Source organism: Mesoplodon densirostris, chromosome 15 (assembly GCF_025265405.1).
Source record: "Mesoplodon densirostris isolate mMesDen1 chromosome 15, mMesDen1 primary haplotype, whole genome shotgun sequence".
Lineage (NCBI taxonomy): Eukaryota > Metazoa > Chordata > Mammalia > Artiodactyla > Ziphiidae > Mesoplodon > Mesoplodon densirostris.
This window is the reverse complement of record NC_082675.1, coordinates 24935848-24996795: the sequence shown is the minus strand read 5'-3', so window position 1 is coordinate 24996795 and position 60948 is coordinate 24935848. Positions and strand designations below refer to the sequence as shown.

The 60948-nt window shown below is 48.5% G+C and overlaps 2 protein-coding genes and 3 gene segments (V, D, J or C); 2 read left to right on the top strand and 3 right to left on the bottom strand.

The window, feature by feature from the left end:
• Positions 1-1527: 1527 nt before the first annotated feature.
• On the bottom strand, positions 1528-2265 carry LOC132502431 (immunoglobulin lambda variable 2-18-like). The segment is given in 3 exon segments: positions 1528-1615; positions 1831-2116; positions 2220-2265. Coding segments are annotated over 3 exon segments (420 nt in total).
• Positions 2266-10990: 8725 nt separating this feature from the next.
• Positions 10991-11512, bottom strand: LOC132502430 (immunoglobulin lambda variable 2-18-like). The segment is given in 2 exon segments: positions 10991-11346; positions 11464-11512. Coding segments are annotated over 2 exon segments (402 nt in total).
• A 4786-nt stretch (positions 11513-16298) lies between these two features.
• Positions 16299-22139, bottom strand: LOC132502429 (immunoglobulin lambda variable 2-18-like). The segment is given in 5 exon segments: positions 16299-16465; positions 20182-20286; positions 20372-20431; positions 21692-21985; positions 22094-22139. Coding segments are annotated over 5 exon segments (672 nt in total).
• Positions 22140-34452: 12313 nt separating this feature from the next.
• On the top strand, positions 34453-39118 carry PRAME (PRAME nuclear receptor transcriptional regulator). Its single transcript, XM_060118335.1, has 4 exons — positions 34453-34491; positions 35995-36314; positions 36654-37262; positions 38542-39118. The coding sequence occupies exons 1-4, from the start codon at positions 34456-34458 to the stop codon at positions 39116-39118; spliced, it is 1542 nt and encodes a 513-aa protein (XP_059974318.1). The 5' UTR covers positions 34453-34455.
• Positions 39119-50617: 11499 nt separating this feature from the next.
• Positions 50618-55396, top strand: LOC132502946 (zinc finger protein 280A-like). Its single transcript, XM_060119246.1, is given in 3 exon segments — positions 50618-50686; positions 53643-55365; positions 55367-55396. Coding segments are annotated over 2 exon segments (1692 nt in total). The 5' UTR covers positions 50618-50686; positions 53643-53703.
• Positions 55397-60948: the final 5552 nt, after the last annotated feature.

Genomic DNA, 60948 nt, shown 5'->3' with positions numbered 1-60948 from the left:
TCGAGCCGTGGTCTGGGAAGATCCCACATGCCGCAGAGCAGCTAAACCCGTGTGCCACAACTACTGAGCCTGCGCTCTAGAGCCCACAAGCCACTCATCTAGAGCCTGTGCTCCGCAACAAGAGAAGCCGCTGCAGTGAGAAGCCCACGCACCGCAAAGAAGAGTAGCCCCGGCTTGCTGCAACTAGAGAAAGCGCACACGCAGCAACAAACACCCAACACAGCCAAAAATAAATAAATTTTAAAAATAAATAAGTTTATAAAAAATAAAATAAAATAAACCAGATTTATCAGGAAGATGATTTGGATAAGAAAAGTGTACACAGGACCGGTATGGAGTTAGTCATATAGGAGGGGTCTTCCAAAGTTAGAGGACCTTAATGAAGTCAACCCGACTGACACGTGACGCCAACTTCATGAGAGCCAGGAGCCGGGACCACGAGAAAGAGCTGCTCTCCAGTCCTGGATGCCTAAACACACAGCTATCAAATGTTCCTCTTCACTTGTTACTGTGGGGATGATGTGTCCTGAGCAATCCAACCCATATACTTTGTTTTTCATCTAAACTATTGAAATGGGGACATACCTTGCTGTCCAGTGGTTACGAATTAGACCTTCTATTGCAGGGGGTAGGGGTTCCATCCCTAGTCAGGGAACTAATATCCCACATGCCACGTGGCATGGCCAAAAGAAACCAAACAAAAAAAACAAACAAAAACAAATTACAAACAAACTATTCAATTCACTTAATTTAATTTCACTAATGGTTGCGTTACAAAACTGTTCAAGAAAAAATAACATTGAACCCACAACACTCGCACAGTTTTTCTTTTTTCTTTTCTTTATTAGTTTCTGCTTTATAACAAAGTGAATCAGTTATACATATACATCTGTTCCCATATCCCTTCCCTCTTGCATATCCCTCCCTCCCTCCCACCCTCCCTATCCCACCCCTCCAGTCGGTCACAAAGCACCGAGCTGATCTCCCTGTGCTATGCGGCTGCTTCCCACTAGCTATCTATTTTACGCTTGGTAGTGTATATATGTCCATGCCTCTCTCTCGCTTTGTCAGAGCTTACCCTTCCCCCTCCCCATATCCTCAAGTCCATTCTCAAGTAGGTCTGTGTCTTTATTCCTGTTTTACCCCTGGTTCTTCATGACATTTTATTTTCTTAAATTCCATATATATATGTGTTAGCATACGGTATTTGTCTTTCTCTTTCTGACTTACTTCACTCTGTATGACAGATTCTAGGTCTATCCACCTCATTACAAATAGCTCAATTTCATTTCTTTTTATGGCTGAGTAATATTCCATTGGATACATGTGCCATAATTCTCACAGGTCTTAGATATGCTCGGATTCCACCTGGAAACTGCACTGGCTCCTCATGGAAACAAGGGACCTTGACATCACTGAGGAATACGGGACATGCCCTCCAGCCCACCTTCCATTCTGGAGCCACCTTTCAAAGAGCCCATCGTATCAGGGAGACCACCATTCTGCAGGGCTGTCCCCGGACAGCGTTCACCGATGCCAGGAGAGGGGACAAAGCTGAGACCCAGACTGTGTCCTCAACCCTCCCAGGCTCAGCCCACTCAGATGCAGGTCAAACAGGAAGGACAACAAACATGAAAACCACTCGTTGTTCTTTCTCCTCATCCCTCTGCAGGGTCCTCAGATCTCCTCTCAGCTGATGATGCCTCAACCACAGATGCCGATTAAGAACCAGCAGAGTCACAACAACAGGGAGTCTATGAGCTCAGGGCAGGTTTTGGTTCTACTTCCCCTGACCTTGGACAACAGTGCACAGTGTTACCACTTATAGGTGAACTACAGTAATAATCAGCCTCGTCCTCAGCCTGGAGCCCAGAGATGGTCAGGGAGGCCGTGTTGCCAGACTTGGAGCCAGAGAAGCGATCAGGGATCCCTGAGGGCCGTGTATTGACATTATAAATCAGGGTTTTGGGGGCCATGCCTGGGAGCTGTTGGTACCAGCCAACATCGTTATATTTCCCTATGTCACTGCTGGTTCCAGCACAAGAGATGGTGACCGTCTGTCCCGGATTCCCGGACACTGAGGGAGGCTGAGTCAGGCCAGACTGGGCCCAGGATCCTGTAAAGAGGAGAAACACACTCTAGTCAGTTCTGTCACCCTGAGGACAAAGACACAAAGGATCAGTCAGATGTCCCTGGGGTCGTTTCCTTGGAGGCCTCACCTGTGCCCTGAGTGAGGAGGGTGACAAGGAGCAGAGCCCAGGCCATGGTGGAGACGCCTCGACGCTGCCTTCTGAGCCCCCAGCCCTTGGCTTGCTCCCCTTGACCTCTCTTATCCCCTCCCCCCTCAGAGGAGGGAGGGGCCTCCATGCAAATCAGCTTCCTGCACCTGCCCCTCCTCATTATCTCCTCACCCCTCTGACTTGTCTATGGACCCTAGAGTCTCGTCCTCCCTAGACAGCAGGACTCATCTGAGTGGATGAAAACTCTGTGACACGTTGTCCTTAGTCAGGACACTGACCATTACAGGCCCCAGGAAATGGGGCCATCCTGGGATGTCCCTGTCGTCCACTATGGGAGTTAAGATGTCGTTGGCCAATAATCCTGATAATCACTCTTTGGGTTTTGCAGGTAGAAGGTGAGGACAGGGATTCGAGGGACTGGGGTGACTTAGAGATTCCATCCCGTCTCCTCCGGACACCACAGGGGTGCTGGGGGTGTGCAGCCCCCTCCCTCACCTGTCCCCTCAGCAAGATGGGCCCCGTGCCCCCCTGTCCCCTGCCTCTGCAGGGCTCGGAAGAGGAGCCCTGGGACCTTTATTGGCCTTCCTAGCAAAGGGCTTATGAAGCAGAACAGATTGAGGACACTGACCCCACACTCTCCTTTAGGGGGCTCAGGAGGTAGCATCTGGGGGGCTTCATACAGGTCAGGAAACCACAGCATAACCCCCCCAAACCAGGACTTCGCTGCCCCCAGGTGGCCTTAGATGGGGATGACCAAGCCCCAGGGAGGCAGCTCAGGGGGCTGAGCCCCCAGCTCTGACTCCCCAACTTCCTCCTCGTCCTCCCAGCTCAGCACCAGCGACCCTGTCCCTCCTCATCCCCTCCATGGACTCATCCTTTGTCCTGAAGCCACATCAGGATAGAATTGTCACCTTCCTCCCCAGGTGATGCAGAAGGGCCCCTGAAGGGTCTCTAATCTTGTCTCAGCATGACCTTGTCTCAGGGACAGTGACCTTGAGGAGATCTCAGCTCAGGCCAGGGGAACCTCACACGATAAATGACTCCACCCCCATAGCTATGCGGATGAGAAATATGGGCCCATGAGATGCATCTGAATTCTCAAAATGCTTTGAAAAAGAATAATGTAAGAAGGATTTTAGTTCCGTCAGGATGGAGGGAGACCTAATGGAAAATGAAGGAAGATGCCAGGGTGTGCAGGGCTGGGAGGGGGGACTGGGTCAGAGTCGGCCTCAGGGCCCAGCTGCAGGGATCTCTCCTCAGGCAGGTCTGTCTGCCATGTGGTGCAAGTGAGGATTCTCCTCTGTCCCCTGTGCTCAGCGGGAGGTCCTCATCCCAGAGCTGGCGCCTCCCTGAGGTCAGACACCTGTGTCCAGATGCTGGACCCATTGTGTTTTCTAGACAGAGAATCAAGGCTGACTGGTTTTTCCCAAGATTGTCACTTTCTCAGTATCTGAAATGTCTAGCTCCTGATTACGAGGAATGTTGACAATTGGTGTAACTGTCCTTTGCATCCCAGGGTTTATGCTCCTGCCTCTGGGCACAGGGCCCCGGGGGTGATGCCGAAGGAGCTCCAGAACAGATTCCTGCTTCTTTCCTGGGTACTGTGGAGGGGACCCAGGAGTGATGGTGCTGGGTGTGTGTGTCTGCGTGTGTGTGTGTGTCTGTCTGTCTGTATTTGTGTGGGGCTGTGTGTGTGTTTCTTCACAGAGACAGAGCACATCCTGCGATAGAACATAACCTGGACCTGATGGTGAGATGCTGGGTTTCCCTTGGATCCAGGGCCTGAACTCAGGCACAGGAATACACATAGGATTTGTGCACATCAGAATTACCTCACAGCCTGAGACTAATGTCCTTAGATAGACCTGCCCACAAGACTCGCCCTTGGTTTGTGTCTTGTGATTAGGTTTCAGGAAGGTTTAGGCTATTCCCCAAGAAGAACGACCCCCTGAGTCTCCACTTTCCTGCAACCTTATGGTTTATTCTGAACCCCTGACCTGCTCCCCAGCGGGAATGTGGAATTTCGGTAGATACCAGGCACAGGATACCTAGGAGACCAGCCTCCAGTAAGAATCTTGTGGGTCTGGTGAGGCTGCCTGGGGGACAATTCTTCACACAGGTTGTCACCATTTAACTGTGGTGATGAAGCCCGACCTTGGTAAAGGCTTCCTGGAAGTTTATCCTCGTTTCCTCAGATTTCACCTCAACCACCAAGCCCTTTGCTGATTTTGCTTGGTCTCCCTTCACTGAAGGAAATCACAGCCACCAGGACACCTCTCCACTGAGTCTGGTGGGTCTTCTTAATGACAAAAGTAGTTGCCTGTTGTCTTGGGGACACTCGAAACAGGACGATCTGAGAAAACAAGCAGCAAACCCAGGGTCTACAGTTTCCCTCCATCTCTTGCCATCTGCACCCGGGGGGTAAAAGTCATCATGGGAATAAGGGTCTGCACTAAACTCCACCCCTCCCTGGACAGCCCAGGACCACCCAGAGAAGCAGTAAGTCAGGAGCACTGGAAACACCCCACACCTCCCCACCACCCTTGGAACAAGCTCCAGTGAGAGAATTATTAGGTCCACACTCGGAACTCCTGCTCTCCAGACTTTCAGTGTGAGCTCCTGTCTACACCCCTGTTGGTTTCTCTCTGTGGCTTCTTGATCCGAAGGCAGGGACCCCAGTGGTGGCCACACTCGCCCCCAACCCCCCCCCCCCCCGAAGCTGTCCTGGAGCCTCTGCCTTGTGGATGTTTTTTGTTTTTTGTTTTTTTGCGGTACGCAGGCCTCTCACTGTTGTGGCCTCTCCTGTTGCGGAACACAGGCTCTGGACGCACAGGCCAAGCGGCCGTGATTCATGGGCCCAGCCACTCCCCGGCATGTGGGATCTTCCCGGACCGGGGCACGAACCCGTGTCCCCTGCATCAGCAGGTGGACTCTCAACCACTGCGCCACCAGGGAAGCCCTGCCTTGTGGATCTTAAGAGCTGCCAGAGCTCCCACAAGAGCCTCAGACTGCCACCCAGCCTCCACGAGGAGGGATCCCACATAGCAGGAGGGAGTCCTCTGCCAGTCAGCACATGTTTTGTCCCCATTAAGGACAAAATGCACAAATAGTCCAGATCTTCTTTCTCCATAACACAGGCTAATGTCCACTGCTTCCTTCTTGGTTCATCCTTTAAATATGCCATACGTTTGCAGTGGGAAAATAACCAAAGCAAACCACCTGCAGGAAAGTTATGGTCTACCCACTTTTGATGGTGAATCCTTATTGGATTTCCCATGAGTCGTATTCTGCCTTGAACATATTACAACAGCAAGGAGTAAGGAGATTTTTTTTAATTGAATTGAATTTTCAGAGATTCTTCATCTCTGTTCCAGAAAACGTAACCCATCAGATATCCCTTAACCCTGCATTTACTGTGAACTCTTAGGAAATTTCCTCTCTGTCCACCCCGCCCCCAAACCTGAGCAAGGGCTTCTGTTCCCACTTCCGGGATATGGATACAAAACAAGACACACCTTCAGTCCAGAGCAGGGTCCCACATGCTGTCTGGAATAATGTTTGGGCATCACATTGGACGGAGCACAAAATGGCAAGAGATGCTCTTGACTTGAGTCTGTTGCTTTGTGTCCCGAGATTTTCATTTCATTGAGATTCCGAGAATCAAAATATCATCTATGATAGAAAGTACCTTTTTCTCTTAGTCAAGCATATGTTTCCAAATCCACCTAAAATATTGGGTCAAAACTTCTCCAGAAGTTTTCTCATCAAACAGAAGGGAATCAATGATCCTCTAGATTCAGTGTGTATCCCATCATGCTCTTTTGGTGTGTTCCAGATTCTTCTGCATCCCTGGACAGCAGCGATTACTGGAGACTTAACTCCTTCACATGGTGTGTGCGGACAGACGGAGTCTATGACAGGATGTGGGAAAGGAATCCAGCCCGGGATTTCCTGTCTCTCCTGGTGTGAGAGTCATCATGTTTCCTGGGGGAGGAATCCCAGAAGGTCCTCTCTGTGCTCTTGGGACAAAGGAGAGGCCCTGAGCCCAGGTGGCTGAAAGATCCAACTGCCCCACTTTCCGGGAGTTAAAGGCAGAGCTGCGTACCAGTATCCCCTCAACTACTTCTGTTTTAAAAATATTTATTGAAGGGCTTCCCTGGTGGCGCAGTGGTTGAGAGTCCGCCTACCGATGCAGCGGACACGGGTTCGTGCCCCGGTCCGTGATGATCCCACATGCTGCAGAGCAGCTGGGCCCATGAGCCATGGCCGTTAGGCCTGCGTGTCCAGAGCCTGTGCTCCACAACGGGAGAGGCCACAACAGTGAGAGGCCCGTGTGCTGCAAAAAAAAAAAAAAAAAAAAATTATTGAAGGGACTTCCCTGGCGGTCCAGTGGTTAAGGCTCCACACTTCTACTGCAGGCGGTTTGGGTTTCATCAATGGTCGGAGGACTAAGGTGCTACATGTCGCGAGGCACAACTAAAGAATTATTTAAAATGCGAAAAAAGAAACAAAAAAAATTCTATTGAAGTATAGTTGAATTACAATGTTGTGTGAATCTCTGCTGTACAGCAAAGTGACTCCCTTATTCTTTTATATATACATTCTCTTTCTTATTCTTTTCCATTATGGTTATCATAGGGTATTGAAAACAACTCCCTGTACTATACCGTAGGACCTTGTCGTCTATCCATCCTATATATAGTAGTTTGTATCTGCTGGTCCCAAACTCCCAATCCATCCCTTCCCCACCCCCAACTCCCTCTCATCCCCCTCAGTTGGGAGGGGCCTCAGATTCCCCTCCAGCCTCTGTCTCCGTAGTGTTCTGAGTCTGAGGCCCAAGCCCGAGCCCTGGACCATTTATTGGCACTTTTGAAGATGATTTCTTGGGGCTCAAATGCTTTGGGACTAAGAGGGGTTACGCAGGAAGCAGCTCTTGAAACTTCATGCAGGACAGTATAAGCCACAGGTACCTTCCCCAAATCCTGGCCCTTGCTGCCCCCTGGTGGCTGAAGATGGTGCCAACCAAGGCCCTGGAACCTGAGGGACAGAAAACAACCCAGTCCCCAGACTGGCTGCTGTGCAGCTCATTGTAGGACGGGTCCGAAGAGCAGGTCCAAGTTTGCGTAAATGAACTAACGTGGAAAGCACAGTTCACAAAAAGCTGGATGGAATTAACCACCTGGACTCAACCGGGCAGAGAATCTGATTCAACCAAAATGCCAACATAGGATTTAAAGACCTATAGTTTCACCACATAATATTGGCCACACCAAGATACACTGAAATCACTTGGCATATGGAAAACCAGAACATCTCAACTGTATGGAAGGGAAAGTTAACAGAGCGTGTCTCACAGATCTGCTGGAATTATGTCACAAAGATATTCAACCAGTTGGTTCAAAATGATGCAAGAAATAAGGACAGAACCTACTGAAGTCAATAGAGAGATACAGAGTGTCAGTCAATATATGGGAGAAAAATCTAAAAAAGAGTGATATATGTATATGTATAACTGATTCAATTTGCTGTACAGCAGAAACTAACACAACAGCGGAAATCTACTATATTCCAATAAAAAATTTTTTAAAAAAGAAAGTCTCAGCTAAGCAATAGAAGGTGGAAAAAAACACAGTTAATCTACTATAGAGAAAATTACAGCACATGGGATTAATGACAGAGCATTGGATAATGAAAGATTTCTGACTTGAAGTCATGCAACGGAAACAGTCCCTTGTTCAACATAAGGGGGGAATGTGAATTTAAAAGAATGAAGTAGTATCTACAAATTGTGGGACTTCAATTGACCTAATACACAAATAATTGGAGTTCCCAAAGGAGAGGAGACAGAGAGACACAGAGAAACCCTCACATCCAGAATCTTGACAAGCCTCAGGGTATAGAAACGTGAGGGCAACCACATCAAGTTTCATTATAATGAAATCTTGAGGTGTGAACAATTTTTGAGACCCCTCTTCAGGTTGATTGACTATTGGTATGTTAGGAAAGTGTCAGCTAAAGAAATACTTCCAGGACTTCCCTGGTGGTCCAGTGGTTAAGACGCAATTCTTCCAATGCAGGGGGCACGGTTTCCATCCCTGTTCGGGGAACTAAGATCCCACATGCCAATTGGTGCAATCAAAAAAAAAAAAAAAGAAAAACCAGTACCCTGCAGATTCTACCACAATATTTCTCCCTCTCTCTCCCTCTCCCCAACCTCACAACACAAACGCCTGTCCCAGAGTTCTTCACTCTGGTAATTGTGGGTGATGTGAAAAGAATGCACAACTACGATTGTTTCTTTCAAACTCAACTCAAACTGTACTGACAGTTAGAGGCATATATCAGAGTTTAGGAAGAGTCCAAAGAACATAGGAGTACAGAAAAGCACAAATATGGAAGCCAAGATGCATGTCAACAAGTGTTAGCTGACTTCTTCCTGAGAAAGGACAGTCCCAGGTCTACAGTGGTGCTGAGTAGACCTGTCATTCCTTAGGTCGTGATCGGTGGTGAGTATGGTCGTGATGAGCTGAGATAACTTAACAATTATAATGAGTGTGAGTCCTTACAGATGCAGGTAGATCTCCAGATTCTCTCTCCTTTTAGTCGTGAGGCTGGTAGACCACTGCCCACTAACCCCACTGACAGATTTGTTCTAGGGTGAGGGTAAACCACATGTACTGGATGAGGGGGCACGGCAGAGCTGACTCTGTTGGGGTCAGGAGGAGAAGCCTGTGTGCCTCCAGAGTTTTGTAGCCTCTGCCCGCCTCTCTGGAATGGCCATCTCCCATGGAGGCCTTTCTCCAATGGGCAACCGGCAGAAATATTCACCTACAAGGAAGCTGACATCATCCAGGTGCTTACACACCTGACACCCTCCTGTAAAGTTGGATGCGTGTCGCCCGGATTCTGATTTGTACTTTAGGGCTGGCTAGGATTATCTTGACATGAACAATTTTCTAGGGTCTTGATCAGCCAGGAACAATCTCTCTCACTTCCTCCCAGTGAACTGATCTCAGACAACTCCTGGAGTCCACGTCCCGCTGAATAGCAGGAAATGTGGGACAGCTGATCCCCTGACAATATTCCCCTTAGAAATCCAGAACCCACCCACATGTCACAAGGCCAGATGCCTGACTCTAGGGCTCCTTGTCTTTCCTCTGGGACCCTGTCTGCCATCTTCAGGACGGGCTCCAGGAAATCCAAGGGAGCCCCGCCCAGGACCAAGCTGAGCCTCTGTTAGGGTCCATGTCTCTTGGGGCCTCACCCGTAGACACACTACCCTTTCCTCACTCAGCGGGTTGGATGCTTGTACCCACTGTTTCAGACTATGTTGTTTGGGGGATGCATACCTAGGAAGGCTGGGGCAGGAATGTAAAGAAAGGCCATGGAATGATTAACCCTGAAGTCAGCAAACCAGCTAATCGGGGAGTGGGGTAGACTGATGTGTTTGGGGGGTAGATTTCATCTGGGGTTATGTGGTTTCTGTTTATTATTCCTCCTTAAATTGTGAGTGTGCATTTCTTCTTCAGGCATGCTGCATTTCATACTAAAAGGAATTGGGCAAAATACACTGAAAGAGACATGACTACTTTTCCTCTCCTTAGCTACATAGACCAGGACTCCGACATGGAGGAAATTTTCACGAAAAACTGCAAGTGTAAGATGAACACCTGCCCTTGAAGCCTTGCAGATGGTAGAAACAGGCGCCTGGAACGTTTGAACAAAGAAAGTGGAAAGAAAAAGAGAGTCTTCGTCGGGACAAAGACCGTCTCAGGCTGTTTGAAGCAGCTGAGCCCATGCCCCATCCCTGCCCATCCAGCTCATCCAGGACACATGCAAACAACACATAGAGTGAAGGGGAGATGCCCCCATCCGGGATCCTTAGGAGGCTCTGACACGGAGAGAAGATGAAGCCTTGACTGCCTCCTGAAGACATCCCTGAGGGGAATGTCATGTTTTCATTTCATCTCGGGAAGTGAGATGAACCTAGAATTTTCATTCCCTAGGCCCCGAAAGGATCACTCTGTAATGAGCTGTGACAGGAGAGAGAAAAAATGAATGTGAATCTGTGAATTGATTGCTTGATCCATCAGATGAAGTACATCCTTATAATGCAGTATTATTCGGCTGCAAGAAGGGGGAAGTAGTGAATATGCTTCCACAGGAATGAGCCTTGAAACATTAGCATATGTGGGGGGATCCTGGCACAAAGGTCCGAGGGAGACAGGGAGTGACTGCAGGTGGATGAGGTGTGTCTTGAGGGGCAGAAAGCATCTGGACTCTGCAGTGATCATGGATGGACTGACTTATCAATACATTAAAAACCCTGATTCTACACCTTAAATGATGACTGTGATTTCAGGTGAACTCTGTCTAAAAGAAATGTATTAAGTCTTAGATGCTGATGGATGAAACCTACATCCAGTGGTTCAGAAAATGAATGTTTTGTTTACGTGTGTAGGTGTGTTGAGTATTATATTTATGGATGTTTATATATGTATACACATCCAAGTACATACACACACACACACATACATATATATATAGGCAGAGAGATAAACTGAGAGATAAGGTGATATAATGAAAAGCAAAGATGACAATAGTTAAAAATGATGGATCTGGGAAAAAGGTATGAAGCAGTCCTTTATGAAATCTTCAAATTCATTTAAGTTTGTAATTCTTGGCATAAAATAATAACAAACAAGCAACAAATGAAAGCCTGTATTTAAGAGTGAAGGGGCTGGAGGGAGCTAAAAGGAGGTTTTGGTCTCACTTCCCCATGACCTTGGACCACTGTGCAAAGTGCTACTACTTGTACCTGAGCTACAGTAATAATCAGCCTCGTCCTCAGCCTGGAGCCCAGAGATGGTCAGGGAGGCTGTGTTCCCAGACTTGGAGCCAGAGAAGCGATCAGGGATCCCCGAGGGCCGTTTATTGACATTATAAATCAGGGTTTTGGGGGCCATGCCTGGGAGCTGTTGGTACCAGCCAACTTGGTTATATTTCCCTATGTCACTGCTGGTTCCAGCACAGGAGATGGTGACCGTCTGTCCCGGATTCCCGGACACTGAGGGAGGCTGAGTCAGGCCAGACTGGGCCCAGGACCCTGGAAAGAGGAGAAACAAACTCTGGTCAGTTCTGTGCTGGGGCACCGGTCACCCTGAGGACAAAGACGCAAAGGGTCAGCCAGATGTCCCTGGGGTTCCTTTCCTGGAGGCCTCACCTGTGTCCTGAGTGAGGAGGGTGACAAGGAGCAGAGCCCAGGCCATGGTGGAGACGCCCCAGACGCTGCCTTCTGAGCCCCAGCCCTGGGCCTGGGCCCCCAGACCTCTCTTATCCCCTCCCCCCCAGAGGAGGGAGGGGCCTCCATGCAAATCTGCTTCCTGCACCTGCCTGTCCTCACCACCTCTGCTCTAGCCCTTGATTCTGGTAACGTCTGCATCCCTGGACAGCAGAGCTGCCTGAGAGATTAAAACAGCTTATCATATATTTTCTGATTCAGGACAGACTGAGAAGGTGACGGAGGCCAGGACCCGGAGCCCAGATGGCTGTGTCCTCTCCTCCTGTGGGGGATCGTGGTGGATGCAGAAGGATCCTAGGACTCCCCTCTTTTTGCAAGGAGCAGGGGAGCAGGGCATCTATGCTGGGGAGGAGAGGACATCCCGTGACCCCTCTTCCAGGGACTCAGGCAGAGCCGGGGACCCTCTCCTTGTCCCTCATGCCCTCCCTAGTCCCCTAGGCTAAGGTGCTCAGGCATCACTCTCTCCGCTGCTCTGTGGTGGTTTGAAGTTGGAGATGCTCCCTGCATGTCCAGTAGAGTGATTATGGGACACGGGAGATATTGGACACCCCTCCCTCGTGACCTCCTTAGGCCTGGCTCGGGAGCAGCTGCTGAGATTTTGAACAGGACAGAATGACAACACAGACAACCTCCCCCAAATCTGGGCCCTGCTGCCCCCCGGTGGCCTCAGTGGTGAGAGCTGAGCCCAGGGAGACAGCCGAGTTGGGCTGGACGCCCAGGTCTCCCCCTCCCCAGCTCAGTGCTAGGCCCCCATCCCTGCAGACAAGCCTCACCTTCCCTCGACTTCCTCCAGAATGAGGTACGTCACCTGCAAAATCAGGAGGCCCAGATGCCCCCCTCGAGGTCACCTTGCTCGTCCCAGGAGGGCCTTGTCACAGGGTTGGTGATGGGGGATGGAAGTGGGCTCAGGACCGAGGGAACCGGAGATATAACTTAATCCTATCTCGTTAAGGATGCCGAGGAGAGAAACAGGCCCCTGAGAAATGCCTGAATCCTCAAATACATAAAAAAGGATAATGTGAGACACAGAGAGAGCTCCGTCCAGACAGAGGATGACCTAGGGAATCAAGGGGCAGATTATGGGGCTGAGGCTCTGGAGGAGGGACCGGGTCCGGCGGGGCCTGGGGGTCCAGCTCTGGGTCCTATCCTTGGGTGCGGGGGTCATGGGGACACAGACATTCCCTGTCTTCCCCTTTGTGCCTTTGAGACGCCCTCACCTCAGAGCCTGGCACGTTCCTGAGGTCAAGGCTCTTCATCACAGACACACTTCCCCAAGGGTGTTTTTCCAGAAAGAGCTGAGTTTGCAGTAAATATTACACTCAGGATGACGGGTCCTTTCTGGATGGAAATGGACATGACCCCTCAGGCAATGGACTAGGAGTTTATGAAACACCAATACTTTGATGAAGGTGTTTAGTGTCACTGTTCACATCACACGACCACATTCCAGGAGCTAAGGGGTTGAGGCCCTGGCCAAGCTTGGGGTGGGTGAAGGGGGGCCTCTGTGGACGGGAAAGGAAAAGTGTGCGGGGAGGCGTTAGCTCTGGATTTGAGACAATCGTTGGCGTGTGTTTCACATAGGTATGTGCTGTACTATGTAGACATTCACTTAACGATGTCTTTTTCTGAGATTATAATAAAGCGGGGACTGGTTCAGGAACTTCTCACAAGTCAATCAGTCAGGCATCTGATACCAGGTCGGAACCCCGGGGTTTGGATTTTATATCTGGGGACTGTTGTGGACAGGCCTCCTGTGATCACTCCAGGTGTCCAGTGCTTCCTGCAAGAAGCAAACCCCGGGGTCACGGGAGCTGTCTTGCCTCTGCTGCACGTTTGTTCATACAAGCAGCAACTCAGGGTCCCCCATGATTCGGGCGTCACAGGTGAATTAAAAATTCCTGAGGTGGGCCTTCCCTGGTGGCGCAGTGGTTGGGAGTCTGCCTGCCGATGCAGGGGACATGGGTTCGTGCCCCGGTCCGGGAAGAACACACATGCCCTGGAGTGGCTGGGCCCGTGAGCCATGGCCGCTGAGCCTGCGCATCCAGAGCCTGTGCTCCACGACGGGAGAGGCCACAACAGTGAGAGGCCCGCGTACAGCAAAAAATAAAAAAAATTCCTGAGATATTTGTGCCCACTCAATAAGACATGATGGAAATATAATAAGAATGACTGCCACTAAAGGAGGAAAATTACTACTAACACATAATAGGAGTAATAGACAATTAAGTAAAAGCATATACCTATTAAGAATCACTAAAATCAATTACTGGATTCTTACCTTTTTGCCAAATAAATATGGGATTCATTAAATACTAACAGTTTAAGAAAAGAAAGATAAAATACCCAGAAAAGTATAATAACACCTAACCCAGAAATTCAATGGACACATAAAGGTAACAGCCCAGCGATGCTGACCCCTCGTTGCGGTGAATAATAACAACAATGGCAGATATCCTGACCGTAGAGAAAGCTAAGGCATTTCACGTTACCTCCACCCAAAGTGGCTTTTCTCGCACCATTGTAAAATTATATTCATATATAGTTAAATTATTTGAAGCATCACGGGAAGCAGCCACTACAGCCTGAGACTCCACACAGTGCACACCAGGACAGTGGAGCCTCCAGAATCTCCTACTGAAGCATCCTCTGCTCGTCACACCTACCATGTGGTGTTTTGTTGGGAATTATCCCCGTTGTAAAAACAGTAACTAATTTCGCATCAGGAGATTGTATCCCACCTTTACAGCAGACACTCAGAGAGGCCATGGTGGCTCCCAACCCCCTGTGCACAGCTGACTCTTGCTAAAGATCCAGCTGGTGTCCTTACACTCAGGGAACAAGTCTCCCCAGAGGTGCCACAGAGGATCCCGGAACAGTGGCCTCTGTGCCACCTCTGTCGTCTCCACCAGGACACACACCTGTCGGGCAGCTGCAGCGTCTCACCAGCCTTACACACAAGGGACCCTGACTCAGGACATGGTTCAGTGTCCAGTAACTGAGACCCCTTCCCCCTGTGCTGTGACCCAGCTGATGGGGGTCCCTGTATGACCCTGTTCAAGCCAAGGTGATTCAAGCATGATGATACTGACCTATGTGTTTATAAGTAAAGAAAGAAGGTAACAGGTAAAAGCTTAGAAAAAATAGTGATGATGAGAACATTAGGAGAAGATTGAACTTCCTGGTAAGAGGATTGTTTTAGTCAGGGTTCTCTAGGAAAACAAAACAAAGGAAATATATACATATAGATAAAAAAGAAATTTATGTAAGTAATATATATATATATATATATATATATATATATATATACTGAGAGAGAGAGATTATTATTGATTATTGAGCACGGAACTCCCAGGAGCCGATGTCTTCAGCCTGAAAGCTGGGAACGCTGGTGATGTAATTCAGTCTGTGTCCAAAGATTTGGGAACCAGGGGAGCCAGTGATGTAAATTCCAGTCTGAGGCCTGGAGAAGTTGAGGTGAAATGTCCCAGCTCTTACAGTGAGAAGAGAACACAGACGTGAAATCCTCCTGCCTTTTCCTTTTGCTCTGCACAGACCCTCAACAGATTGGGCGATGCCCATCCACACTGGGGAGGACAATGTATTTACTGAGTCCCCAGATTCAAATGCTCATCTCATACAGGAACACCTGCCCAGACCCATCCAGAAATGATGCTTCATCTGAGTCCCCTGTGACCAGTCAAATTGACACATAAACTTAACCATCTCAGCGACGATCCATGCTGATTTGCCCCACAATGAGGTCCCAGTCAGGACAGGGCAGTTTCAGTGGTAAAACTGGAAAATTTCTGGCAATCAGGAGACTTGGTCATGGCCCAGTTCTGGTGCTTATGCTTGGGTCCACCCAGATGTTTAAACCAGGAGGTCGATGCTGACGATGCAGTATTATTCGGCCATAAGAAGGAATCAAGTACTCATATGTGCTTCAATGGGAAAGAACATTGAAAACATTTTAAAGAATGAGAGAAGCCAGACACAAAGGGCCACATAGGGTATCATGGCATTTGTGTGAAAAATCTGGAACAGGCAGGAAGTACATTAATGTTTGGAGGGCTGGAGTGACAGGGAAAGGGGATTGCCTGGTGACAGATGAGGTGTTCCTTTTCCGGGGATGAAAATATCCTGGAAGACTGAGTGTTAGTGGATGTTCAAACTTGTGAATACATTAAAAACCACTGGATCAATCACCTTAAAATGATGTATGTTATGGATTGTGAAGCCTATGGTAGAAAGAATATGAAGGCTTGGTTACTGATAGATACAAACTACACTCAAATGACTCAGAAAATAAATGTTTTGTGTTCCTGAGTGTGTGCTGTGTGTGCATATGGATGTGTGTGCGTATAGACATACAAAGGCAGAGAGAGAATGAGAGAAAACGGGATATGAGAAAGGCGAATCTTGCAAAGTATTAAACAATAGTGAATCTGGGGAAAGGTTCTGCAAGACTTCCTTACAGACCTTTAAATTTTTATTTAAGTTTGTAATTACTACAAAATAATAACAAAAACAAATGAAAGCCTCAGTTTAGGAGTGAAGGGATGAATGAGCTCAGAAGACCTTTTAGTCTCACTTCCCCATGAACTGGGACCACCAAGCACAGTGCTACTACTTGTATATGAGCTGCAGTAATAATCAGCCTCGTCCTCAGCCTGGAGCTCAGGGATGATCAGGGAGGCCGTGTTCCCTGACTTGGATCCAGAGAAGCGATCAGGGATAACTGAGGGCCGTTTATTCACCTAATAAATCTGGGTTTTGGAGGCCGTGCCTGGGCGCAGTTGGTACCAGCCAACAGCGTCATATTTCCCTATGTCACTGCTGGTTCCAGCACAGGAGATGGTGACCGTCTGTCCCCGATTCCCGGACAATGAGGGAGGCTGAGTCAGGCCAGACTGGGCCCAGGACCCTGGAAAGAGGAGAAACACACTCTGGTAAATCCTGTTCTGGAGCCCAGGTCACCTTGAGAACAAAGACACAAAGGATCAGCCAGATGTCTCTGGGGTCCCTTCCCTGGAGGCCTCACCTGTGCCCTGAGTGAGGAGGGTGACAAAGAGCAGGGCCTAGGCCATGGTGGAGACGCCCCACACGCTGCTTTCTGAGCCCCAGCCCTGGGTCTGGGCCCCCAGACCTCTCTTATCCTCTCCCCTGACAGAGGAGGGAGGGGCCTCCATGCAGATCAGCTTCCTGCACCTGATGCTCCTCACCCCCTCTGACCTGGCCCTGGAGACTAGATTTTCTGCATCCCTGGGGGAGAATATAGCTCAGGGATTTAAACATTTTGACACATAGATGACATATATATACAGGAGCATGAATTGTTTGTAGCTGGTTTGCAGGGAGAGAAAGACCAGCTGAAGTCCCTCAGGCAATGAGCTCCTGGACCTTCAGGGTCTCTGCTGGGACAGGACTGTGTCTCTGGGAACCACAGTGCAGGGGACATTCCGCAGCGCCCTCTGCTGGATGGCTGTCTCCAAGGTCTCTATGTTTGGGAAAGAGACAGGCCCACCAGGGGAAACACCTGCTGTTTGTTGGGTGGCTGGGTGGAGCCCGAGCTGCAGCCTTGTCCCATCCCCGCCCCCACCTCTTTGTTCTGAAGCATCTGCACATCGAATCCACGAGCAGGTCCTTGACCCCCAGCCCCCCACCCCAGGTCCCAGACTGGCCCTGGACCCTAGAGTCTCTGCGTCCCTGTACAACAGGGCTCTTCTGAGAAGATGAAAACTCTGTGACACATTGTCCTTAGTCAGGAAACTGACCATTACAGGGCCCAGGAAATGGGGCCATGCTGGGATGTCCCCGTCATCCACTATTTGAGTCAAGATGTCATTGGCCAATAATTCCGATAATCACTCTTTGGGTTTTGCGGGTAGAAGGTGAGGACAGGGGTCCGAGGGGCTAGGGGGACTTAGAGATTCCATCCCGTCTCCTGCCGGCACCACAGGAGAGCTGGGGGTGTGCATCCCTCTCCCTCACCTGTCCCCTCAGCAAGATGGGCCCCCTGGCCCCCTGTCTCCTGCCTCTGCAAGGCTCAGAGGAGGAGCCCTGGTACCCCCACCACCACCACTTCTTCCTCCTCCTCCTCCCCCCAGCTCAGCACCAGCCACCCTGTCCCTCCTCGTCCCCTCCATGCCCCTGTCCTTTGTCCTGCAGCCTCATCAGGATGGAATTGTCACCTGCCTCCCCAAGTGACTCAGACCCACCCCTGCAAGGTCTCTAATCTTGTCTCAGCATGACCTTGTCTCAGGGTGAGTGACCTTGAGATCTCAGCTCAGGGCAGGGGAACCTACACAGATAAATGACTCCACCCCCATAGGTACACTGGTGAGAAATATAGGCCCATGAGATGAAGCTGAATTCTCAAAAGCGTTCCAAAAAAGGAATAATGTAAGGAGTTAGAGCACATCAGGATGGAGGGAGCCCTAATGGAAATGAGGGAAGATGCCAGGGTTTAAGGGGCTGGGAGGAGGGGCTGGGTCAGAGTTCACCTCAGGGCTCAGCCGCAGGGACCTCTCCTCAGGCAGGTCTATGGGCCACGTGGTGCAAGTGAGGATTCTCCTCTGTCCTCAGCGGGAGGTCCTCACTCCACAGCTGGTGTCTCGCTGAGGTCAGTCTCCTCTGTCCACAGAGACGCTGGACCCAGTGTGTTTTGTGTGTTTTCTAGACAGAGAATCAGGGTGGACTGACTGATCTTTCCCAACATTATCACTGTCTCAGTACCTGAAATGTCTAGTTCCTGATTATGAGGAAAGCTGACAATTGGTGTAATTTCCTTTTGCATTCCAGGGTTTATGCTCCTGCCTCTGGGTACAGGGCCCCGCGGGTGATGCAGATGGAGTACCCGGTCCCCACAGAGCAAACCCCGCATCCTTCCCAGGTCCAATGGGGCGGGGGCACCCAGGAGTGATGGTGCTGTTTTTGTGTGTGTGTGTGTGTGTGTGTGTGTGTAACCGAACGAGACCCCTATGGAGCCTTCCAGGGACAGGCCATCCCCAATATCCTCTGCTTTAGCTCTTCTCTCAAGTACCTGGATAATAGTATTTGATGCAAATTTCCTGAGTTGTTTTGCAGATGTGAAATCCCCGCAAGGACCACCAGACGGAAGAACTACTTGGTGACCATGAGCACATAGCCCCAGGCCCCCAGGAGCCTAAGGACTGATAATGTTAAGCCCTGTGACTCCACCGTGCTGCTTCACCATCAGCCAATCAGAGAACTGTGCACAAGCTGATCACGTACCCTGCGACCACCTCTCTCCTGGCCTTTAAAAATGCTTTGCTAAGGGGCTTCCCTGGTGGCGCAGTGGTTGAGAGTCCGCCTGCCGATGCAGGGCACACGGGTTCGTGCCCTGGTCCGGAAGAATCCCACATGTCACGGAGCGGCTGGGCCCGTGAGCCATGGCCGCTGAGCCTGCGCATCCGGAGCCTGTGCTCCACAACGGGAGAGGCTACAACAGTGAGAGGCCCGCGTCCCACAAAAAATAAATAAATAAATAAATAATAAATGCTTTGCTAAAACCCTCAAGAGTCTGGAATGTCGGCAGATGCCAGACAGGAGATGCCTAGGAAACCAGCCTCTGGTAAGAGCCTTTTTGGTCTGATGAGTCTCCCTGTGATACAATTCTTCACACACATTGTCACCATTTGACGCTGGGGATGAAGCCCGTCCCTCGGAAAGGCGTCCGGGAAGGTTCTCCTGGTTTCCTCGGACTTGACCTCATCCACCATTGCCCTTTGCTCATTTTCCATTGTCTCCTCTCACTGAAGGAAATCACAGCCATGAGGTTGACTCCCTACTGAGTCCTGAGAGTCTTCTCAGTGGGCCCAAAATGGGAGTTTGGGGGGAATTTTTATAATTTGAAAAAATTTTTATAATTTTTTTACTTGATCTAGAATTTTTATTAACCAAGTAGGAATTTAGCAGGCTTCTACATTTTTTAGTTCCAGAAATACCACGATTAACAAGCCAATGACAGAGATCTGCACACGTCAGACTCTTCTCATTGCTGCTTTGACTCCATTGGCCATGACGGTAGCCTTGCCCTTGGTAGGGGAGGGCCACCCCTTGGCCCCGGCCACCCAGGATCCAGCTCCTCCCGTTGCGTTTAGGATTTGCAGCTGAGGGGCTGCAGTTCCCACTAGAACTTCTGGCTTGGAGAAGAGTGAGCACAGAGCCATTCAAGGATTCTCCAATCTCATTACCTTTTGAATCCCTTTGTCTCCAGGCAGGGCTGGCTTCTCTAGTTCACTCACTAGGGGCCATCTTGGTTTTTGCTTCCGCCAACCAACCCCCAAACTGCTGAGGCTCTTTCTACCTCCCCAAGCTGCAGGGAACATGAAACGTAGAGTCTCTGTGGACGAGCCCAGATCACAAATCCAGCTGATCCAGCTTGATGTTCCTCCCTCCACTGCCCCCCACCCTCGAATCCCTTCCCAACGTGTTCTGGGGATTTCTGTCTGTGTGAATTAGGAGAACCAAGCAGTTCGTGGAGTGCAGTGCCCCTCTCGAGGCTCACACTCTATTCTCATCCTAGGAAACTGCTGGAACCCGAGTCTAATTGTTGGTCCAGAAGCAAAGAGGGGCAATGGGGGCGGGGGGTCCTGAGGAGAATCAGCACAGCCTCACGTGGCAGCTTCCTCAAGGTGGCCGTGACCTTTTCCTTGGGCAATACAAGGTCAATCGCCCCAGACAGAGGTGGAAAGACCTCTACCGCTGGGGGTGGGGAGGCGTCTTCCACGGGCAAAGAAGACACATGAGAATTGAGGGGCTCAATGTCCCCAGGTCCCTCAGGTCCTCCCACACATCCCCACCCAACCTGCAGCATCCAGTTCTTTCCCAACCACCTTCTTCACTACAAGGCTGGGACTCAACTTTGCTGGAATTTAGCCAATTGAAGGAGGAAGGTCTGGGTTGGATTTTCAGCTATTTCAGTCCAGGTGCTGCAGGAGATGAGGCTCTCCTCCAGGGCACTCCGGGAAGCTCGCAGGTCACTTGTGCGGCCCTTAGGAGGGGATCTTGAATCGTTAAGCTCATCTTTTTCTCTCCCTACTCTATCCAGCAACATTCCGAGCAGATACCAACGTCATGATATTCTGTTGGGTTCCCAAAACGTTCCAAAATATCATATACAGGGTCACTTAGCTCCTGGATTCTTACAAGTGGTTGCTTAGAAGAATCCAAGGCAGGCATTTTTCTCATTCCAATGAACAGTTCATGACATACACTAGCTGTGCTCTCTGTACTAACGGAAATAGCCATTAGCACCATTCAGTAGAACCAGATTAGACAGCCAATTCCAGAAACCTCAGAATCAATTGAGAAAAAATCATCCTTAAAATTCTATTTTTCTTGAAGCACTCCGGGTACCAAAATCGGGATTAGTCACATGGCTCCAGAGAAACAGGAAAAAATATATATAATTTATTATAGGAATTGATTCACACCATTATGGAAGTTGAAGGTGTCTCACAATCTCTGAGCAAGCTGAGGAACCAGGAAAGCCAGTGATATAATTCAGTCTGAGTCCAGAGGCCTGTGAATCGGGGTCAAGGATATAAGTCCTGGTCTGAGATTGAAAGCTGAAGAAGCAGCAGTGCCAATGTTCTGGGTCAGGAGAAGGTGATGCCTCTGATGACGAGGAGAGAGCACACGTCCCCTTCCTCCCCCTTTTTGTTCTATTCAGGCCCTCAACTCAAGGACAGTGCCCACTGCACCACACCAGTGATCTTCTCTACTCAGTCTGTGGACTCAAATGCCAATATCCTCCTCCTGAGACATCCTCACAGACACCAAGAAATAATGTTTTAACCGCTGTATGGGCATCTCTTATCTCAGGCAAATAGACACATAAAATTAACCATCACACTGCTGTGGAAGAGCTGGAAAGAGTGGCACATCACACAGGATGAGGAAGCGGTTACCATCCCAAGACAATAACCCCAAGAGCATATTTCCCACCACCTTCACCGTAGGCAGAGGGAGGAGCTCAGAGACCACTGACCTCTCACGGCCGAGCTGCATGAGGCTGGCACCTCAGGGAGGAGGAGCATCTGTAGAGCAATAGGGAGCCTGTGAGCTCAGGGATGCTTTGGTTCACTTCCCCATGAACTTGGACCACTGTGCCCATTGTTACTACTTGTATCTGAGCTACAGTAATAATCAGCCTCGTCCTCAGCCTGGAGCCCAGAGATGGTCAGGGAGGCCGTGTTGCCAGACTTGGAGCCAGAGGAACGGTCAGGGATCCCTGAGGGCCGTTTATTGACCTCATAAATCAGAGTTTTGGGGGCCGTGCCCGGGCGCTGTTGGTACCAGCTGACAACATTATATTTCCCTATGTCATTGCTGGTTCCAGCACAGGAGATGGTGACTGTCTGTCCCGGATTCCCGGACACTGAGGGAGGCTGAGTCAGGCCAGACTGGGCCCAGGACCCTGGAAAGAGGAGAAACACACTCTGGTCAGTTCCGTGTGGGGCCCAGGTCACCCTGAGGACAAAGGATCAGCCAGATGTCCCTGGGGTCCCTTCCCTGGAGGCCTCACCTGTGCCCTGAGTGAGGAGGGTGACAAGGAGCAGAGCCCAGGCCATGGTGGAGACGCCCCAGACGCTGCCTTCTGAGCCCCAGCCCTGGGTCTGGGCCCCCCGACCTCTCTTATCCCCTAAACCCTCAGAAGAGGGAGGGGCCTCCATGCAAATCTGCTTCCTGCACCTGACCCTCCTCACCCCTTCTGCTCACCCCCTCTGACATGGTTTGTTCTAGATTCTTCTGCATCCCTGGACAGCAGAGATTGCTGGAGACTTAACTCCTTCACATGGTGTGTGAGGACAGACGGAGTCCATGACAGGATGTGGGAAAGGAATCCAGCCCAGGATTTCCTGTCTCTCCTGGTGTGAGAGTCATCATGGTTCCTGGGGGAGGAATCCCAGAAGGTCCCCTCTGTGCTCTTGGGACAAAGGAGAGGCCCTGAGCCCAGGTGGCTGAAAGATCCAACTGCCCCGCTTTCCGGGAGTCAGAGGCAGAGCTGGGGACCAGTATCCCCTCAACTCCCTCTCTTTAAAAAACATTTTATTGAAGGGACTTCCATGGCAGTCCAGTGGTCAACACTCTGCACTTCCACTGCAGGGGGTGCAGGTTTGATCCCTGGTCAGGGAACTCCAATCCTGCATGCAGCATAGCGCTGTGAAAAAAGAAAAAAAGAAAAAAGAGAAAGAAAAGAACAAAGAAACTGAAAATTTTTATTGAAGTGTGCTTGATTTACAATGCTGTGTGAATTTCTGCTGTTCAATAAAGTGATTCAGTTATACTCTATATACATTTTTTCATATTCTTTTCCATTATGGTTTATCAGAGGATATTGAATACAGTTCCCTGTGCTATACCATACATAGGTCCTTGATGTTTATCCATCTTATATATAATAGTTTGCATCTGCTGGTCCCAAGCTCCCAACCCATCCCTCCCCCACCCCCCAACCCCTTATCCCTCTCAGTTTGGAGGGTCCTCACGTTCCCCCCAGCCTCTGTCTCTGCAGTAGTCTGAGCCCTGGGCCATTTATTAGCACTTTTGAAGATGATTTATTGGCGTACAAATGCTTTGGGACATAAGAAGTGGTCCGTGGGGAGCCCCTCTTGAAACTTCATACAGGACAGTGTAAGCCTCAAGTACCTTCCCCAAATCCTGGCCCTTGCTTCCCCCTGGTGGCTGCAGACGGTGTCAACCAAGCCCCTGGGAGGCATCTGAGTGGGGGCTGGAAATCCCTCTTGCGTTGCCCTCCCCTCCTCTCTCCTTCCCCAGCAAGTTCAGCACCAGGCCCCCGATCCCTTCCATCCCCCCTAACCTCATTTCCCTTTGTCCATTAACTCCCTCCACGATGGGATGTGTCACCTGCCACACCAGGTGTCCTGGACCCTCACCCCAGGACTATTTAGCCCACCCCACCACAGCCTTGGTACCAGGTTATGCCTGTGAGGCAGCTCTTCATACCAAGTGACAGACATTTCAGGAGCCCAAGAGAGGTGACTCTATGGCCAATGGTGGGAAAAGCTAAAGGCTTGCCTTGGGGATTGAGGGAAAAGGAGAAAGATGTTTGGGGGAAGCAATCATTTTTGATTCATGACTATTGCTTAAGTGTGTTTTGAACATGTTTGTGCATTTTTATTTTACACACTGGTTAAAATAATAATGTCTGTTATTAAAGATAAGACTAAGTCCCACAGTCTGCAAGTTGCAGACCCAGGAAAGCTGTTGGTGTGATTCAGACCAAGTCCTAAGACCTGATACCGGAGTTGCTGAGGACAGAGGAAAATGAGATGAGATGTCCCAGCTCAACAGCGAGACACGAAAGGGGCAAACTCCTCCTTCCTCTGCTCTTGTTCTATCCAGACCCTCAAAGGACTGGATGCTTCTCAGTTCCTCCTTTGCTCCAAGCCCTGAGGCTTGGCACGCAGGGGAGCGGGCAGATGCCCTGGCCCAGCCAGGAAGGGGCGGGGGGGAAGATGTCTTCTTCCCCAGAAGTTGTTCTGAAGCTGGTTCTGAGGGACATGGAGCACCTGGCCTTCTGATGAGTTCCCTCCCCACACACCTGATCTCCCCCTTCCACCACACACACACACCTGGGGAGGAGCTTCCTGCCCTCTGCATCTGCAAGGCCATTGCCTGCAGGAGGCCTGAGTTTGAGTCTGGGATGGAAGGATGCTGCCCTCTACCTGAAGGCTCCTGCCTTTCCCTCTGAGCTCATTCATAGCTACCCCAAAAGGATTTTCTTTCTCTCTCTCTTTTTTTTTTTTTTTTTGATGTAGACCATTTTTAAAGTCTTTATTGAGTCTGTTGCAATACTGCTTCCGTTTTATGTTTTGGTTTTTTGGCCACGAGGCATGTGGGATCTTAGCTCCCCAACCAGGGATCAAACCCATACCCCCTGCATTGGAAGGCGAAGTCTTAACCACTGTACCACCAGGAGAGTCCCCCAAAAGGATTTTCAAAAGTGGTGGTTCCCCCAAATCAGGACATACGGCCTTAGGAACACAGACCAGCCATCCTGGATTCTCTCCAAGACCTTCCTTGTTAGCTTAATCTTGCAGCAGACTAGATGCAAGATTAGGGGACTAGAGGCTGTGTGGGGTGACTGAATTTCTTCATATCTTCATATGAAGATATGAAGAAATTTCTGCATATTTGAAGAATATTGAAGAATATTCATGTTCTTCATATTTCTTCAAATATGAAGAAATTTCTTCAATTTCTTCATATCTCCAAAATAAATCACTGGTCAAAGAAAACATTTATGATGGAAAAGTTTACTCCCAAATATAGAAAAGTTGGGAATTCCCTGGCGGTCTAGTGGTTAGAACTCCATGCTTCCACTGCAGGGGCTGTGGTTCGATCCCTGGTTGGCGGGGAACTAAGATCCCATGTGCCGTGCGGCGAGGCCAAAAAACAAAACAAAACAAAAACACAAAAAACAAGCAAAGGGCCTCCCTGGTGGCGCAAGTGGTTGAGAGTCCGCCTGCCGATGCAGGGGATACGGGTTCGTGCCCCGGTCTGGGAGGATCCCATATGCCGCGGAGCGGCTGGGCCCGTGAGCCATGGCCGCTGAGCCTGCGCGTCCGGAGCCTGTGCTCCACAACGGGGGAGGCCACAACAGTGAGAGGCCCGCATACCGCAAAAAAAAAAAAAAAAAAAAAAAAAAAAAACAAGCAAAAAAAAAACCCCAAATAAAGAAAATTATTTTACCATGGCCAGTGTTATCATTTTAGTGACCATCTTCTGGACATCTTGACAAGCTTATCTACAATGTTCAGGAAAAAGAATTACATGTATTCCAGGAGGTGGGGGGGGGGGTCCCTGTAACTTTCACTGCTTCTTCTACTCCAGGCCTAGTCTAGCCCCAGGAACATGGTAAACATTGTGAGCATTGCTTGAAGCAATGAAATGAATGAATGTTACTTTCATGTTTACTTGTACATGAATAGGACTATATCATACAATATAAGCAATCCTGTGACCTTTGCTTTCAAATATCTCCGATGTCATCTTTTCAGTGTGTCAACCTGAAATCAGGCCTTAAATCAGCCATCGAATCATGAAAATAATGATCGGCAATCTTCAAAGGGATCCCCTTTCCATTTCAAGTCCCACCGATGCATCCTTTGCCCTCTCAGAGAATTAGTTACAACCTGCCACTTTAAAACAATGGTCTTCTTGTTTTGGTTTTGTTTTGGTTTTTTTCTGGTTCCACCCTAAAACTTATGAGCACTATCTCCTTGAATGTTGCATTAGCAGCCTCTCAAGGACAAATGTTTGTTGAATGAGTCTGGACAAGAAGAAGGAGGGGGAGGCCGAGTCTCCAGTTCCAAAGTGAAAAAATTGAGTTTTTACCAGCCCTGTTCCAGGTAACAATCCCAGGTCCAGGAAGATCAACACAATGCCCTCATTTGTATGTACCTATGTATTCATTCATCCATCCATCCATCTATGGGTGTAGCTGGACACTTTAAACTCTGTTAGCTCACAGGCACGGGGGATGTCTGGGGGAATGGCAGGGTTGAGCCACGAAAGATAGCCATCACTACTGCCCTGCCTGTTATTGGTGTTCTTGGCCACCACTACCTTCTGGTGGCCTGTGGTTAAAGATTTAGGGTCACCTGGATGACAAGGACACAGCCTCACAGTCTGAGGAGGCCAAGTACTTACTGGGCTTGAGTGAGGAAGCTGAATTCAAAGGACCCAAAGGAGGTCCCCCAGGCCAGCGTGAGTGACAGGGCTGGAGATCCGCTTTGCTCTTAACCCCTCCAGGCAAGAATCCTCACCTAACTGGCTCTCACCATCTCTCCAGAAGCCCGACTTTCTCCCCTAGAGGGGCTGGGAGGAAGGAGGTGCCAAAACCGTCCTGGATTCCATGTCTCCAGTGCCCCCTGGTGGCCCGGTCGCGACATCCCCAGGGTTGAGGGGCACCGCTTGGGAGGGTCCCGCACACACTTTCCTTTTCCAGGCCCCTTCCTGACTTTGTCCGAAGGGGTCCGTTGGTGAAAAGAGGAGAACCCTGCACTCAGGACCAGCACAAGCTGAGGCCATCGGAGGGGCTGCGGAGGTCAGACGGAGGTGAAGAGACCAGACGCAGCAACTGTTTGGCTTCTGAAAAAAACTGGAAAATCAAATGGGGGGGGGGGGTGGCTGGGAAGCACGATCTGGAGAGAGGACGATCAAGTCAAACCCTGGTTGGGGTCTCCGCTGCCCCAGGGGTCACATAAGTGGTAAAGTCGAGAGAGTAGGGGGCACTGGACTAGCCAAGGGCAGGGACATCTTATCTACAAGAGGAAGGTGGGAGTGGAGCGAGAACCCTCGCCCACGGGGCCCCGGAGCCGGCCCTGGCACCCCACGCCCCGCAGAGAGGAAGGGGTTGCGAAAGAACAGGCCCAGAGGTGGAGGTGGGGGGTTCTAAGCCTCGAACCCTCCCTCCGGATCTCAAGGGCCCCTTCACCCCAGCCCACGCCCACCCCTCCCCACACCCCCACCTACCCCCACCCCATCCCCACCTCACCCCGTTCTCCATCCTACCCCATTCCCCCATTCCCATCCCCCATTCCACGATTCCTCCCTCGACCACCTCACTTCCATTCCATCCCATCTCCTACCCCAACTTCACCCGTCCCCCCATCTCCTCCCCATCCCCCCAACCCTACCTTTCCCCCATCCCACCCCTCACCCACCCCATCCCCACTCTCACCCCGCCGGCCATCCAGTAGGCATGGCCACAGACGCCACCCCTCCCCCTCTCCCCACTCCCTCACCGCCTATTAAAATGAACCCCTTCTAGACTCCCTGGAAGACCCCATTCGCGATCCCAGGATCTCGTGAGATTTGCCCCAGGAGGAAACGGAAACCAGGATTGGTCGGGCCGCGTGGTTGCCAGGCGGGCCGCTGCTGAGTTTGCGGTTATTTGTCCGTGGAGTCCAAGCGGGGTACCCTGTGGCGTGGCGCTGCAGCACTAAACGTAAGTTCCCGTCCTGGTGCCCCCACGTTCCCGCGGGGTGACCTTGAGCTAATCCCCGGGGCCCCCTGCGGGACCCCGCTCCTGTTCTCCACCCGAAAACGAGCCATCACGACCTGGGGCTGGAGCGGAGGCCACATGGGGTGTGGCGGCCGCCTTAGGCCTCCCCGGGCCCCGGGCCCCGTGAAGAGGCCGCAGCGCTGCGTGGGGGACGTCATAATCCAGGGAACCCCGGGTCTGCGGGGATGGCCAGAGCTCATCGGCCGCCAGTTTGTGCTGGAAATGGGGTCCCCTCGGGAGGTGCCAGGGTGTGGGGGCCAGAGAAAGGGGCAGAACTGGGGCTGCAGGACGGCGGTCAGTGCCCTTAGAGGAAGGTCCCTTTGACCCGAGCATCAGGTCTTTCCTTCGATTATCTGCTGCTTCAGCCGATGAGAAATTTCTCGGGTTTGGAGATACGAAGAGGTTCTCACTGAAACGGCAGGGTCGGGCCTCCGGTTTTCAGTTCACCCAGCAGAGTTCTCACTGTGGCTTCGTAAATACACGTGTTAACACACCGTGTCCTTGCTTTTTGGAGAATTTGGTTTCTTATTCTCAGACTTGGGTGGAGACGGGTGACTTGAGACGGTAGGAAACCAGGGAGACCAGGTGTCAGAGGACCTCAGGTCACTGTGAGCTGGACCAGCGCGGCGGAAGACATCTTAAGGTAAACTGGTCCCCTGCACCTCCTCATGCCCCAGGAAGTCCTGTTGCCCCCTCAGTGCTGGTAATCGTGGAGCTGCATGCGATCTGCATCCTGAAGCCCTCACAGCGGGAGGAGGATAAGCAGCCTTTATTTTTCCAAGTCATTTTCCCAAGAGAGTTTTCATCCTGCTGCCTTCTTAGAAGAAGCAGCTGCAGTGTGTTGGGGTCCCATTCCCAAAGCCACAGTTACATTCAGAACCTGTGCTTGGGGTGAAGGAGCAGGGCTGGCATCAGCCCCCAGAGACTTGACTCCTTTGTGGTGTCGGGCAGGGGCAGGGTGGGTGAGCCCAGGGAGGTTTTGGTCTCTCTAAGCAGTGGGCTGGGACCCCTGGGCCTAGGGGCGGTCCTGGAAAGAAAGCACCCAGAGGGCACAACGAGTCCTCCAGCTGCAGCCCAAGGAGGCCAGGGAGGCGGACCTAGAGCTGGAGGATGGAGAGAGACCCCAGGGGCGAGGACGAACCCGTGCACTGGGGGTGCTGGGCAGCATATGGGTGCTGTTGATACCAGCACACCGGGCTGTAACCCCCAGTATCACTGCTGCCTCCAGAGCAGGAAATGTGGCCTCTCTGTCCCAGAGCCACAGACACTGAGTGGCTGTGTCAGGACAGACTGGGCTCAGGACCCTGAGAGGAGCAGGATGTGCAAAGGGGAGAGGTCAAGGTCATCACTCCAGAGATGTTCAGGGTGGAGGGAGAAAAGGGGGTAAGCCCTGGGCTGCCAGACGGTCCCCTCCTTAGTGCCTCTCACCTGTGCAGACAGACCATGAGCAGAGCCCAGGCCATGGCGGAGACCCCCCACAAGCTCTTCTCCTGCAGCTATGGCGCCAGGCTGGGCCCCCCACACCTTTCTTAGCCCCTGCCTCACGTGTGGGAGGGGCCTCTGTGCACAGCTGCTTCCCAAATCCTTCAGGTGACACCCTATCAGCGAATCTGCTTACTTCCTCCTGCCGAGGCCAAGCAGCGCTGGGAGGTTTCCTGGAGCCTGAGCTCCCAGGGTACAGCTGCTGAGCCAAGGTACCAGTGAGTGCAGGCCTTTCTGGATTTCTCCCTGATGTATCGCCCCTCCCCCCATCTTCCTGGAAGACCTGGCAGGACCCACAGGCCTGCTGAGTTCCTGGACTGTGGTGGGTGATGTCCCCTGAATGGAGGCTTCTGTCCTCAGCTCTCGTCCCTGACCTTGTCCACTGTCCACGAACAGAGCGGGCTGTTTCCATCCACAGGCGACTTCCCGGGGCACACTCCCACTGGGTTGGCATGGTGATGGCTTAGCGAGCCCTGGACCAGGAGCCAGGGACCTCGTTCCCGTGTCACCCTCTCGTGGCTGGCTCTGTGACACAGGTGCAAGGGACTCACCCTTTTGAGCCTCAGCCACTGCACAGGGAAAGGGAAAAGCAATCTAAGGCCCCTGCCTACATTTCAGATCTTGAGGGAGAACCCAAGACTAGGAGAGTGAAACGCTTTGGTGATTTAAGCTCTACCAAACACGAGGAATTGTTGACTGACTCGTCATTCGGATTCAGAATCCAGCTTCAGGCTCCCGGTCCCCATCTCCCAGAGAAGCTTCAATGAAGAGCATAGTTGTGACAAAAAAATGAAGATGTCCCAGAGGCAGTGATGCCAGCAAACATCTTCACAGTAAAGGAACTCGGAGATAATGTCAGGCCCTGAAAACACAAAGGGTGAAATGTTGGAAGCAGATCCAAGCTTAGAAAGCAGAGTGACACCGCAATGAGAAGCCCACACACCACAACGAAAAGTAGCCCCCACTCGATGCAACTAGAGAAAGCCCGCGTGCAGCAACGAAAACCCAATGCAGCCAAAAATAAATAAATTAATTAATTTTAAAAAATTAGGCAGAGTGACAGGTTGCCCGGGCGTAGGAAGGACACTCAGCCCCGATTGAAAGTTATGTGATGGGAAGCAGGAAAGCAGTGTTGAGAGGATTCTTGATGAGTTTTTCGCAAAGAAGCAAAACACTTTTTCTCACTGCTTAAAATCACAGTGTACTAAAAAAAATAGCTTTACTATTTTTACTTTCTAAACATTACAATGGATCGTGTTAAGAGGGTTCTTAACGTTTTGAAAAAATATGTAATGGCTGCAGGAAAAGTCATATTTTGCCTTAGATTATGAAGGTTGGCTTTGCGGTTTCAGCATGCATGGTCACCTTGGTGACCCTGCCCCACTGTGCAGACCAGGTCCGCCTGTCATTATTTTTTTGACTTGCTTGTTTTTCATTTGTCTGCTCAGTCGAATGCAAGGTCCGTGCCTCAGAGACACCCTGAGTGGAAGACCATGACATTTTATTTCTTCCAGTCTTACTGAGATAGAATTGACATACAGCCCTGTACAAGTTTAAAGGGTGCAGCGTCATGAGTTGACTTACATCCATCATGCAGTGATGACCGCAGTAAGTCTAGTGAACATCCATCATCTCATATGGATACAAAATTATATAGAAAACACGTTTTTCCCCTGTGATGAGAACTCTTAAGATTTACTCTCTCAGTGACTTTCATACGTAATCTACAGCAGTGTCAGTTATACTTACCATATTGTACATCATCTCTCTAGTATGTACATCTAACTAGAAGAAGACCATGACGTTTTCACTGGGCTGTCCCTCCCCATCACCCAGAACAGCAGTGGATGGTCTGCCCCAGGCATTCTGTAAACGTTATGAGTAAATCAAGGGTTGCCGATAGAGGGAGAGTCTGGGTATGGGGGCGAGGGGACCAGCTGGGCGGGAGACCTCCCTGTGAGCGCGTCCCCTCTGCCTGGTGCCTCCTGCCAGCCCTCGGCACAGGGTGGGCTGTCCCCTCAAAGGTGGAGCCAGTGCTCCCCGAGTCCTGAGGCTCACTGACCCTCCTACAGTGGAAAAAAGTCCAGTGCAAAGGGCTGGACAGCCCAACGCACCTGGTGTCACTCTGAGCCGCAGTGACCTTGTGGCTTGGTGTTGGAGATATGGGGTCAGTTGGATGACAGGGATGCAACACCGGACCCCTCTTCTCTCCTCTTTCCAAAAGCACAGTTCCCATCATCTCAGGCAATAACGAGGTTGACCATGCAAAGTCCTGAGAAGCATCCTCTCCGGGGCCAGATGCCAAGACTGGGGCCTCCCCTTCTCTCTGAACCTCTCTCATCTTTGTGTCTAGGGTCAGTGTTCCCTCTCTGTCCCTTGGAGTTGGCGGGGGGGACAGCCACTGGCACCTCCCCCAGGCCAAGGCAAACAGAGCCAGATCCTGGGGACACTCCCAGTCCCCAAGTGCCCTTAGTGGTCCTAGACATGGCTTCAGCATATAAGGGACACAGCTCTGAGAGCCAGGAAACCAGGCCCCCGGCTCTGCTGCCATTTCCCTCCTCCCCCCTGGTCCTGGGCCATCCCCCGCCCAACCAGCCTCGAGTGGGCCCTCAGCCTACTGCACCCCTACTTGCCTCTAGAAGCACCTCCCTCAGGATTAACTGGCTGGACCCCGGTGACCTGGATGTCAGACATGTCCTCACTGGGGAGGAAGAAGTGGGGAGACTTGCTTCTTTCGGTCTAGATGTCATTGGATCTGAAGTGGAACCACATCTTGCCAAGTGCAGGAAGAGGCAGAGAGGGCTGACAGAGACCTTTGATTTTTCAAAAGGCCCAGAGGGCAAAATATTCCAGGGCAAGAAGAGATCTGACTGCAGAGGGAAAGGAGACGTGCCAGATCCTGGGTAGGATCTTGTCTGCTCGAGTCTGGGTCAAGAGAGCCGAAGGAGGAGAAGCCACCATCGGCCTGGCACCCAGGGCCTCTGTCAGCCTGGCGCCTCTAAAGACCAGCAAGGTTGGGGTCTTCCTCTGGAAGCCAGGAAGGGTCATCTTCCAGCATTTCTGGTGCTTCTTTGAATCCAGAAAAGTAGCTGGGCTTTTCTTTACCTTCTTCTACACTTGTTATGTCAGAAGAACTGGGGAGAAATCCGTGATTTCTGTTGATGCAGGATGTCTGGTCCCCCACCCTCCCCGCATCGTGGCCACACCCCAGGCTCTGGGAGAGGTGGGCTGACTTGCCAGGGATGCAGAAAGGGGGCTGCCTCGTCAGCACAGGCCAGGAGCAGGAACCTGGGGACACAGATGCATTCTAAAGACCCCAGGAAGGCCCTGGGGGCAGATGCCTTGCGATCCCAGTAGAAATTGTGTGACTGGAGACGGGAAGGGGGACAGGACACCCCCCCACACCAGGAGCTTAGAGGCTGCTCTGGCCTGTGCAGCATGAGAACAGGTGACCAGGACGTGGTAGAAACGTCCCCCGAATTGACTCATGCCTGGGCCTTGGGAGTCGTCCTGGGCCAGTCCTGACACTGGGTAGGAAGGACAGGTCTTCCTGCAGATGTGCCCCTGGTCCTTCTGCCTCCGGACAAACAGGCTCTGCATGGAGGTGGAGGTGGACAGAGGAGTGTCCCCTGCCTCGCTGGGGAAGAATGTTCGGCTTATACTTCCCATTTTTACATCATTCGAAGGCAGTGGTCGCTCCTGCCTCCTTGGATCTCCTGGATGCTGTGTTCCCATGGAAACATCCCAGGCTTGGACGTCTGCCTTTTCCTGTTTCCCCGAGGTCCACGTGAAGTCAGTCATCTCTTCCTAACGCTCTGTGGGGCAGATCCATCCACACGCCTCCCTCGAGCGGGTCTTCTGTTTACTCCCTGCGTGGAGCATGGCAGTGTCCACCCCTGGCCAAGTCCCCGGCTCACCAGGCTGAAGAGGAAACAAACTGAATTTCAGCTTTTCTCTGAAGGTTATTTGAGGTGCTAGGTGAAAAGTGCAAGCACCACGCAGTGGTTGCTCCAGAATCAGGAACATTCTGCTTAACTTACTAATCTCGACTTCCTGCAGCTGATCAGTCAAGGTGATGGTCTGGGAGTTGAATGTCCATAGAACACATTCCAGCTTAACCCTGTTTTAGGCAAACTGCTGATAGGGACGGTAGAAATTTGGAGAAAGCAGTCTCTGGGAAATTACCAAACCAGAGAGCATCCTTCAGAGAATGCTGCTGCCTTGCCCACAGAATAGAATTGTCGGGGCGTCACAATGCAGGGGGTGGAGAGGTTCCATCAGCCTGTATTCTGAAACCTCAACAGAACCAACGTGTGAGCCAGCCCAGCAGGGTTATCGCCCCCAAACCCTTCAATACCGAACAGAGCTTCACATCCCCTGAGGAGAAGTTCGGTGTTAGCATAGCTATGCTTAACGCAGAGCAAGAGAAAAGCTGAATTTTGTTTGTGGGCCTAATGGTGCTCTCCCATCAGAAGCCCTGTAAGTGAAAGCCTTAGGGGAGGGGTCGGGGGGCTTTTTGAAGCTGCTTTGAATTACTTGTTTCCTAGGATTGAGGAAATGTTAAGTTATCTGCAAACACTGGGAAGGGGCCTTTGAAGGTCATGATGAGGGTTGAAGCTGCTGGACAGAGCCTGGGCTGGGATGTGGAAGAGGATGCCTGAGCCTCAGGGCAAGTCCTCTACTGGTTGCAGCCCTTTGCTGACACCGATATGTGTGCTTGGCCCACGTTTATTTCCCTCCCTGCCTCCAAGAGCCCAAAGAGCCCACAGCCCTGACCCCCTCAGTGGCTTTCAGGCTGAATAAGGTGTGTCCCAGGTTTGGCCACCAGCATGGTTCCGGGCTCTCCCAGCCCACATGCCTACATTTCATCTTCTCAAGCCAATTTGCATATCCCGCTTCTGGGAGGAAACACCCTTTGCCTCCAGGGACAGAGGGAGGAAGATTGAGTCTTGGGTTTGCCTTGGGTTTAAGGGATCCACCAGGTCCCCCCATAGCCACTCCTGCTGGCAATTTCTCAAGCCCATCCTGACAAAAGTCTCTGAATTCCTCCAAACAAAACACACTTTACCTCGTCTTGGGTAATTTCCTTGGTCTCATTACAAACGCCCAGCCCCTCCCTCTTCCCAGCCAGCTCCTAGTTGTAATTTTGACCTGACCTCCTTTGGAGAAGCCTCAACCCTCAAAATCTGGAGGACCCACCATCCCTCAGTGTTACCTCTGTTCCCCCATGAACGGGCACACATTTTGCGGTTTTAGGTTACGTATAAGTGACTGTGTGATTCTCAGGAATTTTGCTATATTTCTTTTTCTTTTGTGGTGACACCACTAGGTCTGCACAAAGCTGTCTTAACTCAGACATTTGGGTAATTTTGATGTGGCCCATACTCCCCCAAAAAGTATACTTTCAGGTTGGTTTTCTTCTTTTATCTTGTGCTTTCATGAGTGGACAGAGGATCCTATCACTTGTGTGTAACGAGAAAGTCAGATCAGCGTTAGCTGGATGGATTTCCAGTAATAAGTTTCCACTTTCTATTGGAAATGGAAATTTCAGCTGGCATCTGAAAAGTGTGACCAGGAAGGCCTATCATGGCTTCTCAGGAGCCAGAGGAGGGACTCAGAGGCCTGAGCATATTGCCCCTTGCACCATACCCGCCCTGGCGTCTGGGGCCTCGGGCCCTGACCACTGCCCCAGCCAGGGTCTCCACAGGACAGGCCATGCAGGCCAAGGTCCTGTAGAGAATTTTTCTTAGCCTTCTGTACACATTTGCAGTAGCAGGCTTTGCTTTTGCTTCTACGTGAAGTTTTGCCTTAATCCCAAACATTTTGATTTCTGCTCTGGTTTGTGCCACTCTTATAGACAGTTACAGTATTTCTTAACCAAATAGATTTTTTTTCTTTTTTTTGATGTAAGACATATAATTAGTTGGAATTTTTGGATGACATTTTACATATTTGTTTTGTGACCAGTAATTATAGTTCATATCATTTATGGTTTTGTGATTTTTACTAGTTTAAAGGGCTTTTTTGGTGTGTTTCCGTTTTAGAAATGAAAAGTTTTTTTTTTAATTCCATGGAATAAAAAAAATTCCATAGAATATTTTAAAGAGTGGAGGCTTTGTTCTAAATGTGAGCCCTTTGCTCCTCTGAACTAAATCGTGATAATAATACTTGTAGGTACATCTTGGAATCAGTTTGTTTTTTTCTTTTCTTAATCTCTAACATCACATGCTATCAGATACTTTCATGCTGCTTTATGGTTTCTGATTTAAATTTTTTTTTTTTTTTTTTGCGGTACGTGGGCCTCTCACTGTTGTGGCCTCTCCCGTTGCGGAGCACGGGCTCCGGACGCGCAGGCCCAACAGCCATGGCTCACGGGCCCAGCCGCTGTGCGGCACGTGGGATCTTCCCGGACCGGGGCACGAACCCGTGTCCCCTGCGTCGGCAGGCAGACTCTCAACCACTGCACCACCCGGGAAGCCCTGTTTTAAAGATTTTTAAATGGGGTAACAGTACCCACTGTGCGGTGCTCCTCCATCTTTCCCATCTGGATTATTTGTTGGAGTTTAGGAAGAGGCCATGTTGGGCTAAACTCCTTATTCCTGTTGATTTCAGTCCTTGAGTGATAATCAGAAGCTTTTCTCCCGAGAGGGTGGGGTCAGCTGTCAGGCTTCTAGGTACCCACCTGTCAGAGGGGCTGGGATTAAATGCAGCAGTGGGTGGATATGGGATGGGGCGAGAGGTCACCTTGTCCCCTCATTGGGGCCTGGCGCCGGCAGGGCCAGAGCTGTGGCTTTGTGGCCAGAGGGGTGTCTTTGGCCCTGCATTGGGTCCCCTAGAGGGTGGAGGGACGGTAGGGTCGCCGGTCCTTGGCCCGAGAAGGACCCACTCCTTGCTCTCTGGTGTCCCTCCAGTACTCATTCTGGAGAAGACTCTTTAGGATGGACATCCAGTCCCCGCCGAAACTCCTGGAACTGGCCAGCCAGAGCCTGCTGAGGGATGAGGCCTTGGCCATCGCCGCTCTGGAGGAGCTGCCCGCTGAGCTCTTCCCACCCCTGTTCTCCGCGGCCTTTGCTGGGATGCGCAGCCAGGCCCTGAAGGCGATGGTGCAGGCCTGGCCCTTCCCCTGCCTCCCACTGGGGGCCCTGATGAAGGAGCACAAGCCTCACCTGGAGACCTTCAAAGCTGCCATCGATGGCCTGGACGTCCTGCTTGCCCAGGAGGTCCGCCCCAGGTGAGGGCAACCTGGCAGGCGGGTGGGGCCTGGGGGTCTGAGCAAGACGCAGCTGGCATCAGGGGCAGTGCGGGGCCACGGGGAGGCCTTGGGGCCGTGTCTGGGCCACTCTGGGAATAGGCTTTCGGGTGTGCAGGGCTACTTAAGGTGCAGAAGTGACAAAAGGTACATGGGCCCACCCCCTCCTCATGGCACTTAAAATGGGGACCAGGAGGGGCCCCGGAAGCTCGAGGAGCAGCTGGTGTCTGGGGTGTAGCACCCTTGCCTGGGTTCTGAGCCGTGCGGTCCTGGTCCCTGTGGGTCTCCGCACAGCTCAGCGTGTCTCCCATTGTCCCACAGGCGGTGGAAGCTGCAGGTGCTGGATTTGCGCCTGAATGCCCACCAGGACTTCTGGACCGTGTGGTCCGGCACCAGGGCTGGTGTGTGCTCGCTGTTGGAGCCTGAGGTGGCCCAGCCCGTGAGGAAGAGGTGCCAGGTGGAAGGTGCAAGGGCGTGGCCGAAGCAGACCTGGGCCCCCGTGGAGGTGCTCATAGACCTGTACCTCAAGGAGGGCACCCCCGACGCGTCCCTCAGCTACCTCCTGAAGAAGGTCGAGCAGAGGAGGGGCTCACTCCTCCTGTGCTGTCAGAAGCTGAGGGTCTTCACCATGTCGATGCAGAACATCAGGAAGATCCTGAAGTTGGTGCAGCTCGACTCTGTCCAGGGCCTGGAGGTGAACTGCACCTGGAAGCTGGCCACCCTGGGCACGTTCGCGCCGTACCTGGGCCAGATGGTCAACCTACACCGGCTGCTCCTCTCCCACATCCACATGACGCCGCATGCCGCCCCCGACGAGGAGAAGTACTGCGTCAGCCAGCTCAGCGCCCAGTTTCCCAGCCTGCAGCACCTGCAGGAACTCTACCTGGACTCCATCTCCTTCCTTGAGGGCCGCCTGGACCAGGTGCTCAGGTGAGGCGTGGCACTGTCTCTCTGCAGACCAGGGCAGGCCTCTCTCGTTTCGTTACCCGTGGGGTGTCTATCTACTGTCTGCCTGCCATGGATGGTGCCAGGGTGCACAGGCCACTCAGAGGTCCACACGATGCCACCACTCCATCCCCCAGCATCTTGTCACATACCCTCCCAGGTTAGGATCAGAGGTGTGGCTTCAGTTAGATGCCTGTCAAAGTGGGCTCTTTGCTGGGAATCTGCATCATGGGGGCTTTGGGCCAGGTGAGGGTGCTTTGGGAATTCTTCCTGAAAGAGTGATGTCTAAGCTGAGATGATGGAAAATAACTAAGCAGGAGGACATTAACCAGGGGAAAGCCCATCCAACGTGAGGTTTCAAATCAGAAGCTCTGTGCTGAGCAGCTGGTCCACGTGAGCCTGTCCCTCCCACCTATCCCACTTTCCTGTCTGTCCCTGATTGCTTTAGGCTCCAGGTGAGGTGTGATGTGGGAAATGGGTTATTCTGGAGATGACAGGGAGGGAGCAGGAGTGAAGAATTGTGGAGTCCATCAGGACATTAAGCAGTTATTGCTCCTAAATAGTCCAAAGAAGAGAAACAAAAAATCAAATGAATATCATTATTGAAGTGGCTCCAATCTCGAGTCCAAATTACAATTATTATTTGCTTCTAAGGCTTCTTCTGATTATATAGGAATTCTTCAAATTATTTCTTCTAGAAATTTGTTCTTCATTCTTAAAATAGAATCATAGCTTTACCTGGAACACAATGATGAAAGATGAGAGAATGAAGCCCGATTTATTTGTGTGAAAGAGTTGGATTGAGTTCCTTTCTGGCAACTGCAAACTCAAAGCACTAGGAATAAACGTGTTCATGCAACAAGGACAACAACAAAAAAAGAGCTGTGGAAAGTGAGGGATGGTTTGTGGCTGATACAGTGACCAGGGTTAGCATGGGGTCAGGCTCCCCGGTGGGCACCTGCCATTGTTACCTTACCTGTGCTCACAACACCTGGCAGGAGTATGTCGTCCCCCACTTGACGGGTGAGCACAGGGAGCACTTGAGGATTCCTTCCCTTGACCCCGTCACACGGCAGATAAGGGATGGGGAAGGACCCCGCTCAACCTTGGGCTGACCTGACACCTCTCCTTTGACCATGCAGCATCCTCCGGAAGACTGGGATCTGGTGAAATGGGCCTCTCTTCCCTTGAGGCCTGGGCCACCCCACATTCCTCCACCCACCACCTCCATCCTCCCAGGACTGACTGCTCTGTCTCTCTCCAGGTGTCTGAAGAACCCCCTGGAGGCCTTGTCGATTACCAACTGCGTGATTTCGGAGGCAGACCTGATGCATCTGTCGCAGTGCCCGAGTGTCAGCCAGCTGAAGTATCTGGACCTTAGCGGGGTCAACCTGACCAGCATAAGCTCCGAGCCCCTTCGGGTCCTGATCGAGAAGGCCTCGGCCACCCTCCAGGACCTGAACCTGGATGAGTGTGGCATCGTGGACTCCCAGTTCAGCGCCCTCCTGCCCGCCCTGAGCCACTGCTCCCAGCTCATCGCCTTCAGCTTCTGCGGCAACTCCATCTCGATGGCTGTGCTGGAGAGCCTGCTGCGCCACACCGCGGGGCTGAGCAAGCTGAACCACGTGCTGTACCCTGCGCCCTTGGAGAGCTATGAGGACATGCGCGGCACCCCCAACCTGGGCCTCCTGGCGCACCTGCATGCCCGGCTCAAGCAGGTGCTGCAGGAGTTGGGGCGGCCCAGTGTGGTCTGGTTCAGCGCCAACCCCTGTCCGCACTGTGGCGACGGGGCCATCTACAACCCAGAGCCCATCCTGTGCCCCTGTTACATGGCCACCTAGCCCAGTGAACGAGCCGCAGGCTTTGTCCCGGGCACGCGGACACTGCTGCTCAGACGTCAGCGCGTCTCGAAGAGACACAAGCTATAGTTTCAGACAGTTGTTCATTGTTAGCGGGAAAAGGAAAGGTGATTCAGAGCGGGCCGGGGGGATGGTGACTTGGGGGGTTGATGGGATCTTCAGGGAGATGCATCTTGTAGAGTTAGAAATGTGAATCTGAATTTCTAGAGGGGGATTCAGGCTTGAGAAGTAGATGGCGTTATCCCTACGTGGATGGTTATAAAGAAATGGTCAGAAATAAAGGGAACCTCAGTGTCAATCACCTGGTGTTCGCTGTGATCTGTGACTGTAATTCTCCCATTTAAACCTCAGTAATCTCCTGTTAGTGATTAAATAAGAAGTCAGCATGTGTGAGGCCCAGGCACCCTAGGTTGGACGAGGTTCGGCCCCAAGAGTTAACAGCACCATTTCTCCCTCCCTTTGGTCTTGTTTCTGGATCACCTGTTAGCTCCTCACTTACTTCTGCGGCTGTTCAGTCTATCATTGCACACAAGGTGCATCCTCAGGGCCTGGAATGAACTAAGTGTCCAACAGTGAGCACCACTGGAGGGAACATTCTTCCAAGGGACACTCGCTGCCAACTCCACCCAGGCCCTGGACTCTAGCACCCTCCCCAGTGGATCCAGCAGATACAGAGCCTCCATCCCTGGCCCTGGATGGTGCCAGGATAGGGCTTCAATGTGCAAAGTCAGGCCCTGAGCCCTGGGGGGAAAATCCACCCACAGACCATCTGGAGCCTCTGGGACTCACCAGCCCATACCCGCCTTCCCACTGCGTCCAGCCCCTTGAATCCAATTAGTTGTGTCCTGTAAAAACATCTTAATTCCTGCTAGCAAAATACTAGTAAGCTCTCGTAGACAAATAACATTTGTTTACTATTTGTTTCCCACATTGAAAAGAGTTCATCGTTCTGTGCCGAGGTAGGTCACACCAGGGTGAGAATGCCCTTCTTCTGGGAAGACCCCCCTGTCACCCCTCCACCCCCCTCCACCGCCTATCTGGTGTGGCCAGCTGTCAGCAATCCCTTATCCTGCCGCACAGCCACTGGCCCTTCTCTATCTTCTTCCCCTAGCAGGCACCCTCTTTTCTTCTGCCCCACCCCTTCCAGCCCCCTACCCTATGCCCCATAAGAAAGAACAAGAAATGGACCCCTCAGCTTGTGGACATGCTTTGCCATTTCTGAAAGAAGAGAGAATGCAGAAATCTGTATAAGTGATGGTGTGCTGGGAAAAAGGGAGCCAGGAAAAGATCTCTCTTACTTTTCCCCAGTGCGCACCCAGTCTCAGCATCCTCAAGCATCCCTAAGTTACAGAGCATATTTTCCGGAACGGGAGCTGGCACCTCTGGGATATGAGGAAAAGTATACAGGACGAGCAGGTTCTCCACGAGGAAGAACAGAGGCAGAGATCGTGTGATCTCAGTGCCAGATTCCTCAGCCGCAAAGCAGATAATAACACTGGCCTCATGATGTTGCAGTGAGGTCACCCACAGGGCTAACCTATGGAAGGCACTTGCCCCGGTCATGGATGGCCCCATATAGGACAGTGGTGATTATTAGCTGCCCGGTGCAAGTAAAGGAAGAAAAACAAAAGTGAACACTGCCTCTTGCTTCTCAAGCAGGGTGCCCTGCACTTGGGACTTTATTTGGCCCAGAGACCACACTTGAGAAAGAAATCTTACAAGAGTCTTTGTTTAGAATTTAGATTTTGTCATCAACATGTTCAAAGAGGCATAAGGTATCAATGCAGTGAGGTTCTGAAAGTCAAGTTTGGCTGGAGAGGAAGCTCATCCGTAAGGATGGGGCATGGGGAGGTAGTGACTGCTGGGGGCCGTGTGGATGGAGGCCCTGTGTGTGTGGGGGGGAGTGGGTTCTCCAGCTGTTGGGAAGCAGGCAGGGAGAGTATGGTACATAGGGTGGGATGATTGGAAGTACCCATTTACCCAGGAGCAGCCCCAGCTGCACGGTCGGACAGGCAGGGGGGTTAGGGCAGCTGAGGGATAGGATGTGAGAGGGCTGAAGCTGAATAGAAAAGAGCCAGAGAGCAATCTAACACAGGGAAATAGCCACGGGCAGAAACAAGACCAAGAGAAGGCCTGACATGGGAGTTCCCTGGCAGTCCAGTGATTAGGACTCGGCGCCCTTGGCCTGGATTCCATCCCTGGTCTGGGAACTAAGATCCTGCAAACTGTGCAGCACGGCAAAAAAAAAAAGGCCACACAAAACATTCTCTGACATAAGTCTCGTACCAATGTTTTCTTAGGTCAGTCTCCCAAAGCAATAGAAATAAAAACAAAAACAAATGGGACCTAATCAAACTTATTGCATAGCAAAACTTTTGCACAGCCAAGGAAACCGTAAACAAAATGAAAAGACAGCCTACGGACTGGGAGAAAATATTTGCAAATGATGCGAACAACAAGGGCTTAATTTCCCAAATATACAAACAGCTCCTACAATTCAATAACCAAAAAAAAAAAACCCAATCGAAAAATGGGCAGAAGACCTAAATAGACATTTCTCCAAAGAAGACATGCAGATGGCCGATAGGTACATGAAAAGATGCCCAACATCACTAATTATTAGAGAAATGCAAAACAACAATGAGGTACTAATAAGGAGGCTTATACAACTTGGTTCTGAGAGAAATAGCCTAGACTCTGCAGCTGACACAAAGTTGGAGGGGAGTTGGAGACGCTGAGTCTGTGTCATGGGAAACTTTGAACTGCAGAAATGCAGGGTGGGTGCCATGTGGACCCAAAAGCGCCAGAGTGGGGCTCGTGTGAGAAGCACAAGTGCCCGGTGGGGCCCGGGGTCCGACCTCTACATACTCCCCACACTCATGGCCCCGTTGGGCACCTGCATGGCTTTGTTCTTGTCCACAGGCTATTCAATATCTTATCTTCCTTTGAGGAGATGGACCCATATTTTCCTCACTTAACTCGTTGGTGAAGATCCAGCTCCACTTGCTTCTTTCTTCCAGCTCAGTTTCCCCCAGTGTTTTAGTTGACGGGTAGAGAAGTGCTTCCACGCAATCCCTTAAATGGACCAAAACGGTTCAGGACAGAGATGAAATCTGACTGCCTCCTAAAACCTTTGGCATTACCTAAGTGTTGAGAGTGATCAAGGTGTCTTTTGTTATGTTAATGAGGTGACTTCAGGAAAGCGCCTAAGGCTGGGAGGTGGTTGTCAGTGGGGCCAATCCTGTGATTAGAGGGTTGAAACAATCAGTCCCAGCCCACTGACCTCCAGGGAGGAGAGAGCGGCTGGAGGTTGAGTTTACCCCCCATGGCCAATGATGTGGCTACAAAATAAATGATCTCAAAACGTAGGGGCTTAAAACAATAACTGTTTCCTGTTGCACAGTTATTGTGGCTTAGCCGGGTGTTTCTGGCTCAGAGTCTTATGAGGATCGACTCAAAATACTGGCTTAATTGGCTTATTCGTCTGAAGACTTGACAGACTTGACTTGTGCTGGAGAATCCTCCCCCAGGATGGCTGTCTCCCTTGGCTTTTGGCTGGAGGCCTCAGTGCCTCCCACGTGGACTTCCCCAGAGGGCTGCCGGAGTGTTCCCATGACATGGCTGCTGGCTGGCTTCTGCCAGAGCCGGTGATTCAAGAGAGCAAGGCAGAAAGTCCATTGTGTTCTCATCTTGGAAATCACACACTAGCATTCCACAGTATCCTGCTGGTGCCCTGCTCCTTGTGAGAGGTCACGATACAAGGGTGTGAAGATAAGGGTGCAGGGATCACCAAGGGCCATCTTGAAGGCTGGGTTTCACAATAGTACAAAATTATTTGCAGGCATTATTTTATTTAATAGTCATAACGATCCAAGGAGGTAATTACCATTTACTTCTGTGCTCCAGAACCTGGCATCATGTCTGGCAGACCCCGGACACTTGAGACTTTATTGAAAGAGAGATGCATGTGAGGGATTAAGAGCTCAGGATCTATAGACCCATTGCCAAGGTCCAGGCCTGGGATGCGATTTATTTTGGGATCATGAACAAGTTTCTTAACATCTCAGATGGCCAAGAGGCACATGAAAAGATTCTCAATATCCCTAATTGTTAGAGAAATGCAAATCAAAACTACAATGAGGTATCACCTCACACCAGTCAGAATGGCCATCATCAAAAAATCTGCAAACAATAAATGCTGGAGAGGGTGTGGAGAAAAGGGAACCCTCTTGCACTGTTGGTGGGAATGTAAATTAATACAGCCACTATGGAGAACAGTATGGAGGTCCTTAAAAAACTAAAAATAGAACTACCATATGACCCAGCAATCCCACTACTGGGCATATACCCTGAGAAAACCATAATTTAAAAAGAGTCATGTACCACAATGTTCATTGCAGCTCTATTTACAATAGCCAGGACATGGAAGCAACCTAAGTGTCCACTGACAGATGAATGGATAAAGAAGATGTGGTACATATACACAATGGAATATTACTCAGCCATAAAAAGAAACGAAATCGAGTTATTTGTAGTGAGGTGGATGGAACTAGAGTCTGTCATACAGAGTGAAGTAAGTCAGAAAGAGGAAAACAAATACCGTATGCAAACACATATATATGGAATCTAAAAAAATGGTTCTGATGAACCTAGGGGCAGGACAGGAATAAAGACACAGACATAGAGAATGGACTTTAGGACACGGGAGGGAGAAGGGTAAGCTGGGACGAAGTGAGAAAGCAGCATTGACTTATATACACTAACAAATGTAAAATAGATGGCTAGTGGGAAGCAGCTGCATAGCACAGAGAGATCAGCTCTGTGCTTTGTGACCCCCTAGAGGGGTGGGATAGGGAGGGTGGGAGGGAGGCTCAAGAGGGAGGGGATATGGGGATATATGTATACATATAGCTGATTCACTTTGTTATACAGCAGAAACTAACACAACATTGTAAAGCGATTATACTCCAATAAAGATGCTAAAAAAAACCCAAAAACCTAAAAATAGAGCTACCTTATGATCCAGCAATCCCATTCTTGGGCATATATCCAGTGAAAAACGTGGTTCTAAAGGATACATGCACCCTAATGTTTATTGCAGAGCTGTTTACAATAGCCAAGACATGGAAACAACTTAAAAGTCCATCAACAGAGAAGTGGATAAAGAAGATGTAGTACATATATACAATGGAATATTACTCGGCCATTAAAAAGAATAAAATAATGCCATTTGCAGCAACATGGATGGACCTGGAGATTATCATACTAAGTGAAATAAGTCAGAGAGAGAAAGACAAATATCATATGATATCGCTTATATGCAGAATCTAAAAAAAAAAAAGATACAAATGCACTTATTCACAAAACAGAAAGAGACTCACAGACTTGGAGAACGAGCTTATGGTTACCGGGGGGGGGGAAGGATTGGGGGGAGGGATAGATTGGGAGTTTGGAATTGACATGTACACACTGCAGTATTTAAAAGAAAATGCCTTTCCATGAAAAAAAATCTGTACTATAGTATATCATATTGTAATAATTAGATATAATAATAATATATACATTCCTTCTCATAACTTTCTTTAAAATTAATTAATTAATTAATTTTTGGATTCGTTGCGTCTTCGTTGTTGTGCGCGGGATTTCTCTAGTTGCAGCTACTCTTCAATGCAGTGTGCAGGCTTCTCATTGTGGTGGCTTCTCTTGTTGTGGAGCACGGGCTCTAGGCTTGCGAGCTTAGCACTTGTGGCTTGTGGGCTCTAGAGCGCAGACTCAGTAGTTGTGACACAGCATGTGGGATCTTCCCAGACCAGGGATCGAACCGGTGTCCCCTGCATTGGCAGGCAGATTCTTAACCAATATGCCACCAGGGAAGTCCCATAACTTTGATTAAATGTAATAAAAGACATAGATCTCCAGGAACGGGGCCCGGCTCATCGTCAGTGCTAAATAAACATTAATTGCTGTTATTGGTATTATTATTCCCAACAATATCTCCCGCTTCCGGTGAGGTTTTCAGTGACTCAGTTCTTTTTCAGGGTAAAGATAGGACCTAGTGGCATTTTAAGCCAACATTGGAAAAGGCTTGGGATCTTTTCTAGCAGAAACATACAACCAGAAAACACAGATATGTCCAAAGAGCACTCTCTGACATTTATCTGTAAGTTGCTTCGAACTTTGAATTTGGGGCGCCCATGCCTTTGTGTTCACGAAGCATCTCATGCCTCCCTTTGTGGTCCTTCCCTCACATCCTCCACAGAAGATGCATTCTTGTTTGCTTCTGATCATTTGAAATCAAATGAGAATAATCATCCAACTCCCTGATCGATTTCTCCCCATCCAAGTTAAAATTACTCAGTAAAATTGTTAATAAAACACAACTTAAATTTGCGGAGTATGCAAATAATATACACCATTTACATAAAAGCAGGGGAAGAGGGGTGTGTGCTTGTGGATGAGGAAAACATGCAAGGAAGGACACTTGAGAAATTCTCAACAACAGTTTATTTTGGGAACAGAGACAGATACCTGTGGTCTGGGGCAGGAGTGAGACTTGCTGTACAGTGGGTGAATGCTCTTTTGCGTGGTCAGATTTTATTGTTAACTCTGCATAAGTATGATTTTTAATTGAAAAGTAGTTTCTGAGAATTCCCTGGTGGCCCAGTGGTTAGGACTTTGTGTTTCCACTGCAGGGGGCAGGGATTCAATCCCTGGTTGGGGAACTAAGATCCTTCAAGCCACAGAGCTCGGCCAAAAAAAAAAGGATTTTCTAAGGGACAATACATTATCCCTGGATCCACTGTCTAACTGTGCTTTTATGCCACTAATATCCCCACAGGTTTTATTTTGTTTTGTTTTTAAATTAATAAAAACTTGTACATGATTTTTATTCAAAGGCTGACCAAAACCCATTCTCAATTGTCAAAAAAAAAAAAAAAGTCACATCTGATTTCAGGATTTCAGCGTTAGATGTAACTTGACATTTTTCTCCTTGGCACGATTCATCTGTAATTTGGAGTTTTTACCTTAATCCATGTGGTAAAGACAGAATTTCCCCCAAATCCTGGTTCTCTGCCAACCTGGCAGAGCTAAGGTTTTAACTAATTCCCCTTGCCCATCAGAGCACTTTTCTGTGAACAAGTCCCCTTCATTAGGGGTACCCTTTAGAGTTGGGGGCTCCCACTAAACCCTTTTTGTGGCTAGCACGGGCCACCGAAATTTTCATCTAGGAATGCCCTGGAAATTAACATCACCTTGCTTTGGGTAAGCAGGTGGTATAAGTCACCACTGATTGAATTTTTTAGTGTCCCGGTCCCTTGCCTTTTGGTCCCTCTCTGCCACACTCGTACATTTAACTCAGAGCTGAGAGCTGAGAGCAGAAGCAGCAGGAAGCCGAAGGCTCTGCCACTGATTATGAAAGCCCTAATCTCTTGAGATAAAGCTCTCCCAGGGAGAGTGGAAGAGGAAAAGGCTTGGAGAACAATGGTAGAGCCAAGCTCTCCCCTGGCTGCGGAGGAAGGGGTAGAGGCTGGCCATCTGGATTAGCGTCCTGAGGAACAGGTGTGCTTCCTGGGCCGCATTGTAAAGTAGAGTCCACTTTTCACACAGTCCTGGTCTGCATGTCAGGAGGCACAGCCTGTGGTCCTGAGGGCCTGATCTCCTCCTGGGTACAAAGTTCTAAGATGGTGTGAGATGCCCAGCCCTGTTGGTAGATAATCAGGCTGACCACATATCACTCCACTATCATGACCACAAGTCCCAGGGAGCTGTCTCCACAGCACTGGGCCTGGGTTGGACTTGGCCATGGGGCTGTCCATGGAAGGAAAGGTTAGAACAGGTCATTTCCTTTTTTTTTTTTCCTGCCCCGCCGTGCGGCATGTGGGATCTTAGGTCCTGGACCAGGGATCGAACTCACGTCCCCTGCTGTGGAAGCACAGAGTCTTATCACTGGACCGCCAGGGACGTCCCAGAGTATTCTGTTATACAGCTGTGGTTTGTTTTTCTTCCTTTTCTTGGCCAAAACAGATACTTCCCCTCACATTCAGGATGGTATGAGAATGGGACTCACTCTGTCCTCAAGGTTCTGTCCATCACAGTCTAGAGAGAGAAGTAAAAGAGTTGGGGCCAGAAAGAGAATTGAGTGGGGCCCCTAGCAGCAGTGGTCTTCAGAAAGTAATCCACAAGAGGAACAGGCTGCTTCCTGGAAAATCAGGGTGGTTGGGCATTTGTTGATGGCCGGCAGTCACCTGGGAGCTGAGCTATCACCTGCATACCCCCTACCTATACCTGAGGTGAGCCCTCTCCATGGGCTCCTGATCTGAAGAGTGTAAGAGTGCTAGGGCGGCCACAACAAATACCACAGACTGGAGGTGGGAGAGAGCTTAAACAACAGGAAATTATTTTCTCCCAGTTCTGGAGGCTAGAAGTCCAAGATCAAGGTGTTGGCAGGGTGGCTTCTCCTGAGGCCTCTCTCTTTGGCGTGCAGATGGAGAGAGTGCTCTTGTTGTGTCCTTGTGTTCCTCTATGTCCAAGCATCCCTGAGGTCTTGTGTGTCCCAATACCCTTTCTGCCACGCTGTGTGGCTTCTGGGATCTTGGTTCCCCAACCAGGGATTGAACCCAGGCCCTCGGCAGTGAAAGCATGGAGCCCTAACCACTGGACCACCAGGGAATGCCCCTCCCTCTTTTTATACAGAGACCCATCAGATCGGATTAGGAGCCACCCTAATAACCTCGTTTTAACTTAATCACCTCTTTAAAGGTATTATCTCCAAGTACGGTTACATTCTGAAGTGCTGGGGGTTAGGACTTCGACATATGAATTTTGCAGGACACAGTGAAGCCCAAAACAGGTGGTGATGGTAGGGGTGGTTCACCTGGTGAATGCTGCACAGGTGCTGTCATCATCTGAAGCAGGGGATTTGTACCCCACCTGCTCCTTAGAAAGACCTGGGACCTTTAATAATACAGACTCCCTGGTCCCATTTCTGAAGATACTGATTCTGTTGGTTTGGAGTAAGATGGGCAGAATCAACCAGGACATAAATTCTTTTCAACAGCTCCCTAGTATTTACTGTTTAATATTTGGTCCTTGGCCAAGTGGCCTGGGCATCACCTGGAGCTTGTGAGAAACTCAGACTCTTAGGCTCTACCCAGAACTGCTGGACCAGAATGTGCATTTTCACAAGACCGCGTAGGTGATTCCTTAGATTCACTGAGGGTTAAGAAATACAATCCAGGTGATTCAAAAGTGCAGCCCGAACTGAATCCTGATATCTGGGCTTTGCTTACATATCCCAGGTGGGGTCCTAGAATCTCTGAGGGGGGAGGGGGAGGCACCCAGCTCAAGCTCCAGCCTCTGATTGGTTTATTTTTTATTATTTTTTTAATATTCATTCATTCATTCATTCATTCATTTACTTGGCTGTGCCAGATCTTAGTTGCAGCATGCGGGATGTTTCTTTTTTTTTTTTTTTTTTAGTTTCGGCATGCGGGATCTAGTTGCCTGACCAGGGATCGAACCTGGGACCCCTGCATTGGGAGTGTGGAGTCTTAACCACTGGACCACCACGGAAGTCCCTGATTGGTTTGTTGAGTCACCAATAACATGCTCATCCCAAGGCAGGTGCTCAGTGTGTCAAATGAAAGAGAAATGAATTCCCATCCTCAGGCTCCCTTGAAGGAGTGGACTCGTGGGTATTTTAATCATAGGAGAGAGAGATCAATGTTTTCCAAAGTATTGGAGGATTTTATACCTTGGGCCACCCTTCACTTCAGAATCAAATGGGGCAAACATTGAACATTCAGATTCCCAGGCCCCTGGTAATTTGAGTTTCCCAGGTGTGAGATGCAGCTCTGGAATCTGTATGTTTCACAATGTCCCAGGTGATTCTCAGATTTGAGCAATCTTTATAAACGTATCAAATAGTCAAAGTTTTCCTTCTTTTCCCCTAAGTTTTTGCAAACATTTTTAAGTTGACATCAAAAATGTTTTCATCATAAGTGTAAACACTGCAAAGGATGTATCTTCTGACGTACAATAAAAATAGGCCCTTTTAGTAAATAAAACTGGTGGCGATTTCACTGCCAAGGGCCCGGGTTCAATCCCTGGTCAGGGAACTAAGATCCTACCAGGAAGCCATGCAGCGTGGCCAAAAAAAAAGGAAATAAAACCTTTAATATCATGCTTTTGAACATATCCAAAAGAATGTAAATAGCATAGGGTTTTGATACTCACCACCATCCGTTTTAAAAAGTATAAAATGAGCTCTTTCTAATGGTCAGATCATTTATACTTATTTTTCCAGCTTCAGAGAGATATAATTGACATATATGGTGTGAATTTAAGGTGTATAGCATGTTGATTTGATAAGAAAGGTTTTTGTTTGTTTGTTTTGCTGCTCTGCATGACATGTGGGATCTTAGTTCCCCAACCAGGGATCAAACATGCACCCCCTGAAGTGGAAGCGCGAGGTCTTAACCACTGGACCGCCAGGGAAGTCCCAGAAGGGTATTTTTGATGTTATATCAAGTTATGGCACTTTAGTATGCTTTCATTAGTGAACTTCATTTTTGTTCTAATTCAGTGACTCTGTTGCATTAGGAGTGGAAATACAAATAATTCTTGCCAGTGAGGAGTTGTTAGAAGCCCTCCCTATCCCCAAGAATCTGTATGCAGAGGGCTGTAAAGGCAGTGGGAGGGAAAATTTCAGATATAATCTAGGTGGTGAGGAGGGAAGGGAGAGTGAAGGAGGAGGAGGGAGGGAGGAGGGGAGAGGGAGGGAGACCAGGGTATGAGCTGTCACCCCTGGAACTGGTTTAAGAAAGAATGAGCCCCTGCTTAGAAAAAGCTCCTGGGCTTCAGCCTGAAGACCTACAATGAGGACCCCGGGAGTCCCATGGGTGCTGAGTCTTCAAGTGCAGACCACTTGGGAGTGAGCCCTGCCCCTTGGATCCCCCAGGGACAGGAGGAGAGCAGGGTTTTGCTCTCTGCAGATGGAGAATTTTCTGGCATTGGAAAAGGACCTCTGTCCTTTCAGGTTCCTGACCTCAGCCTGGGTTCTGTTGGAATATCTGTGTGGACCACATTCCCCTGCCCCTGCTTACCCCCAGTAGCTTAAAATGCAGGTAAATTAGAGATGAGGTGGTGAGCCTGTGGACGACAGAGAGGAGTGGGGACTCCTGCCATGAGGACCAGGAAGGCAGCTTCTGGGCCTGGCCCTGAAGCCCCACCCACATTCTTTCCTTTCACTGGCAATTTGGATGAAAGGTTTCTAGCTGAATATCCAATCAGGATAAACTGGTCCAGGAACGTGATTTGGAGCCCTGTTTGGATACTAGGGATTGGATCATAATGGGCTTTAAAAGGCATGGAATCTCCTGATTCAGCGTCACAGAGGAGAGCCAGGTAGGAGTTCCACGGACACAGGACTCAGGAAGTATCGCTGCTGAACTTGAGAGAAATCTCTCCTGGATATGGAGACCAGGAGGTTCCAGCTTCACCCTTCGCTGGGGCTCAGAGTGCACTGAATCATCTGGACTTCAGGAGCTGGTGAGCTACGGAGTTTGGTATGCTCCATTTTGTTCTCTGAAGCCATGAGTCTGCAAACTTTCTCTGTAAAGGGCTAGATAGTAACTAGGCATTAAGGGCCATGTGGTCTCTTGCAGTGGCTTGACTCTGCCCTAGTAGTGCAAAACAGCCTCCAGCAACAGCAAGTGATCGTGGCTGTGTTCCAGTAAACTTTATTTGTGGACACTGAAACTTGAATATCATACAATTTTCACATGTCACAAAATATTCCTTTGGTTTTTTCCCCAAAATTAAAAAAAAAGTAAAAAAATTAAATATATTCTTAAAAGTTAAAAAAAAAACCTTAAAAAACATTCTTAGCTTGGTGGCTGGGCAAAAAAAAAAAAAAAAAGAAACAGGAGGCAAGCCAATTTGCCAATCCCTGTTTAAACCATTTGCCTATAGAAAGCAGCTAGCATCCCATTAGTGACTTGTGAAGTAAATTTAGTAGGATGGATTCAGCTTATGAAAAGAAATAGAATTTTTCATTGAATCTAAGATGCCATCAGTTGAGAGATATATATATATATATATATATATATATATATATATATATATATATATATATATTTACAGCCAAACAAACTTATGAAGTGCTACTGATGAAATGCAAGATAACAGAAATGGTCAAATGTCAACATTAGAATGTCCCTTAGTGTCAATGAACATGTTAATGGCATGGAAGCTATCAGCAAATCTATTGTAGGGAGAGAACTACATTACAAAACTTTTATTTCACTAATCACCCCTCCCCACACCCAACTACATACAGGCTGATTTTCTCCCTTGTATGATGGTGTTAAATCATTAGGATTTGGATTTAATTAAATGCTTGGAAAATCACTTCTCAGCCTTTTGGCTAAGATCAAGTGTAAGTGCTTGGGGAGCCTGGCATTAGTGGGTTCGGGCCTGTTGTACAGGTAAATGATCATATTACTAACAGTTACTTTATATTTATGTAGCAAACATGTAGCATTGACGGTATGCCAGATGTTGCTCTAGAAACAAAGAATACAGCAGTGAACAAAACACAACTCCCTGCCCTCATGTATGTAGCTCATAGACTAGTGGGTGGAGACAGAAAAGAAGCAAGATGTATTTTATACTTGTGTGTTAGGCAGGTGATAAACGCTATTAAAAAATAGCCTCGGAGGTGAATATAGCATGTGAGTTGGGGGAGGTTGTGATTTTTGAAAGCGTGGTCAGGGAAGTCTTGCAGAGAAGCTGTGGACCTGAAGCAGGTCAGGAGCTGGGATGCGGGTACCTGAGAAAGAGCATCCAAGGCAGGGGGAGCAACAGAAGTCCTGAGAAAGTACCGTCCTTCCTCGGTATCCATGGGAGATTGGATCCAGGACTCCCACCCCGAAGATACCAAAAGCCATGGATGACCCGAGTCCCTTATATAAAATGGTGTAGTATTTGCATATAAACTGAGTAGATCCTCCCGTATGCTTTAAATCATCTCTGGATTCATTATAATACCTAATACAATGTTGATGCTGTGTAAATAGTTCTAAGTACAGTGTAATGCTATATATATAGTTGCCAGCATGAGACAACTTCAAGTTTTGCTTTTAAGATCTTTCTGGAATTAAAAAAAAATTTTTGATCCGGGGCCTTCCCTGACGGTCCAATGGTTAAGTAAGACTTCCACTGCAGGAGGCGAGTGTTCCATCCCTGGTCGGTGAACTAAGATCCGGCATGCCACGCAGTGCAACCAAAATAAAAAAAATTTTTTTGATCGGTGTACAGGGTCTGGTGCCTTCCAGACTCACAGAGTGGAGGGAGGGAGGGGCACCCCGGGCAATAGCCTAGGGCTCTTTTGGACGTTTCATGTTGGTTGGCATTTCTGAGTGAGATTGGAGATCTATAAGCAAAAGGGTGCATGTCAGCTCTCCATCAGAGTTTAATGGGAGCATTGGGGCCACCCTGGGGAGATAAGGCAAAAGTGGGGGCTGGGGGCCAGAGAGGTAAGTTTAAAATTATCATGTCACATAACTGGGTTTGAGCCTGTTTCCTCACATATAAAATAAGGGTGTTAATAGTTATCTCAATGTTTCAGCTGATGATTAAATAAGGCACCAATTTTGTCTTTTGAAATAAATACAATAGTCCCCCCTTATCCACGATGGGGAGAGGTGATGCATTCCAAGACCCTCAGTGGATGTCTGCTACCATGGATAGTATCAAACCCTATATACACAATGTTTTTTCCTATGCAAACATACCTACGATGCAGTTTAATTTATAAAAGCACAGTAAGAGATTGACAACAGTAATTAAGAACAAAATAGAACAATTATAACAATACACTGTTATAAAAGTTTTGTGAATGTGGTCTCTGTGTCAAAAATATTATTGTACTAATTTAATGTTTCTTCCATCTCAGCTAAGCACTTACCATGCACTGAGGCCATAACTTTTGCAGTTTGAAATGTGACAGCAATACGAACATGGATTTGTTTCCTTCTTCACAATTTCACAGATAGAAGATTCATTCTTACCATAGACCTTAGCAACATCAGCGTACAATTTTTTTTCTTTCTTTTTAATCAAACTGAGAACTTTTGCCTTTTTACCTAAAGGTAGCATTTTATGGATTCTCTCTGTCATATCTGAATTGCCAGCATCACTCTGCTTGTGCTTTGGGGCCATTATTAAGTAAAATAAGGATGACTTGGACACGAGCATTGTGATATCTTGACAATCAATCTGATAACCCAATGTCCCAGGTGGGAGGAAGCAGTACGGTGCGAGACTCCCATCACACTCCTCAGAATGGTGTGCAATTTAAAACTTCCATGAGTTATTTATTTATTTCTGGAATTTTCCATTTAATATTTTCAGTTAACAACCGAGAGTTAACTGAAACCCCAGAGAGCAAAAACTCGGATCTGGGGGGACAACTGTACTGACCGTGTCATGTGGTTGCCTTTAGGTGGGAGTTTGCCAAAAGAAAGCAGTAGAAGGGACCACTTTAAGCAAAAAGCGATTGTAAAATGGCACACGTCTTCCTGTGTGAGGAAGCACAAGCACCAGAACGACCAGAGAAGAAGATGGGAGGGTCCAAACCCAGAGACGAGGACGATGACAGTGCTGAGGTGATCTTTGTTGGAGTGGAGCATGTCAATGAAGATACTGAAACCCTCTTTGTCAGAGTGATTTCAAATTCAAAGCCGGTCATTTCTAACATTTTGAACAGAGTGACCAGGGACTCATCCTCAACAAGAAAGAAGGGTCACGTGAGTCAAGATACCACTTGCACATTGCAGCCTGCAAATTGCAGGACCCCGATGTCAAAGGCAGCAGCCACTTCACCGGCTTTTCAATCTGAATGGGGAGACATAGATAGTCCTATTATTTTTGAGCCTTCGTCTAAACCTGATTATAAAATGAGCTCTCTGCAAGTTGTGCTTCACAATTCCTCAGATTTGCTCTCTCCATGGCCTCATTGTCTACCTGGAGCTGCATTCTCAGTAGGAGGCAAGGATAAAAGTCCTCGTGACTCAAAGCGACGTCCCACTTCAGATATGAATATATACAGTGGGAATCCCAAAAGACCTAAAGTCAGCCATGGAATGGCAGGGGGACAGGACTTAGCTGGTGTCTCTCCAGGTATCCTTCCTACAAAGAACACGAGTATGACCCCGGAAGGTGTCCCAACCTCGTCAAGCCATGTTCACAATGGGGCATCATTTCCATGGGCTCATGCATATAACCAGGCACGTTACAATGTTATGGATCCAGATGGAGCGTGTAGCTTGGAAAGGCTGGCAAAAACAGACTTTTCGAGTCTAGCAAGTCAAAACAAGACTGTTGATCCCAAGAAAGGAAATCTGGTCATGTTACTTGATGATTTTTACTACGGACGGCATCCAGGAGACAGGCAGCCAGAATGGAAGACCCACACAGCCTTCAAGTGCCTCAGCTGCTTGAAAGTCCTAAAAAATATCAAGTTTATGACCCACGTGAAGAACCATTTGGAATTTGAGAAGCAGAGGGATGACGGCTGGGAAATCCACACCACCTGCCGGTACTGCCACCGCCAGTTTCCCACCCCCTTCCAGCTGCAGTGTCACATTGAAAGCGTCCACACTTCTCAGGAGCCCTCTGCGGTCTGTAAAATCTGTGAATTGTCCTTCGAAACAGATCAGGTTCTCTTACAGCACATGAAGGTCAATCATAAACCTGGTGAAATGCCCTATGTGTGCCAGGTTTGCAATTACAGATCGTCAGCCTTTGCTGATGTAGAAGCACATTTCAGAACATGGCATGAAAACACGAACAGTTTGCTTTGTCTGTTTTGCCTCAAAATTTTCAAAGTGGCGGCATCCTACGTAAATCATGCTTGGAGGCACTGGAACAAGAGGGTCTTTCAATGTTCCAAGTGCCGGCTACAGTTTTTGACTTTGAAGGAGAAAATGGAGCACCAAACCAAGAATCATCAACCATTTAAAAAGCCAGAGCAACTGGAAGGGTTGCCTCCTGAAACAGAGGTCAAGATCCGAACTTCAGGTCAACCAGGAGCAAGAGAGGCAGCATCCATGATTGTGACCAACACTGAATCCCGAGGGTCACCTGAAAAAACTACCAAGAGGATGGCTGTGAGCATGAGATATTCCAGATGTATTGCAGCAGGGGTTCTGGCTGAAAATTATGTTCTACCCACCTCCAGAAATCCCAAAAAGCTGAATTGAGGCTAGGCCAGCTGTACGTAGTGGCTCTTAGATGCCAGCAAGCAGTGCCAGCACCTGTCTGGCTTTGCAGTGACTGAGATTGTACCTGTTTCATCTCTCTACTGTCAAGTAACTCCGAAGTCTCCATGCTCCTTCCCAGTCACCCTCTCCTTCCCAAAGTAACCACTTTTCTGACTTCAACCACCAGGGATTAGTTTTTCCTGTTTCTAAATTTAAGTAAATAGAATCACACGATAGATTCTTTTTGGTCTGGTCTTTGTTTTCTTTTAAATAAGTGAGATACATTCTTGTTGTGTGTCGCTGTGGCACATTCTTTCTCATTGCCGAGTAGAATTCCCTTTAATGAATATGGCACAGTTTATTTATCCATTTTATTGTTCCTGAACTTTGAGGCTCATAATTTTGCTATTTTGCATAAAGCTGCTATGAGCGTGTGTCTGTCTTTCATAGTAATTTCTTTAGGATATCTATATCTATATGTCTAAATATAGATATGAGAAGTTCTGAAACTGCATAGATTTAGCTTTCTAGTGTGTAGACACGGCCAAACACTTTTTCAAAGTGATGGAAACAATGTGTATTTCCACCAACAATACTGTGAATTCCATTTCTACAGCTCCAATACTTGGTACTGTCAGTCCTTTTCAGTATATAACTGAGCAGGACCCTGCAGGGCCTTCCCAGGGACAGATCCCCCACCCCCATGTCCCTGCCTCTTATTTGTAGAAGAGCTTTAGGTCCTAGGCCTTCCCCATGTTCCAAAGAGCGAGTTTAACTAGAGAAGTGAGAAAATGCAGAAACAAAAGAAAACAATCAAGCAAACAAGAAAAAACAATAATAGTTTAGCCATAAAACAAAGTCAAGGAACTTTAATTTCTCCTCAGGGGCTACAGATAATATCCTGAGCCATATCCTTGAGTTGTTTTGCAGAAACTAAAACCCCCAGAAGACAGAAGAAGTTAACTGTATGCTGCCCACCAGCATGTAGACCCCAGACCAGCTGGAACCAGAAGGTTGATGATGTTGACTCCTGAAATACAACCTGGTTACCTCACCACCAACCAATTGTCATAAGAATTGTGCATGAGCCAATCACACACCCTGCCACCCTCTCCCTCACGTTGTATTTAAAAACCCTTCCCTGAAAGCCATCCCAGAGTTTGGGTCTTTTGAGCATGAGCTGCCTGTTCTTGCTTGGTCCCATTTTGGATGGCTTGCAATAAACGCAGTACTTTCCTTCATCACAACATGGTGTCAGTAGATTTGCTTTACTGCGCTCGGGCTAGCAGACTCAAGTTCTGTTCAGTAACAATTAGTGCTATCCTCTTGACTTTGTAGTGGTATCACATTGTAGTTTCATCTGCATTTCCCTGATGAGTAATGATTTTGAGAATTTTTTTTTCACATGCTTATTGGCCACTCGAATATTACCCTCTTTTATTAAGGGCCTATTCAAGTCTTGCTCCTCCTCTTAAAAAACAAAACTATAGACTGTCAACTGGGAAGGGCATTAGGGAACTTCTGGGACCCTGAAAATGTCCCTTATTTTGGCCTCGATGGTGATTTCATGGGTGTACATATGTACAAAGAGTGGTGCTTCATGGAATGTTCTGTTTAAGAAATTGTTTGCCAAGGACATATTCCTCTCATGTTTTCTTCTGGAAATTTTACAGTATAGCTTTTCACAGTTAGGTCTGATCTAGCTCAAATGTATTTTTTTTTATTTATGGTGTGATAAATCAAAGTATCAGCTTTAATTTTTTCATATGTGTATTCAAATCAACCACCATTTACTAAAAAGACCATGCCACTGTATTGCGGTGGAAGCTCTGTGTAAATCAGGTAGATGACTGTATATGTATTTCTGGACTCCATTCCATTTGTCCAGTGCTCTAGTCTTGTGCTAATGCCACAATTATTATAGCTCTTAGTTACTGGGGCTCTGCCTAAGTTTGTGTGATGGTTAATTTTTTTTATTGACTTGATTGGGCTAAGGGATGCTCAGATAGCTAGTGAAACATTATTTCTGGGTATATCTGTGAGGGTGTTTTCAGAAGAGATTAGCATTTGAATCAGTAGACTGAGCAAAAATATAAATCCTCAGCAATGTGGGTGGGCATCACCCAAGAGAATGTGGATGATCCCTAAGATGGGATGTGGGTTCATCCCTAAGAGAACAAAGGGGAAGGAAGGGACATCCACCTCTCCTTTGGACATCAAGGCTCCTGGTTCTTGGGCTTTCAGATTTGGACTGAGTTATATCACTGGCTTTCCTGGTTCTTCAGTTTGCAGGCAGCATATGGTGGGACTTAACATAAGCCAATTCCCATAACATACCTCCTCATATATCCCTTTATATCCTATTGGTTGCATTTCTCTGGAGAACCCTAACACAGATATCTGGGAGTTTAAGTTCTCCAGCTTTGGTGTTGAAAATTATCTTGGCTATTCCAGGTGTTTTGTTGTACTGCAGTGGTTATAGTGAACATTCTTATCTTGTTCTCAAGCTCGTGTTCATCGATTGTGACATGAGTTATAGGGCTTTTTGTAACTATCCACTGATTGCAGGAAAATTGAGCTGCAAATCAATAACAGAAAGATATCGGAATTCCTGGCAGTCCAGTGGTTAGGACTTAGTGCTTTCACTGCTGAGGGCTAGGGTTCAATCCCTGGTCAGGGAACTAAGATCCCACAAGTCTTGAGGCATGGCCAAAACCAAAACAAAACAACAAACCAACCAACCAACCAGAAAGATAATTAAGGAAAAAAACCCAAAGTTTTGAAATGAAGCAATATAATGAAGCAAACAGGGCTGGGGCCAGAGTAACGGTTGCCAGGAGCCCAAAGCGCAAACGTGCCATGCCTGTGTTTCACAAGCCTCTTTAATGTTGTGGTCTAGGCTCACCCTAGTCCTGGTTCTGACTCTAAATAACTTGTAGCTCCTGTGAGAAATTACTATGGAAAAAATGAAAATATTTGAACTGAATGATATTGAAAACAGAAAAATTTATGGGACAGAGCTAAAGCAGTTCTTAGAAGAAATTCATATGTTTAAGTGCATTATGTTTTAAAAGAAGAATGATCTAAGTCAGTGCTGTCCACAGAAGTTTCTGCAGTGATGGAATTTTTTTTAATGTTATTGTTACATTTATTTCCTAAAATATAATGTAACATTTATTTCCTAATAAGGATGATCAGCTTTTCACAGGTATAAATGTGTATTTTTCTCTTCTGTGAGGTGACCTCTTCATATGGTTTGCCCATTTTTTGGTTGGAGTATTCATCTTGTAGAGTTTTCTTTTTGGCCATGCTGCGAGGCTTGCGGGATCTTAGCTCCATGACCAGGGATCGAATCTGTACTTCCTGCCGTGGAAGTGTGGAGTCCTAACCACTGGAAATTTCAGATGGAAATGTTCTATATCTGCTCTGTCCAATATGACACATGTGACTACGGAGCTGGTGAAATGTAGCTAGTGTGACTGAGATATTAAATTTTTAATCTTATTCAATTTGATTAATTTAAAATTAAAAGGTAAAGCTAGAAGAAACAGATCTTCCTTACAAATGAGTTCCAATTAATTTGTGTAGTCGATAATTTGTGTATCTCATAGATGTTTCCCCTCAATGAGATTCCTTGCACCTCCCTAAGTGTAGTTTGGATTTAGTGACTTGTTTCCAAAGAATAGAATATGGCTGGGGGAGAAAAGTAACTTTACAGTGGAGAAACTAGTGGTAAGTCATATCGATAGTATGTAATCCTGATGGGAAGTGATGAGAAGGATACGTCACCTCTGAGGTATAGTTCTAAAAACCTATAAACCCGTGTAACCGGGAGAAACACATCAAACTCAAACCGAGAGTCATTTGGCAAAATACCCGACACTTAAGGATTCCTGAAAATTGTCAAAAGTCATGAAAAGCAAGGAAAGTTTAAGAAACTGCCATAGACCAGAGTAAGCTTGTGCTCTAATTAAATGTGATTCAGTATCCTATATGGGAATCTGGAACAGAAAAAGGACATTTGTGGAAAAACCAGTGAAATTTGAATAAAGCCTGGAGCTTAATTGATGGGAGCTTACTGAAAGGTATTGGAGTAATTGTGAGGCCTAAAGGAGGTCATTTCACATATACACATTGTAGACATTGCAAATATTTTCTCTACATTACATCCTCTTCATTTTGACTATGGTATACTTCACTGAATGGAAATCTTCGAAGGATCAATAATATTTAGACTGTGTGATCTGACCATAGTGCAACAAAATGAGAAACTGATAAAGAAACAGCTTTTAAAATCCCATAGATTTGGAAAATAGGGGGCTTCCATGGTGGCACAGTGGTTGAGAGTCTGCCTGTCAATGCAGGGGACACAGGTTCAAGCCCTGGTCTGGGAAGATCCCACATGCCACAGAGCAACTAGGCCCGTGAGCTACAACTGCTGAGCCTGTGCATCTGGAGCCTGTGCTCCACAGCAAGAGAGGCCGCGATAGTGAGAGGCCTGTGCACCGCGATGAAATGAAGAGTGGCCCCCGCTCGCCGCAACTAGAGAAAGCCCTCACACAGAAACGAAGACCCAACACAGCCATAAATAAATAAATAAATAAATAAATAATTTTTTAAATCTATAATTTTAAAAAATTAAAAAAATAAATAAATACATAAATAAAATAAAATCCCATAGATTTGGAAAATAAATATATTAGTATATAATACATAACCCTTGTTTTAAGAAGAGAATATTAGGATATTAGGATATACATGGAAATCAAAATATACTTGGAAGTGAATGATAATGAACATATTATTAAGCAAAAATTGTGGGACACAGTTAAATCGGTACTTTAGTAAATTAAGGTAAATTTATAGCATTACATACAAGAGAAATCAGAGTTACAAATAAATGAGTTAGGCATTTATCTCAAAAAGTTGTAAAGGAGAGCAACAGAACAAACCTATAGCGATAAGAAGGAAGGAAATAATAAAGAATGGAAAATGAATATAATAGAGAAGAAAATAGCATTATAGATTAAACCAAAAACTTTTTTTTTTTTTCAAACGATAACTAGGAGATTCCAGCAGAACAGGGCACTTAAAAAAGACTCTGTAGGGGCTTCCCTGGTGGCGCAGTGGTTGAGAATCTGCCTGCCAATGCAGTGGATATGGGTTCGAGCCCTGGTCTGTGAAGATCCCATGTGCTGCAGAGCAACTGGGCCCGTAAGCCACAATTACTGAGCCTGCGCGTCTGGAGCCTGTGCTCCGCAACAAGAGACGCCGCGATAGGCCCGCGCACCGCGATGAAGAGTGGCCCCCGCTTGCCACAACTAGAGAAAGCTCTCGCACAGAAACGAAGACCCAACATAGCCATAAATAAATAAATAAATAAATTTTAAAAAAAAGATTCTGTAAAGGACCAAATAATAAATACTTTAGGCTTGCAAATATGATCTCTGGCAATTAATCTACTTTGCAGCCATAGATGATAACTAAAGGAAAAAGCAAGTCCCTGTTCCAACTTTAAGGACTCTGATAATTGAATTTCATATAATT

Excerpts from the sequence above, each read along its gene's own strand:
- PRAME (XM_060118335.1), top strand. The coding sequence starts at position 34,456 with ATGTGGCCCATACTCCCCCAAAAAGTATACTTTCAG. Across the intron at positions 36,315-36,653 it reads GCCCAGGAGGTCCGCCCCAG|GCGGTGGAAGCTGCAGGTGC; the intron begins GTGAGGGCAACC and ends ATTGTCCCACAG. Across the intron at positions 37,263-38,541 it reads CGCCTGGACCAGGTGCTCAG|GTGTCTGAAGAACCCCCTGG; the intron begins GTGAGGCGTGGC and ends GTCTCTCTCCAG.